This window comes from Megalops cyprinoides, chromosome 25 (assembly GCF_013368585.1).
Source record: "Megalops cyprinoides isolate fMegCyp1 chromosome 25, fMegCyp1.pri, whole genome shotgun sequence".
Classification (NCBI taxonomy): Eukaryota; Metazoa; Chordata; class Actinopteri; order Elopiformes; family Megalopidae; genus Megalops; species Megalops cyprinoides.
The window spans coordinates 17,950,741-18,021,714 of record NC_050607.1 but is presented as its reverse complement, the minus strand read 5'-3'; the positions used below and the strand labels follow the sequence as shown (position 1 = coordinate 18,021,714).

The 70,974-nt window shown below is 45.4% G+C and overlaps 4 protein-coding genes across 6 annotated transcripts in view; 2 read left to right on the top strand and 2 right to left on the bottom strand.

Moving 5' to 3' along the window:
• The window catches only part of LOC118771846 (metabotropic glutamate receptor 3-like), a 21,441-nt gene extending 9,695 nt beyond the window's left edge, over nt 1-11,746 (top strand). The window contains exons 3-5 of the mRNA XM_036519957.1: nt 7,336-8,405; nt 10,304-10,478; nt 11,465-11,746. Coding sequence (XP_036375850.1) covers nt 7,336-8,405; nt 10,304-10,478; nt 11,465-11,541 — 1,322 coding nt within the window. The 3' untranslated portion in view covers nt 11,542-11,746. The remainder of the gene's footprint in view (nt 1-7,335; nt 8,406-10,303; nt 10,479-11,464) is intronic.
• A 3,931-nt stretch (nt 11,747-15,677) lies between these two features.
• LOC118772116 (endosome/lysosome-associated apoptosis and autophagy regulator family member 2-like) lies at nt 15,678-45,955 on the bottom strand. The gene is made up of 22 exons (XM_036520379.1): nt 45,604-45,955; nt 38,052-38,172; nt 33,128-33,317; nt 31,757-31,904; nt 31,312-31,401; nt 30,978-31,083; nt 30,344-30,496; nt 29,377-29,465; nt 28,606-28,786; nt 27,241-27,369; nt 26,188-26,278; nt 25,658-25,760; nt 24,959-25,096; nt 23,942-24,205; nt 23,235-23,408; nt 22,558-22,747; nt 20,919-21,015; nt 20,537-20,638; nt 19,356-19,482; nt 18,570-18,748; nt 17,874-18,036; nt 15,678-16,529 (listed from the first exon to the last, which is right to left on the bottom strand). Exons 1-22 carry the CDS (start codon nt 45,748-45,750, stop codon nt 16,461-16,463), a joined length of 3,051 nt encoding a protein of 1,016 aa, XP_036376272.1. The 5' UTR covers nt 45,751-45,955; the 3' UTR covers nt 15,678-16,460.
• Nucleotides 45,956-50,634: 4,679 nt separating this feature from the next.
• tmem243a (transmembrane protein 243, mitochondrial a) lies at nt 50,635-55,859 on the bottom strand. 3 transcript variants are annotated; one of them, XM_036520397.1, is made up of 6 exons: nt 55,795-55,859; nt 54,271-54,367; nt 52,801-53,070; nt 51,920-51,970; nt 51,516-51,620; nt 50,635-51,391 (listed from the first exon to the last, which is right to left on the bottom strand). In XM_036520397.1, exons 3-6 carry the CDS (start codon nt 52,876-52,878, stop codon nt 51,269-51,271), a joined length of 357 nt encoding a protein of 118 aa, XP_036376290.1. In that variant the 5' UTR covers nt 52,879-53,070; nt 54,271-54,367; nt 55,795-55,859; the 3' UTR covers nt 50,635-51,268. The 3 variants fall into 3 exon arrangements, with proteins under 3 accessions (XP_036376290.1, XP_036376289.1, XP_036376291.1); XM_036520396.1 differs by lacking the exon at nt 55,795-55,859 and adding an exon at nt 55,279-55,424; XM_036520398.1 differs by lacking the exon at nt 55,795-55,859 and adding an exon at nt 54,645-54,706.
• Nucleotides 55,860-56,547: 688 nt separating this feature from the next.
• On the top strand, nt 56,548-62,523 carry LOC118771735 (protein artemis-like). The gene is made up of 14 exons (XM_036519741.1): nt 56,548-56,656; nt 56,780-56,831; nt 57,153-57,237; nt 57,489-57,548; nt 57,668-57,723; nt 58,033-58,134; nt 58,255-58,327; nt 58,423-58,563; nt 58,858-58,959; nt 59,048-59,184; nt 59,897-59,951; nt 60,270-60,358; nt 60,529-60,623; nt 61,880-62,523. Exons 1-14 carry the CDS (start codon nt 56,548-56,550, stop codon nt 62,521-62,523), a joined length of 1,800 nt encoding a protein of 599 aa, XP_036375634.1.
• Nucleotides 62,524-70,974: the final 8,451 nt, after the last annotated feature.

The window sequence follows — 70,974 nt, the reverse complement described above, 5'->3', positions numbered from 1 at the left end:
GGAGGGTCTGGGTGAGTAGGGCACCTCACACCTGTGGGGGTCTCACAGTGCGGGAACAAGGAAGGGTACAAACACACACACACACACAAAAAAAATGGGAGTTGAAGGCTACCGTCAGAGATTTGAGCGGAGCGCTTGACTGTGCACACGGAGCATCTTAAGAGGAGCTGCAGGAGCCGAGCTCGGGCTTTGAAGTGTCGAGAACGACAGACTTTATTTACTTCCCTTCCTCCGCCCCGCCGGCCGCGTTTCGGGCGCTGCACCGTGCCGGGACGCCTCGATCACGTAGCGGCAGAGAGGAAGTGGCAGCGAATCGGCGCTCGCGTCGGCAAACAATCCTTTCTTTGCTGCCTTCAAGCTGACTGGCATTTAGGTGCTCTTCACAAAGCCTGACAACCTCGCATTGTATACACGCGGGCATTCATATGTAAAGGGAGGATTTTCAGATCAGCCGCTTACAAATAACAAGGCATCCTTTTCCGCTCATTCAGCTTTCAATCTCCTGTGCTTCTCATGTCATGTCTCTCCAATCTGCTGTACAGGGTGAGGTTTTAGCCGCTCTTACCTGCCGTGGCTAGACAGTGTGCAGGTTTTTCACATTTCTGCCCTTAAGGTTTTGGGAAATTGAAAAAAGCATGACCACGATGTGGCTGCTTTATTCTGTTAATTGTAATCTATATGGAAAGCATGTGTTTCCTAAATCAACTGTCCACTAGCTAACACCTATATGGTTATAATATAACCATATTGCTCCTGTCTAGGCAATATTATTCCATAACGTTTATGCCAAAAGAAGTACAGAAAGGTGTCACTGTAAGGGTACTGTACCATGGACAAATATCTCTGGAAAGCGAGTGTTCTTTGTCTCAGCAAATCACATGTGGGTTGCTAAATAGGAGCCTAAACATCAGATTAGATTCTCACAGTAACAGTGCCTCATCCAGACAGCTGGCATATAGCCACTCTTTGCCACATGCACATGCTCAGATGTTTGCAGTGAGAATATTCTACTCTTCCCTGTTTGAGTAAGCATTACAGGCTGACCCCTGTGTTGCTGGCAATGTCCAGAGGTACAGCTCCATCGGTACCATGCTCAACACTGTTTAACTTAACAAGGCCAAGACTGATGACATGAGTACATGTTATTCCATTTTACAGCCTGAAAGCTTGTGTGTTTCATATGAAGGTAACGCTTGTAATAACTCACCTTCATCCATCTTCGTGGACAGTACAGGGCCCTTAAATTGGATGGTCCTTGTTCCTGGTGGACAAATATCAGACTGGTTACCTATAAGCCAGCCAGAAAACAGGGCTATATTATCCCGCAGACCAATTACCCAAAAGACACTCAGGAGCTCAAAGCTGTGATCATGTCCTTGAGATAAGAAAGACCATATCATGAAATGAAAAATTGCTCACGTTGGAGGAAAAAATAAATCTGTTACATCAGATGTCTAATATATAGCTAACAAGAAATAGTACTAGAATAACAATATGCAGCATACACATATGTCTATTAAATAAGCCATGATCAAAGCCTCTAACTCGTGCCTATTGAACTACCAGTCATTTTGAATCAAGCATCACACCTGCCTTATTGTTTGGAAAAGAATGATCATATCACCCCTTTGGGTGAGGGGTGGGGAGCTGGTGCATTTCCTTTGTTGTTTGCAGTTTCAGCATCTTGTGATGTTGTTTTGAGAAGTTCCCTCCTCTAGCAGAGCACTCACACACCTCTTCCCCAGTGAATGTTTTCAGGGTCAGCTTGAACCCCCCCCCCCGTGATGATCATGGTGTAGTCTTGTGACAGACAGATGTCACTTCCTGGAACTAACAGGAAATGACTTGACACAGAATGCTTTCCCTCCTTGTTCAAAGTTTGGGCTTGCTTTAGGTTCTACTAGATGTACATACATTAATGATTTTCTCTTCTGACACCTTACCCAGTGCGGTTCACATACCAAATCCCACATTTTATGCAGTGTGAAGATATTGAAATGGATATAGACTGTGGCATGTCGTCATGCAATGAGAGGAGACAGGGGTACAATGGGAGTGTCTCACAGGATATGAATCAGTTTAAGGTTACGAGCTTATTACCTTTAAACGGTGGGGTACTGTCGGGTAGATGTGATTCTATGGGATCCAGCAGCATTGCCAAGTTGTATTTCTCAGTGGACTTTCAAACTTACACTAACTTTGTTGCCCATATTTTTCCCCAAGCAACATTTTTTTGAAGCTATACTCCACCATCGTGCTGCACTGACAGGGTTGAAGCACTTGGTTTGATGTTCCTCTGTGTCGGAACCGTAAATTCTGTCGAATGTCAGCTTCAAATTAAAGATTTCTTGTTGCTGTTATCGATATTAAAGTTTGGTTTGGTTTTCCGCTGTTTCCCAGTCGCTAATTCTTACAAACCCCGGTAGAAAACGCCTTAAAACATGACCGTGTAATTATTTTTTTTTTCTTGAATCCACTCGATGTAGTTTGGGCATCTTTTTCTTTTTTACTCAAGATTAACACGTTTTCTCACCAGTTCAGTATCTGCACTTTAAGATTCAAGCAACCAAACTTTAGGTGTCAAAATATTTGATGTAGACAAGAAATTACCAACCATTTCCGATGTGAGGATGAGTCACAAACTTTGAATAACGTTGTCCTATTAGTAATATTACACTACTACAGTCTACGCCTCTGAAATTTGCCCAGTATTTCGACAAATGAAAGCTCCGGTGGCTTCAGATCTTGTAGTTTCCTGTGTCATTAGCGTCGGGCTTAGAATTTGCAGGTGACTTTTTCCTGGATGGTCCATCAAGATTATGGGCTCTTCTCTGTGCTCTGACTTTGCTGACGGGCGCATCACGCTTTCGGTCTGCCCTCGGGAGACAGGCAGCCTAACCGAAGCATGAAAATATGCTCACTCACACAGCCATAAATAAAATACACTCTACCATCATTACTTACTTGCAGACGATGATGCACATATAACAGTTAATTTTCTCAACACCAAGACCGCACGAGTCAGTACAGTAAAGCTTTGCATTTTTAAAGGAGGTGGACGTTATTGATCTGGAAGGCAGTGTTTTTATTTATATTACCTTGTGCAAATAGCGGATGAACTGTTACGCAACGGAATGTTTCCCATGGGTACCAAATTACGAATTCTGGCAGTATAAACACTGAAACTTCTAGCTGTCACTGCAAATTCAAATGATCTATTTGGGGCACAATTCCACTTGAGCAAAAGCATTAGCGTGGACAACTGCAATGTTTCTGTCACTTACAGAACTAATAGAATGCAGCGTGCCAAACGATCCATTGTGATAGTCCGCAATTCTGCGTTTACTAATTCAACATGGCACTGTCATCATAATTACACTTTGAAATAGTTAAATTACTGTGAAGGGTGTTAGTAGTGATCCAACTTGCCGCGACTGCTGAATTGTGGAACTGCAAAAAGACACAAGATCGATCTTCGACAGCAGACGTAATTCGATTATCTTTTCCCCATTGAAAACCCTCAGGACATGGCTTGGTTTCTGAAGAGCTTTATAAAAGATGTAATACTGCCATCTAGGGGTGGATAGACTGTGCTGATTAAAAATTGGGCTTGTGCCATGGGTAATGATCCTTTAATAAGTAATTAATTAGGGAATGTAAGTGCCTTTTGTACAACTGCTACCTCTAATTGTTGACTTCCTCCTGGTAGGTCTGTTTACTTTAAGATTTACTGTCGCACAGCGGTTACTCTGAAACCTGATACTTGTTAGCTTCAGTTAGATAGTGGCAGGCTGTTTCGGTGGGTTCTTTTGACTTCATTTGATAATATGTTTTGCACTGTTTCTTTTTAAGTGGCCTTGGATAAGATGCATCTTCTAAATGACAAAATGTAAATGTGAAGGTGTGATAATTCACATTTTAAGAATGCTAATAATTAATAAGCCAGAATGGTGCATTCACCGTCCTTGACCACTGTCACATCAGGCTTCCCTTTCTTCCCTGTCCCACAGGCAGTCGTTTCACTAAGTGTCCTATGATTCCATCCACACTCTTTCCACAGACATATACGCTGGGGGGATTAAATGCTACGGCACACAGCGTCATCCGCCATCATCTAGGGATAGTGGAGACTGGAGGGAGGACACGGGCTTATCCAATCCGAGCAGGATGGGGCTCTGGTGCTCCTGTCATTCTGCCATCCTCCGCGCCCCTGATTAAGGCTTGCACTGCGCCGCCACGCTGGTTCCATTTTCCCAACTGCGGCCTCCATCCGTAAAACAAATTTATCGAGCCAAACGGGTCAGAGCAGAAGCTTTTGTGTCTTTATCTATGTCAGTTTGGATTCTGTCTTCAAACACTGAACACCGTGTGATAATTCCCCGATCCGAATGGGCGTTGGGGACAGAGTTATACTCTGCCAGTGTGCCACAATGCAGGAAATTGATTTATTTTTGCATGAAGCAGATGGTGCTGGAGAGTGTGTTCTTTCAGATTTTAACAGTTACAGTATGTAGTTTCCTAATGCATTGTACTTGGAGCACATGTTGCAATACTACATTAATAAACTTAAATCCAAATTCAAATAGCATTAACCATCACGTATATACTGCTCTGTATATATAGTACTGTGCACTGTGGTGCTGCAGTTATCTAGTTATGCCCTTAAAGCTGTGGTTACTGTAAGTCACTGGTTCAGTATGTTGGCCCCCCTAAATGTGGTTTAAAATTCTCTGTCCCTCCTCATTTTGGCCAGGGAAGCAGAGAGCTGGAGTCACCACATGCTTATGTGGGCCAAGGGACCCAAAGCTGTTTTATCCTGTGCAACAACCTGGAGTGCTTGGCAGGGTTTCAGAAGTCCATTGATCCTGTTTCTCTGTGTGTGTGTGTGTGTGTGCACTGTACTCTGTGCTAGTGTGTGTGTGTGTGTGTGTGTGTGTGCTTGTGTGTGTGTGTTTCTGTGTGTGTTAGTGTGTGCTATGCTAGTGTGTGTATGTTTGTGTATGTGTGTGTTAGTGTGTATGTGTGTGTGTGTGCGTCTGTGTGTGTGTGCGCACCAGTGCTCCTCTTCTCTCCCTCCTGTCATTGGTCTGTCATGACTGGCAGGCTTCCCCCACCTGGCACCCCTTCAGGCCCTTCCAGGTGTTCCGTTTCACAGTTGCCATCGGCAACAAAGATGTATATAACATTCCCATAGCAGAAATACAGGGCTCAAACCAGTCAAACCAGAGTGTGCTTTGTCCTTATATTTGAGCAATAAAATCAAGCAAGTGTCAAGTTTTTCTTAATTTCTTCTGTTTCAGCTTCTCCTCAACGTTTTTTTTCCTCATCCTAGTGATTCCCAGACTTCCAAAACAGAAACAAAGTAATGAAACACTTGCTTAAATCTTTCACCGACAGATCTGTGTGGTGGTTAACTACCATGTCATGTCAATGTTTCCTCTCCTGTCATATTGTGGAGTTTTTATCAGTTTTCATATAAGTTTTTATCAGAATATCTTTTAACTTTTGAAAGTAGTGAGCTGCCAAGCAAGATGCAAATGAATTTTTAAAATAATGGTTTATCTTCCCTTTTTGTTTGGCATCTCCTATGTTTTCGATTTGATCCAAATTTTTCATCCAGTTTTCATTGAAGTTATTATAAATTCAGCCCGATATATGGTCATTCCACTTTATAAACATCTTACATCACTGCTGACGCCTATATCAAGAAAGATAAAACTAATGAAAAAAACACTAAACTGTCTCTGTTGGGCTTGGAAAAATGATACACACATAGATTTTTCTTATGACTTTTGTATACATATTTCACTTACTGTTTCCATAAAGGATGTATACCCATTTAGATAAGATATTAACCAGACAAATATATAATGGTTGCGAAATGAAAGATCTCTCAGTGACAAGAAAGGCAAACCTACTAATCGTGTTTACGAGGGAGTGACTGGAGTCGGGGCATTGTGGCAGGGGAGTGTCACCGGTGATTTATGGAGTTCATAAAAACTAAACCCCGCTTTGCTGACAAGCCCTTCTCAGGCGGTTCGTCAGCTGATCATAGCCGTCCCAGCACCAACGTGTCATGCAGTCTTCACTGTGTGGAAGTTCAAATCTTTACAGCTTCCCGCTGAGCAGAGGCTTTTATCTAGAGCGACTTGCATATCATCCATTCATACAGCTGGATATTCAATCAAGCAATTTGGGTTAAGTACCTTGCTGAAGGGTACAATGGCAGTCTCCCTACCTGGGCATTGAACATACAACCTATGGGTTACAAGCCCTACTCCTAATCGCTGCTTTACACTGCTACACCTTATGAGGTGAAAAGTCTTGGTGTTCCAGGAGAAAAAGGAGAAGAGGGCAAAGTGGGTGTGATGCATTAAACACAATGAGCCAGGCTTTCTGTTGAGAGGATCTCACACAGAGAGGTAGGGTTGTGACTAGGGGGTGCCCCCAGAGTGTGCGTCATGGTTTTACTGTAGATGTAGCACTCTCACTAACAGCGCGACAGAATTGAGTTCAGTTCCCCCCTCCTAATGTTCCATTAGCTGCAAACTCAGTGGAGAGCCGTGTTGTAACTCCATTACAATATGCCATCGTCTTTAACCTGAAGGGAGAGGCCCTGCTGATTTCCATCCACACCATCTGGTTCACAAAATATCTGCAGGCACAGTTTGGGATAGAAATATCAATGATAGTTTTTGCTCATGGTGTGATCTGAAAGCCACTGTTTGAGAGTGCTTTTCTGGAGTCCATTAAGTAGCCCTGAGTCATTGACCAGGCACATAAACATTACAACAGGGAAAACCTCTCTCGGACACAGAATAAAACAATCGTTTTACTGAAGGTATAAATATCACTGAAAGATATAACAGGAACATATCTGTGTAGGTGTCTTGTCTCATAATAGGTGACTCTTTCTCAAAGGGTACCCTTAAGCTGTTCTCTGGTAAACTCTCAACTTTGAATTATCTTGTAGAATTGATCGTCAGTTTGGCTTTGAAATTCATTTGAAGTTTTCTGGAGAAAGCCAATAGGTACTTGAAAATTGACCCCAAGGAAAGTGTTTAGTTGGACAAACCAAGCACGCGTCAAAGTCCATGTCAACACAATAATGATTTGTAAATGCTTTGTTAGCTAAACAAACACCCCCCCTGGGTTTTTTCCCCTATAGACTAGGTGCATGTTAAGTTATTTGATAGGCTTTATGTGACCTCTGGTTAGTATGTTGATTAAAGAAGGCGAATCAGGTGAAGTAACATTCCACACTCATGTGGTATGTGGATCTGTGTCCGGTATGATTTCCTGTGGACCTCACCTGCTTCCTGTTTCCTGTTGTAGCACCCTTCTCCCCGCCTGGGGTGGACAGCGTGGTGAAGTTCGACGCCTACGGCGACGGGGTGGGCCGCTACAACATCTTCAACTACCAGCGGAAGGCGGAGAAGTACGCCTACGTGCAGGTGGGCGAGTGGGCGGAGACGCTGTCCCTGAGCGGCGAGCTGGTCCACTGGCCACGGGAGGCGGCGGCCCCGCCCACCTCGCAGTGCAGCGACCCGTGCGCCCGCAACGAGATGAAGAAGATGCAGGCGGGCGAGTACTGCTGCTGGATCTGCACGCCGTGCGAGGCGCACGAGTACCTGGCCGACGAGTTCACCTGCGCACCCTGCAGCCCCGGGCAGTGGCCCAACGAGGACCTGACGGACTGCTACGACCTGCCCGAGGACTACATCCTGTGGGAGGACGCCTGGGCTGTCGGGCCTGTCGCCATCGCCTGTGTGGGCTTCATCTGCACCGCGCTGGTGGTGGGCGTCTTCATCCGCCACAACGACACGCCGCTGGTCAAGGCCTCGGGCCGCGAGCTGTGCTACATCCTCCTGCTGGGCGTCTTCATGTCCTACAGCATGACCTTCTTCTTCATCGCCAAGCCCTCTCCCGCCGTCTGCACGCTGCGCCGCCTCGGCCTGGGAACCTCGTTCGCCGTCTGCTACTCCGCCCTCCTCACCAAGACCAACCGCATCGCGCGCATCTTCGGCGGGGTGAAGGACGGCGCCCAGCGGCCGCGCTTCATCAGCCCCAGCTCGCAGGTCTTCATCTGCCTCAGCCTCATCTCCGTGCAGCTGGTGCTGGTGTCCGTCTGGCTGCTTCTGGAGGCGCCGGGGACTCGGCGCTTCACGCTCCCCGAGCGCCGCGAGACCGTCATCCTCAAGTGCAACGTGCGCGACTCCAGCATGCTGCTGTCGCTCTCCTACGACGTGGTGCTGGTCGTCCTCTGCACCGTCTACGCCTTCAAGACCAGGAAGTGCCCCGAGAACTTCAACGAGGCCAAGTTCATCGGCTTCACCATGTACACCACCTGCATCATCTGGCTGGCCTTCCTGCCCATCTTCTATGTCACCTCCAGCGACTACCGGGTAAGTAGACTACCTCTGTTCCAGAGCACGCATTTCCCTTGGTGAAATAGCTAGGCTTGGTACACAATACCAGACAAGACGGGCATAACCTTTACAGCAATGTGATGACTACTTATTAGCGGGTAAGTGCCTCCTTCCCACAGCGCGCGTTTCCCTTGGTGAACTGACTTCACTTGCCCACACAAATGGCAAAGCTTGGTATACAACACTAGACAAGAAGGGTATTTACTTTACAGTTATATGATTTATTATATGTTTGGAAATTCTTGTGTGTGATACAGCCTTCAGAACACACAACATGCAACATCTGGTGCATACATATACCCAACAGTAGGCAGTAATAGACAACACCACTATTTACATAAATACATCACATTATCATCATTATAAGGCACCTTTACCCCCACAGTGCGGCCTCTACCGGTATACGGGATGGGATATACGATTGGGTCTTAAATGCCTATAAGCCATCAGAACAATTCATGCTGTTCCTCCATTGTGGGGGATATGCAGGGATGGATATCTACAAATTCTTTCTGAGTAAACAAGCCCCAGCCAAAACGGAATTTTCAAAATGCAACATTTTTATACATTGCTACATCTCGTTGGTACCCAACGAGATTGTATTAGCATTTAATATTTCACCTCATGTATATGATAATCCTGAGAGTCTGCTCCCTGACGCACCGCTTTTTGCCGATAGACTGCTACGGACGGCATTCCGAAACTGCTGACGCCAACCCGAATTCAAAGCCGGCTAGAGTAGATGTGTAGTTTTTTTTTTTTTTTTTTTCTGAAGGCCGCAGTCAATGAAGTAAAAATAATTTAAATTTTCAGAAGAAGATCAACTCCTGGGAGTACTCAGGAGAGTGCTGATGTACGTGGAACCTTCTCTGTTGAAATCCTTTAAAAGTCTAATGTATTCGCGGACCAAAAAAAAGACAGAGAGGCTGTTTCATTATGCGTGTGCGGCAGAGTATATTTAATGCCGGCTCGACCTTGGAATATGAGAAAGCTGATTATTCGGGAACGAGGGACGATAAGAGAACACTCTACACCGGGCCAAGAGAGCAACAGCTACAGTAAGCTGTACAGATGATCTCACAGCACTCCACATAATCGCGGCCTGTAACCTTCACAGGTGAACAGCCGCAGTGAACAAGTGCGGGTTCCAGAGGCATACTTTCTCAAACCAAGGCCAACTGAAGCGGTATCCTCGGAGGCCGTAATATCCGATTATAAAATAACAGCATAGCACATAAGAGGATCATCATTCTGGTTCACGGTGGCTGCAGTGTGGTACAGTAGTAAGGAGCAGGGCTTGTAACCGAAAGGTTATTGGTTTGATTCCCCCCACTGCAGTGCTACTGTTGTACCCTTGGGAAGGGTATTTAACCCACAGTTGCCTCAATAGATATCTGGCTGTATGAATGGATAAAATTGAAACTGAAACCTACTGGTTGGACACACTTTTCTTTATTTTTACTATTTTCCACATTTTAGAATAACAGACATGAAGACATCAAAACTATGAAACACAAATGGAATTATGCCATGCCCAAAAAAGTGTTATAAACAAATAAAAACTAGATTGTATTTTAGATTCTTCAAAATAGCCAAAAAACATTTTTTTTAAATGAAAAGTCTTTGGAAGGACATTCATAAATAGGCACCAGCTTCACTATTCGTATCTGTCTAAGGAATGAATTTCAGGCATTTAAGCATAAGTCTTTAGATGTCTTTGACCGCATATTTCCCATTATCTTAATCAGACATGTCCACACTTTTTACTGGTACTGTATGTACAATAAAAGTGTCTGATTAATGTCATTACTGTAATGTAACGTAACGAGCGTAATGTAGTGACACGCGTTTGTTATCTTGCCCCCCCCCCCCAGGTGCAAACGACTACCATGTGCATATCGGTGAGCCTGAGTGGCTTCGTGGTGCTGGGCTGTCTGTTCGCCCCCAAGGTCCACATCATTCTGTTCCAGCCGCAGAAGAACGTCACCAGCCACCGGCACAACCCCGCCCGCTTCAGCGTCAGCGGGCCCGCCACCACCTACTCTCACGGTGAGCCGGCCTGACGCCCCCTCCACACCTCCCTGTCCATCTCAGAACACACCGCTTCATTTCCATTCGAAGGAGCATTACATTACATTACAGCATTTAGCAGACACTCTTACCCAGAGCGGCTTCCAAATGAACGCATCACAATGCTAAGAGTAGTTATCGAAAAGTACTTTAGGAGGTCAGTAAGATACTGAGTTAAGTGCTAAACTAGTGTAGACTGTTTTTTTTAAGAGAAAATAGGGTTAGGTAGGATAGAAAGAGAGGAAGTTAAACTGGAGATAAAGCTTGAAAAGGTACACTTTCGCCTTGTTCTCTATCATACCAAAAATATAGTTTGGGTCACCGATCTAGTCTATTTTGTAGTTTCTTACACAGCATGTTGAGGTGTGAAGTGACTGAAAGACAAATTATAGGACTATATTATATGTTATTATATGTCATGTTATGATATATAGAAATAAAAGTGGTAACACTTACTTAAAATTACTTACACTCTTCACAATTAAGGACAAGTGCATTTAATTGCAGTTGGATTAAAGGCCTTTGTGAAGAGTTTGATAATTTCACTCGTGGTGATTCTTTACTGAAGTAACACTAATTATCCTGACATCCTCATAGGATACATTCGTACTGTATTTCCTGAGGTGAGCACACGCTTTCAAACGGAAAAATTTTGAAAGTCAGTTTGTGTTAATTTCTAATCATAGATTAGCAAGCCTAATACCCAGAGACGAGAATAGTTTACCCAGGTGCAGTTCAGACGTCTTAAAAAATGACTCAGAGGAAGTGTTTGATTGTTGTTTGTGGTTTGTCTGAGTGAGAAATGTACTCAGGGATGGTGTGTGTGTGGGCCGGGGGGGTGTAATCGCAGGCAGATTACGTCAAAGAGCTCACAGCTTAGATGACACTAAGGTGACACCACCTTGCATGGGGCGGATGAGGACACCCATGGGGCTGCGCTCTGACATCTCCCTCTTCCTTTCCAGCATCTGCGGGCGCCCACTACGTACCCACCATCTGCAATGGCAGGGAGATCGTCGACTCCACAACCTCCTCCCTGTGACCTCCGGACGACCTCCCCTCCTCCTCCCCCGCCCCATTTAGACTGTTAGCAAATTTGCACATATTGTGCACCTCCTGTGAACTAGTACCATTTATGTAGAAAGCGTGTATTAAATTATTTTTAAGGGCTGTACATAGTAACTGACATTGTTGTAGAAAGAGAGAAAAAAAACAGAGAAACGTTTTTAGGATGTTTTCCAGGATTTTGTTTTTTGATAGTTTTATTATGCTTTGTAAATAACCATTGAACTCCATTGCTATACGATACGTTTTTTTTTTTTCAACTGGATGTAGCAGTAACTGATTGATCTGCTACGCTGGCAATACTGAACAAACTCTTTTGGTCTTCTTCTTTGGTAGGCCTCGTTGTTATGATTAAGTATGCATTTTTATGTTGTATATAATATGTACATTACTTTTAACAGATGGTTTAACAGCACAAGTTTGACAGTATTACTCAGTTTTACCTGAAATGAAAAGACGAAACCAATTTATGATCCTTAAATTGTTAAAAAATTCAAATTAGCCCCACTAACTGTTAATCGGTGATGATAGCAACGTGGTAAAGATTTAATAACAATCATAAACCATAGACTCTCGCACGGAAACTAAGGTTACCATAACCTTCAAGGACACAGCTTTGGTTTTCTCACAATGAAAACGAAGCAGCACCTAACCAGTTACAATGCGACCTTTAGTAAAAATGTAATAATATTTAACAATGGCTTTTTGTGCCTTAACTTGTGTCTTGTAGTTTTATACGGAGGCTTTGTTATATTGTTTGTTTATGCGCATGTAGAATGAGGAGGCAGTGACTTGCCTCTGTACGGGCTGTTTACATTTGCAGAAACATAACTCCTGCATTTTGCGCTCAAATTTATACAATACCGCTTGTTTTTAGAGACGCAGGTGTGTCGAGCTGGTCCGACTCCCGCCAACATGGGGGGGCTGTTAAAACAACAGGCGTCAGCGTCTGGAGGAAACGTGAATGTCTTTGTGATCCACGTTAACCGCTTACAAAACAGAGATTTGGACGTGAGGCCAATGAATGTGCAAACTGGACAGGCAACGGTAACAGCAAGGTTAAGCAAACAAGAGACCTGCGAAAGGGGTATTCCCAAAGCCATTCACATTTATTAAATTATCATGACAACAAATAACAATTATAAATAGTTTTAACGGTACTTTGTACAACTCAGCTTTAATGTACACCACAATACAAAAAAAATATACAAAAAATGTGAACGTTGGTACTAGTGTAACTGAAAACTCCGCCCCTCGATAAATTTCCTCTGACTTGTCTTCCAGCTCATCGGCAATACCAGGTGAAGGATGGTAAGAGGGTCTTTTTCAACTAATTTGGGACGCCTTCACAAAGCATTCTCCAATTCATTCGAATTCATTGCATGCTTTACAAGGCAAATGAAGTCCTAACGACTACTAGACGGAAAAGAGGGAAACATTTAACACACTAAAATGCCCATACTGAAAAGTGTTCCTCTCTGCTTTGTAGCATTTGAGGTAAACTCAGGCCAAACACTCCTGTCACGGCGTGCTTTTTGTGCATTTCCCAGGTGTCTTTGGGAGTCTGTGGCTGCTGAAAGTACAAAAAAACAGAGAGAAATGTCTGAATTTCACCCCGGCTCCGGTAGCTGAACGAACCGAAACACAAAGAAATGTGTCCTTTGGAAGTACAACAGGCGGCTGTGGATTATGTAAAGTAATCTTAGGCCCCCGAGTCATGCGTTTTATTTATGCTGAAACATCTGAGAGATTATATTTCTTTGTTGTGTGGCTTATCTGTTCACTCTGAAAGCCCCTGCTCCCGGGAGATACAAGTCTGCACGTCGGGTTGCCATGGACAACCGCGGGCGGAATTTGCCACTCTCCAAAAAACCGTTTCGGGAACGGAGCCCCTCGAGTCGGTCTGGCTCAATCGAGGTGGGCCTGGGGAAATCTCCAATCTTCCCAGCGCCGCAGACGAAGCCAAAGACGATTCGAGCGGCTGCCGCGGGCTTCTTCCCGCCGTGGGTTTCGGCGGACGGGCGCGGCGCCAGGCCGGACCAGAGTCGAGCGGGCTACGCCTTGCAACGACTCCAAAACACGTCAGCGGTGCGTTTGTTCCCGGGAGTCCCAGACTGAGAGGGAGGGATGTAGCCTGTGGTTGTGTGTGTATGTGAGGCTATTTGTTCACGTTGGTCCCAGATTGTTGGCGCACACAGGAAATTCCAATTTGTAAATCCAATTTCTCACACGTGCCCATTCAGGCCAGCATAAACCCTGTGCCGGCTCGGGCCGACCTGAACCCCGGCAGTGTCTGGCTTAGCATATCGCGACAGTACTGCGCTCATGACATGTGCAATAACAAAGACATGACGACATCATAATAAACAGTAACCCATGGCTGTTTTGTGTCTTTGAGTCTTTTCCTGTCTCAGCTGTTCTGGTCTCTTTAAGTAAAAAATGTACACTGCAAACACACAAAAGCCATGAATGAGGGCCTTTGTAACCTCTGAAGATCTCACAGTAAAACAAGGATGAGGAAAGGGATGGGAATGGAGGGTGGGAGAGGAATTAAGGACGGATGAGACAGCAATGGAGAATGTATGGGATAGGAACAGAGAATGTGAGAGGAATTGCAGAGGCAGCCTAGGAGACAAAAACTGTGAGCACATCTGTTAGCTTCACTTATGGGATGCGCCTGGGGGGGGGGGGGCATTGTTTTGTTCCTGAAATGAAATGGTACCAATTGAACTCTGTGTCTGTCTTCCCAGATAGCACACATAACCACTCCAGTGCAGCTGCCTGTTCAGTGCCTCATCCACTCCTCTGAAAACGGCCTAAAAAGAGACTACCGAAAGTTTGACAAATACAAGAACTACTGATCTTCAGGAGAATAAAAGTTATATAGAAGCTATAATCTCTCATCCATACCTTTGCACCAGAAGGGCCAGGGCATACCACTTAATTTAAATTTACTTGACGATACTGGCAACTCTTCCTTAATGATTTTGAGGTTTTCTTTTTCTGAGCATTCTTCTTTTTTTTTCTAATCAGTGCTGCAAATTCACTGATCCTCATACCATGTGAATAGGCCAATAGGTTCGCAGGAAAGGGGTGAGCAATCCAGATGGTTTTATTTCTGCCCTCCCCCCCACCAACTTCCTCTAGATTTCTAGGGTAGGGTTTCAGAAGGAATCACAGACAGGAGAAACAGAACGATCTTCAGAGGAATCTACTCCGAAGGTTCTAACCCTCGGAAGAGCCCCTGCAAAGAGAACGCCTGCTAAGTGATGAATCAAAGCTTCCCTTTTATCAGCTATTTATGTCCAGGGAGGACAGGTGAAGCTAAGTGCTTTTGGGGTACTAATTGAGAGGGCCTTTTTTTTCCAGGGCAGCATTTTTGGTAAATCGTGCACGCCTCAGTGGTTCTGGCCCCCTGTGGAATTCTAATGGGCTGGAGGCCCAGCTTTAATGGAAACTATCACAGAAGCACCGACCTCTCTGCCCGGTCCCAAAATGCAGTTGTTTTAGCTAAAAGAAGAAAGGCATGAAGGAGGGGGGGGGTGCATGCGTGTCAAGCTGAGCATTAGGGAACCAATCAAAACTGTAGCAGGAAATGACGGACGGCACAGTCAGAACAAAGGATTTGCCTCTCCAGTCCTGACTACTTCACTCTATTTGTTCTTTATCCCTTTCATTTAACGGCTCACCTCCGGATCACGTACAAATTGCCTTGGCTGTACTCATTTCGCGTAACGTCAAAATAAGTAGGGTTTGTTTGGTGCATCTTACTTTCTCTAAAGAGGCATGTCTGAAATGCGAGATATTTTTGAAGTGACAGGATCACGTTTGCAGTTTGCATGACCTTGAAAAAAATCTTCTCTCTCATCATGACAAGAAGAGACACAAGTGAGCAGTGGTACACATCTCAAGGACGGAGCGAGCGATTTCAGCCGCAAGCACAAGACGGCCAAAGGCCAATCCTGAAAATACAGCAAGACAAGGGTTTTGGTGTTAACTGTGTAAGGACGCATACTCTCGCTCTCTCTCACACACACACACACACACACACACACACACACAGAAACACACACGTTCAATACCAATGAGTTAACATGAAAAAACACTCCAGGGACAGTGTGAATCAAAAAAATCAACACACACAAAACACAAAACAGATTATGCGGAATCAGAACAAGACCACATGCCCTCGTCACAGCAGCTAACTCAATATTATTCATCCCTTTCCCAGGTTGGTGTTGGCACTGACTTGGGTATGGCTCTTATGAGTAATTACTATGAAAACGTCACACGTTTAAAAAGCACCCCTTTCCTCCGTCTCCCCCCTGCCTCAAATGTGTCACCTGCGGTCGAATGACAAAATCACAGGTCCCACAATGCACTTGGGCGTGGCCACACTGCAGCCAGGTGGGGCTATGTTTCTCCGTGCACTCCCAACCCATTCCTCTACCAGACCAATCCCAACCAACCAGAGGGCTTAGACGCTATCTTTGATTGGGTCTCACAGATGTAATGGGCGGGGCCCAAAGGTACACTGTGAACGGCCCTTACACACTGTCCAAACTGAAAAAAACAGCCAAACGAAAGCAACCAGGGTGCACATACTGTAGGCAAAATCCAAAACTTACATACATAAGGTGTGCACCTCTACCTGAGCGTTAACCCACCCCACCCCACCCCCTTACAGTCAGTCTCACTCCCGGATATCCCCTTTGGCGAGATCTTTGCCCCTCTGTGTAAGGCCATCCGGGTACTGTCGTCTCCACAGGCTCCCCTTGGGCAGGCCGTTCACAAACCTCGGCGGCGGGGCCACTGTGTGGTCTCTCTTCCGGTCCTCTCCATCCTCCCGAAACATCGTTCCACTCCCCCCCTCCCCACTTTCCGCCGCCTCCTTCTTTACCCCCACACCCAGCGCTCCGGCTTGGAGGACTTCATCTGGACGGACTCGCAGCTCTCCCCGTTGCCCTGGAGACAGACAGCGAAGGATCACCTGACAATTGACACGCCTTGGCGGGGCTGTGATATCAACCAGAGAAACCACATGTTCCTCCTTACCCTGAAATAAATTCTTTCTATCTACCTATCTAATCTATGTTTTAAATACTGCCTCTACCACTACAAACTATTTTTTTTATAAACCTTTACAATTAATATTAAAGGTAAACACTTCATAAATATCAGAGATAAATACATTTAATCATGCACTTTGAATCAGGCAGTGTAGCATAGTGGTTGGACACTGCTGCTGTACCCTTGGACAAGGTACTTAACCCACAGTTGCCTCAGTAAATATCCAGCTGTATAAATGGATAACATTGTAAAGAACTGTAACCTATGTAAGTCACTTTGGATAAAAGCGTCTGCCAAATGAATAAATGTAAAATGTCATAAACAGAAAAAAATGGCTCTTCTTTATAACACTAGAAAAAATACTCAATATGATAGAGTTACATGAACACAAGATTGCCTTTCTCAAGTAGCTCCCACGTCTTCTCTCTGAAACACTGCATTTCCCTCTGCAGCTGCACAGACATACTGATCTCCCTGAGGTCCCACTGCGGGCATGAACTGCATGCGGTTTTGCATCGAGGCAGATGCATCGGGTTGCAGGCTCTCTCTTTATGCGGAAGGCCACGGGGGTGATTCAAGTTCCTCCAATGAAACCGCAACTCTGGGGACCGGGGCATAACGCCGGGGGAATTCGCACTTCGATGCGGAGTTATCGCACAAAACCTACAGGTAACGGCCAATCTGAGCAGTCACTTCAGGACTTCAAATGCACGGCCGAATCAGCAATCAGCGTGGGCCTTCATTACACGAATCAATGAACACTGAATCAGCCTGATCTGAACCGATCTGAGAAGAGCTGATCAAAAACACCTTCCCACGATCTGCGATTTACCCCACAATTAGCATTCCGCATGTTGATTTAATTTGGAAGAAATCAATTCACTGGAACTGATTTTAAGTTTTTCGGAGCGGAACGCCCTCCACAGTGGGTGTTACAGGGCCACTGCCAGCTCACAGCCGGCTGGATCGCATTCCTGTCACGTTCCCCAATGATGTCACCACGTTTTCTGGAAGCAATGTGCAAGCGAGCCCCAGGGAAAGGGCGCCAGGGCAGGGCACCAGGACAAGTGCAAGTGCAACAAGTCAACAAGTAATATGCAAGTGAACGCTTCCCAGGGAAAGTGTACGGTTGGACACCAAGCGCATACCAAGTCAACCAATGGGCTGAACTGACGGCGTAAATACAGGGCGCGGGCCGACCCGAACGCTTCTGCTGAGGTGTGCGTGGTGGCAGCTCACCTTGGTGGCGATGGACTTGAGCTTCCCCAGCAGGGACGGCTTGCTGGAGTACACCACCTCGTCCTCGTTGTCCTCCCCCTCCATGATGGCGCAGCTGTCCGCCGCCGGCAGCTCGCACTCCTTGTTGGCCGTCATCACCAGCCGCGAGTACTTGTACTCCAGCCTGCGCGGGCGGGACACGAGGGGAGGGGTTATCCACTGAGGTGACGGGGAGCACCGTGGCCCAAAATGCAACCGCCCTCACCCTGACACAAAAATGCATTCGGTTTCACGGAGCGACTGCATGGGGGCGACTGCATGGGGGCGGCAGTGTAGCATAGTGGTTAAGGAGCGGGACTTGTAACCGAAAGGTTGCCGGTTTGATTCCCCGCTGCGGCACTGCTGCTGTACCCTTGGGCAAGGTACTTAACCCAGAGTTGCCGCAGTAAATACCCAGCTGTATAAATGGGTAAACTGTAACCTATGTAAGTCCCTCTGGATAAGAGCGTCTGCTAAATGTAATGCATTGGCAGGACTGATAAAACATGCAGACGGGCTTGACTGCTAGCCTTCCCCAGGAGGTACACAGTGAAGACATCAAGGTCACAGAACCCTGACGCAGCATCGCTGTGACGTCGTCATGTAGCCATAACACTGTTGTTACGTTGTGAGGACGTCAGGGGAACGTCGGCAGGGCAGGGGGCTGGTCGGACTCACTTCTTGTTCTTCTTCCAGAAGTAGCAGGTGAGGGCCACCAGCAGCACGGCACCGAAGGCCCCGATCCCGGCGCCCACCTTCAGCCAGAAGTCGATGGCCTCGCAGGGTGAGGTCTTCTTCCCCGGGAGGGAGAGTCCTTTAGTGCACAGCTTCGGCTCGGTCCACACATACAGGGTGTCCTGCGGGTAGAGGGACAGACCTACATTATTCATAATGTTTGTGGGCTTTTATCCTGACCGCAGGCGTGTATGAAAACATTTCTAATATTCACATCAATGGCCAACAGAATGAGATACCCTACATTGACATTATCAACAGACCCACATTACATTATTGTCATTTAGCAGACGCTCTTATCCAGACTGACTTGCTTATGATAAAATTTTTACGTTATACATTTGCATATTAAATGAGGCAAGTGTGGGTTAAGTACCTTGCCCAAGGGTACAGCAGCAGTGCCCCAGTGGGGAATCAAACTGGCAACCTTTTGGTTATAAGCCCTTAACCTTACCACTATGCTACACTGCCACCCCACAAAGCCTACCCATGGATACTACTGACACAAAATAAAGTCCTGACCCAAGCCAGTGAGAGAGAGGAAAAAACTGTCCAGATGAGGAAAGGGATTGATTTAAAATGAACATAAAATCATAAAAATATATTTTCAAAAAAAGGAAAAATACATTGGTTAGTTATCAATCTATACTAAAATACCGCTGGCTGTGTGATCGGTCTAATCTATAGCATCATGCTGAATAAGAGGGCAGGGTTTTGCGCGTGTGTTACCTGAACCCCGCCCTTGCAGGCCCCCTCGATCTCGTGGTAGTCTGCCTCCGTGCAGCGCGGGCAGGCGTTTGCGCTCTCCCACAGGAAGTTGAAGGTACAGCCGTCGCAGGTCCCCGCAGGGCATTTGCTGTGGGAACAGGAAATGACGAAACCATTAGAGCTGGACTAAACCATGTGGACAGCAACAGTGGGGGGGAGCCATTCAAAGTCATCAATACCACTGTGTCAATCTCCCTAGAGAGACTCAGTGTATAGTTGTCCAAAACTTAACATTCATGTATTTTATAAACATACAGTACCAGTCAAAAGTTTGAACTTTTAATCTTTATTTCAACTATGTAGAATAATACTGAAAACATCAAAACTGTCAAATAACACAAATGGCCAAAAAGTGTTAAAAACACATTTTTAGATTCTTCAAAGTAATAAAAATATATAAATATACATAAATAAAAATAATTTTTTTGGAAAGAAATTCATACATATACATCAACTTCACTATTTATATTTGTCTAACAAACAAATTTCAAGCATTTAAGCAGAAGTCTTTAAGTGACGTCTTTGAATGCATGTTTTTTATTCAGGTGTATCCAGGTGTATTCAGGTGGTACTGTAAGGGTCAATATTTTCAGTGTAGTAAATTTGACTGCAGTAAAACTGCAGCTTTAGGCAAAACCAGATGGACTGAGAACTCAGAAGAGAACTTAGGGCCCACAGTCCTCAGTTACCCTCCCCATCAGAGTCACCCAGAGGTAAAGGGAGAATCATTAGTGAAAAAACAGATATTCCTTCCCCCCAAACTCCGTGAGAGGGCCGGGTATACACACAGTCAGCTCACAGAGTTTCAAGCCTCGCTTCCTTTCAAGTTCCTCCTCTCTGTAATGATCAATGAAGCGGCACTTACTTTCTCCGGGCCCAGATAATGAACGGCCAAGGAACTTAAAACTTAAGATGAACTTAAAACGCCCGGCATGTGTTAATTAGCACAGGGGCAGAGATATTTTCAGCACTTAGCATACTTATGCAGCATACTAACCACAGAACTGGTCCCCAGTGTTTCACCTCATTGGTATTCTCTTTTATATGTCTCTTTAACTGAGGTGAAGTCAATGGGTTAAATTTAAATGGCTTCAGTTTAATTGGCCTTGTAATCCCGAAATTAAAAGACAGGTTACGGGTACCTGGACACGCCCAGCTCTCCTCGCCCGGGTTTCTCAGGGTTGCACCGCAGCGTGATGACCGCGTTTCGGCCCTTGTCACATGACGAGGTCGCCTGGGGGGACCTGTGACCAAAACACAACCACTTTCCATTACATTTGGTGGAAATAAGTTTTTTGCTCTCAAGAAAAGCAGCACTGACACAAGCGAAACTAAAATGGAGAACAAACCTGTTAAGTCTGCAACTTTCCAGGGCTTAAATGCAACCGCGCACAGCGAGATGCAGCGGTGAGTGTGAAGCAAGCAGACGCTGTGCCCCGATGTTTACGCGTAACCCGATTACGGTGGGGTGGCAGATTTTGGCGTGAGCCGTCTTTAGAAAACCCAAACACGCGGCGCGCTCACCGGTAGAAGAAGTTGATGTCGGGCACTTTCTTTGATGTCTTGGGGAACAGGTCGGGCCTCACGCTGATCCCCCCAAGGGAGCTCTCCACCGTCACCCCTGGAGAGAGAACAGGACAGGACAAGCAGTCACAACACAAGGAGGGGGGTTGTAAAAGCGCAAAGCATCATGGGACAGAAACAGCCTCCTGCTGGGCGCTTTCAGAGTTTCCGAAACTTCACCCACAACATTCACTGCAGCCAGTCAAACAAAGTTGTATATAACGTAATGTACAGTACCAGTCAAAAGTTTGGACACACCTGATTAAGATAATGGGAAACGTTCATTCAAAGACATTTTGATCTGAAGACTTATGCTTAAATGCTTAAAATCTGTTTCTTAGACAAATATAAATAGTGAAGTTCATACCTATGTATAAATTTCTTTCCAAAAAATGTTGAAAAATCTAAATTATAAGATAGATTTGTTTATAACACTTTTTTGGTAACTGCATAATAGCATTTGTGTTATTTCATAGTTTTGATGTCTTTACTATTATTACAAAATTTGGAAAATAGTAAAAACAAAGAAATAAAAGTGTGTCCAAACTTTTGACAGGTACTGCATGTTAATGTATGCATCTTAGTCCAACAGACAATACATTGAAGATAACTTGTAACTGCATAGTAATTACTATGCATAATAACTAATGTTTATTGGATTATTCTGTTTTTGTGCGTCATCTGTAAGTCAAGAGACTTTCTGGTTAAGCAAAGGCTAATAATAATAAACCATAAAACTGTTGTTTGACACAAATCCACACCCCCACCCCCTAATACCACTAGAGACCTCATCAATTCTTGATACACAGTTGGGCCTATACTCAAGTAAAAGAGCTTATTTCCCTGGCACATGTGTACTTAATAACAGGACCAGACTTTGACATCAGGCTGTGCTCGGTGGAGCTCCATAAGCCTGTCTGCAGCTGTGTATAGAGCAGGAGCAGTCAGCAACACTGTGGAAGGGGCTTTGCACTGCAGTCAAATGCACTGCGTCAGGTTTATTCACCGTGTCAGCGAGCAGCCCTCACTTTACCCACAATTCCCAGGGGCCTCCTTTCAGCAGGAGTCAAACATATGACTCAGGCATTCAGAAACACACATCACAGTGCTTAACAGCACGCCTGAATGCACTCTATCCACTGTTGATGGCAACAGAGAGCACCATTACATTACACTACATTCATTTAGCAGATGCTCTTATCCAGAGCGACTTCCATCACAATAGAACTTAAGTGTATCCATTCAATTTGAATGAGCAACAGCGTCAGACCAGGCTAACAAAACTCCCAGACCAGTGAGTGTGAGCATCACACCATTCAAGACCTACCACAAGTTAACTTGTGCAACCTGATTAGACAAGGGAAGCCACGTATACTACAACACATCAGTCACTAGATCACAGAACCCAAAACACATCACAATACTACATTAAGGATTTGAACTTAATGAACTTAATTAAACTTGGTAATGACAGATAGCATAAAGCCATGCGTTTGGCAGACATATCCTTCGCCCCGCCTGATCCCCTGTGACCTTGTGGCCGTGTAGCGAGGGGGGCGGGTGGGGGGCAGGGAGGGGGCGGTCCTCCTCTTCCTCTTACCCAGGAAGGTGTCCGCCAGGCTGATGGACTGGGAGGAGAGGGCCGTGCGGAAGCCCCGCCCGTCCGACGGGATGATGGTGGACTGGCAGACGAAGGTCTCCACGTAGTTGACGAGCTCGGCCGAGTCGCTCTGGAGGTCCTTGCTGGAGAGATCGGTCACGTTGTCTGTGCACACGGCCGCCCTCTTGCCCTGGAGGGGCCGACAGGAAGGACCAACATCATAACAGCCTCAGCTGCGCAACGTTTAGCAAGAGCAGGGACATTCACACAGATCGCAGCGCTATTTTAGATTTTCTTTTTCCAAATCCTCTTTAAGACAGCCCTAAACCTGTTTCATATGGCTAATGACATCAGACTTTTAAAAACATCCGAGATACCAACTAAACCACCCGCTCATGCATTTGTAAGTATTTCATCATAAGTCTTATGCTGAGAAATGCTCATCTACAATTGAAATGCTCTCAGTGGCTGAATCTACACCCAGAGCCCCCGCTCTGTGCAGGTAGAGGGTGAATCTACACTCAGCTTGCTTTCTCTATGCAGTCAAAGGGTGAAACTACACCCAGACCCCCTCTCTGTGCAGGTAGAGGGTGAATCTACACTCAGCTTGCTTTCTCTATGCAGTCAAAGGGTGAAACTACACCCAGACCCCCTCTCTGTGCAGCGAGAGGCCTCACCTCATGTCCACACAGGCTGATGTTGAAGAAGTGGAAGTACTTGGTGCCCTTGGAGGTGAAGCTGGGCCCGTTCATGATGGAGCCCTCGGGGCCCAGCTCGCTGAAGTCGTACGTCAGGGTCCGGTTCTGCACCGTGTGGGAGAAGGTGCAGTCGCTGAAACAGGCGGAGTGGTCCTGGCAGGGGGAGGGGGGACACACAGAGCGCATTAATGGCTGCCGGAGCAGGGGTTCAGGACCACGGACAGCACCAGTGCCTGGTATCCAAAAACCAGGCCCTCTACAGGTACCTGCCACTCCTTTCTGATGCTTTTCCAAAAGAGCCCTATGGAAGCCAAGTCAGTCACATCCCCTTTCTCTCTCTCTCTCTCTCTGTCTCTTATTCAACCTTCCTCCATCTCTCTCTCTCTGTCCCCCTCTCTCATCATCTCTCTCCTGACCCAACTCCCTCTCTCTACCTCTGTCTCCTTACTCTCTCACCTTCAGCCATTCAATGGCCATTCTACAAAGGTCAGCATTAACCTGCTCCAGCATAAACCTGCTGCCCTTTTTCAATAGAGCCTAAAGTTTTCATTTAAACCACTCTCTGCTATGCAGGCTAAATGCTAACTGTACAGTCAGCTAATGACAAACAGCTCTAGGTGCTCATGTAGCAAAGCTACCTTAGAACTACAACTGTCTGGAGCAAACCAGTAAAAAACTACATTTACCTTGTTGCTCCTGCTGCCGGGCCCGCAGGGCAGACAGGATTCCTTGCCGTAGATCTGGTGCCCGGAGAGGTAGGTGTCGGGCGGGCACTCCATGCACTGGTTGGTGTCCTTGTCGATGTAGTGTCCGGCGGGGCAGGGGACGCAGGAGGAGCCGGACCGCTGGGACACCAGGGCGCAGGCGTGGCACGAGGACGCCACCCCGTCCTGTGCGTTGGTCACCGTGATGGAGTAGATCTTCACGATGTCGTTGACGTACTGCCGGACCTGCAGAAAGCGAGGAACCTGCTCAGTGCACTGGGGGTATGAACAGCAGCCGGGTCCTCCACACAAACATTAGCATACCGCTAACATTACATACAGTTAACCTTACATACAGCTAATGATCAGATCTTTGTTCTGTGACTGAGCTGTAGCTAAAGACCACATCAGTAAGTATTAAGGTGACTTACTGTGCTCCTGTAAAGGAGTCAACCACTTTACCTGTCTGTGTCATGGATATGATGGGGCAGCAGTGTGGCATTGTAAGGAGCAGGGCTTGTAACCAAAAGGTTACTGGTTCAATTCCCCTCACTGTTGTTGCACCCTTGGAGCAAGGTACTTAACTCACAATTCCCTCAGTAAATGTCCATTTGTACATATGGATAAAATTGTAACCTTTGTAAATCTCTTTGGATAACAGTGTCCCCTAAATGATAATAATGTAGCATATGATGTCACTGTAAGCAGCACTCAAGCAAAGCAAAGACGGTCAAAGACAAGTCAATGCTTGTGTCTCCTGCAGTATGCTACAGACACTAGAGGTGACTGCCCCTGTGTGTCTGCACTGTACTGCACCATGAACAGCGTGAACATATGCAAGAATACGGACTGTTGAGAGTAGATTCCAGCTCAAGGGCAATAATGGCAGTTACTGTAAGAGTGTGTGCCGTAGCGATGCCAACCGCTGTGCATGGCAGTTTTATGGTGGTTTTAACTGTGATTTCCCATCAGTCCCTGCGGGCGGCGCCGTGTACTCACATCCTGGGCCTGGTTGGTCCTCTGGAAAGCCCAGGTGTAGGAGACGGAGGCGTTCTTCGTCATGATGTGGGTGTAGGCCTGCCTCTCCTTGCTCCCCTCCCAGGACTCCACCACGTTGGTGCTCTTCCTGTTCACGTCCTGTAGGGGGCGCACTGACATTCAACACAACAGACAGCAGGCATGCTCTCATATCACATCGCCGCTGGGAGCAGCTGATTTCGACTGAGAATGTTCTAGAAAACTGGGATAAACACTATGCTCGCGAAATAGCCATTCTGCTGTTAAATAAGCCTCAGGCGCCATCATTCATGACAGATGTGGCACAACTAGACGACTGCTGGCAAAGACGCCACACAGCATCGGGGCTAAAAGATTCAGACAGCCAATCCCGTCACACGGCCTCCCGCCAAAATCCCGGCGGGGCTCCCCTGTCTCTTCGGGGCTGCGGGCGACTGATCTGCCATGACAAAGACATGACAGTGCCACCGCGCCCTCTCCGGTGCTCACGGCGCGGGGGGGACTCAGACCGTCTGAGCCGGCGCCGTGTCATCGGCGTCACAGAGCTCCGCCGGGTCCCCGACACCCAGTCCCATCACGCCGTCTAGGAAGGGCTCATCCGCGTGACAAAAAAGAAGCGGGCTGTTTGCCAGGGAGGTGGCGGGGGGAGGAGGAAGGGGTTTTAGATCTGGATTAACGTACCATCATGAAGTAGAGCTCGCAGTCGGCCGAGCAGATGGTCTCGAAGACGAAGGTGATTCGGCCAAACTCGCTGCCCGTCGTCCCGGACACAGACGTTGGAAGCCTGACAAAATTAAACCGCAAAAACGAAAGTCATGCAGGGTCACCAATAGGAGAAATTAAACCATAAATTCCAAGCCACATCTGGCATACGAAATCCTCTTTTTTTTTCCAACAGTGAATCTGCATCGGAAATTGTATTTCCGACTACATGGCCTTTTGTAGGGGTTGCCATCAATGACTATTTTAATTTGCCAATCACAGAGCCTTATCTAGAGCAACTCCCAGATCTCACACTGTACAGGTTATCCATTTACAAAGATGGATCTTGACTTGCAATTCACGTTAATCCCAGCTCAAAACGTAAACCAGCAATGTCTAGCCTGATATTCAAACCTGCCAACCCCTAGTTAAGCACGGGGGTGGCTGACCACTATGCCACACCATCCCCGGCTGGAACACTCCTGCTGTCTGGGGGGACGGGGACTCACCTGAATCCAGGTATGCGGAGGTTGAGGATGAGATAGTCATTGTCCGAGCCCCCAGCTCCGCTGCGGATGTGGTCTCCAGCCACCTCCCAGCCTAGGGGACCAAAGAAGCCGAGACTCAGCGTGACACAGTAAACAGCGCTACCTCAGAGGTAACACAGCACACTAATAGGTGCAGCTGCTGTAGTATGCAGGGAATGTCAGTCTTCCTACCGCTGTTACTGACCCTTTAATCATCATCCTCCATCATAATGTAGTAGGAAGTGGCTTTTATTGAGTCAGTCTGGCAGGTACTTTAATTCATTCAAACAATTCCAAACAGCCCATATTAATCAGGTGTCATAATAAAAGTACCCTCTATTATGAACATGGGAGAGGAATTATGTCTGTAATCCAGCTCCGTTTCCTGAGATAACCCTTGCCTGTCAACATAATGATCCTCCATGCTGATATACAGTCACTAGGGGGCACCATTTCATAGCGCTGACTATAATATGCCAAAGTTAATCAGTCAAGCTTTGACAGCCCATCACTGCAGGAGCTGCCCTCTGTGCCGCCTGCAGGTTCCATTTGCTTTCTAAATAAATGTACATACGCAGGGGAAACAGGCCCCGTGGCGCACATGTGATGTTACCATGTGCATTTCCCCGCTGCTATGCTAAACCCGCTACTGCTGGGAGGGAAAGAGCCGCCTGGAAACGCTCCACAGAGGCGAGGCTGTGGAGTCTGTTTGTTCAGCGCATGCTGTTCTTCCATTCTGTCTGGATAAATCTCTTCACCCCCCCCCCTCCTCCTCCCACACTCTCTCTGACTCCCTCGCTCTGCCTCTCTCTGTCTCTGTCTCTTCCTTTCCAATTTCTCTCTCTCTCTCTCTATCTCACTGTCTCACTCCCTATTCCCGACAGCACAGACTCCACTTCTCGTGCATAAATAAATAAGCATAAAGCGACACCTCAGCTTTTAGCACCTTCTGAGTTTTACTGAGGGCCTTTGGCGTCCCGTGGTGCAACAGCGCCATCTAGCCCCCGGATGCCCGCACTGCGCGCCCCCACTCACCATTCATGCCGTCGCACTTGGAGTTGCCCACGTTGAAGCAGGAGGTCTTCATGTTGGCGGGCAGCACGTTCCACCACTTGTACTCGTAGCCCAGCGCCGGCTCCGTGCCTGCCGGGCAAGGCTGGCAGGCTGGCGGGAGAGGGGAGCAAACGTCAGCTCGTCTGAAAGAGGGCGGCGCAGGGGAACAGCCTGGCGGGGCGTTTATATGGACACCGGGACTGTCCAATCACTAAGCATCACGCATCACTGGGGCCCAACAGTTTCAACCTCAATACTGATAAAGTCACATTTGCTCCAGACGTTAGTAACCAAATACAGAGCTACACCCATGTTTTCCAGTTGGTTACTGATAACCCCTGCCATAAGAAGCCATCTGCAGGTACATTTATAGTGCACTGCCATGGGACAATTTCCCATAAAAGCAGCCAGAAACAGCATTCCACCGGCACCATCTTGACAAGCTGTTTATACACAGTCATTTCTTTCACACCAGTGATCAAGCACAGGGAGGCTATAAAAAGCATCTTTAAAGCTTACACGTGAAAAGCCCCAAAGTTTCACTCAAAGTGATCAAGCCTAATTAATAAAACATCGGCAGTGCCTTACAGCTCTCAATTCCCTTAATCTCAGAGTAATTATTCCTTTCTTTGTTTCCGAAGCACGCGCTCAGAGGGGAACCACGGGAAATGTCAGCGTCCCGTTTCAATGTTATCATAATTTTATTACCCTTTTACACTGCCCTCTGCATTTACAGTGCAACTGACTGTCCCGTCCCGACGGGGTAGCTCCTCTCAGACATGATTCCTGTCTGTACTGATCCCTCAGTGGTGGAATGAGCTCCCCATGGGGGTCAGGACAGCAGAATCACTGGCGATCTTCCAACGCAGACCGAAGACACACCTCTACAGACTGCATCTCGGGTCCATTTCCAGTATTTGATGTTTATTTTATGTGTAGTATTGAGATGTATTTTGGATTCTGTGTTCTAGTGACTGATGTATAGTAGCATACTTGGCTTCCATCAGATTGCATGAGTTAACTTAGTTAACTTGGCCTGGAAGTTTTGTTAGTCTGGTTTGACACTGTTGCTCATTTAACTTGAATGGATACACTTATGTTCTATGGTGCTGGAAGTCTCTCTGCATAAGAGAGTGTGCTAAATGCATGTAATGTAATGTAATGTAATGTAACGTAATGTACTGTAAACCACCACCAGGTCATTATCAGCTGTTCAAAATTTCACCCAATCACATGGAAGCACACAGCTGAGTGTGCCACGCTGTTGGTGGCAGACCGTCTTAAGGGTCGGCTGGCGGACTGGCCACTGTTGGCAGGTTCGGAAGGAGTGGGAGGGCGTGGCCTTACCCTTGACGCCGTCGGAGTAGGTGCCGGGCGGGCAGGGCGAGCAGGTGGCGGCGTCATCGTTGTGGAAGCCCGGGTTGCAGGGAGGGCACGGCTCCCGCTCGCCTGAGGGGGGCAGCGTCACTGCCCCCGTCACATTCTCCATGCAGATCTTCGGCTCGATCCACTTGTAGATGATCTGCGTCTGGGCGAACGGAGAGGTGGTGCTCGGCCTTTCAGTTTATCACAAATCGTTGAGTGATGTCTGGAAATTACCCAGCATCCACTGCACAGCACTGATATATCACGTTTGGCTGGTTTCCTGAGACCCACAAACTCTATATAAATCTTTCATAGCTTTATTATACTGTGCTCTTTACATTCGCCGGGTTGCCTGATGTACACTGCACAGCGTGTCTATAGACAATCAGCCTAAATGCAGTGTAGGCGTGAGAAACCCAGCTGCTGCCGCCAGGCTGACCACCAGATGGCCACATAACTTCCTGCATTCTGTGTCTAATTTTGTCAATGTCTTTCACCTGTGCTAATTAGGTACTGTCTGCACCTGTGTTCTTCGTTATTTAAGCCCGGCCACTTGTCCGTGTCTCCGCTCAGTCTCGCGTTGCCATGCCTACTGTGTGTGAACTCTTGTACCAAGGCTGTTTTGTCTCTCCCGAGTCTCCAGTAAAGAGACTTATTTTCATTGAACCAAACCTCTCGTGTCCTGGCGTCACCTCTGCATTCGGACTCTCCCTGCTCCTCTTCACAGCGGGAGTGAAGCGTCAGAGGTCTTACCTTCCCCTCGCTGTCACAGGGCGTGTGGATCTGAAAGTAGTCTTTCTTGGAGCACGCTGGCTTCTCCTTGCATTCTGCCGCCCCTTCAGCTGCGGGGAAGAGACAATGCGTCAGGAGGTGTGTGTCGATACCGCACTTGGCCCGCCTCCGTTCCCTGCAACCATCATCACGGCAGCGGGAGAGTGAACTCCCTTCCGGAAGGGGGCGTGGCCAAAGGGCGGGGCAAGGGCTCCTCTGACTCAGGACTGAGGAGAGCTCTGTGCCTGCTCCGCCCAGCCACGCACTCAAAGACTAAACTGTGAAGAGAGCCAATTTCCACACTGTCAGCACGGCCTACATTCCACACACTGAGGTGACCCTTTCCTCAGCTGCCCACGCCCACTGCTGCAGCTCTTCTGCCCTGAGGTCGGCCTGCTTTCTGACAAAATATATCAGACACACTGACTAATAAAGCTTTGTGGTTCCCACTCCCTTACAGCGCATGGATACCTTTCATAATTCGTAAATCGCTAAAATGAAGCTAACTCGAACAGGGGCAGAGGCTGCATTTGTGACTTATTAACATGCAGAACTTTGAATGCATACAAAATGCATTACTGCAAGCATACACTAGGACACACCGTGATCATTTGTGAATGGAACTAAACACAGATCAAGGCCGCTGTGTCTGACAGATAACTGCAGGTATCACATGTGACTCCGTATATGATGTGGCATCTGGGGTGGCAGTGTAGCATAGTGGTAAGGAGCAGGACTCGTAACCGAAAGGTTGCTGGTTTTATTCCCTGCTGTGGCACTGCTGTCGTACCCTTGGGCAAGGTACTTTACCCAGACTTGCCTCGGCAAATATCCAGCCATATAAATGAGTAACATGTAAAAACCTATGTAAGTTGCTCTGGATGAGAGCATCTGCTAAGTGCCACTAATCTAATACATATAATATGTGATCTTGTATGTGGGAACATACGCGAGTACTCCTTCTCCTTGTCGCAGGGTGTGCAAGAGCTGGCCCCCTTGCTGGCGTAGGTGTTCCTGGGACACAGCTCGCAGGAGGAGGAGCCCGGGATTTTGCTGAAGGTCCCTGGCTTGCACGGGAAGCACTCGGAGGTGTAGGCCACACCTGGGGGTGACAGACCGCAGATCACGCTAAAAAACAGCATGCACTGGGACGCACGACACAAAACACCCTACACAACACTAGCAAACACAGCATTGGAACATCCTATACAACACTGATTCTCAGTCCAGCCCCTGGGGGCCCCCCCCCGCTCCGCACGTTTTCCATCTTTCCCTGCTCTACCTACCTGACTGAACTCATCAGTGGCTCTTTTGATTAGCTGAGCACACCTGGTTTAATCACTAATTTCAATCAGGTGTGTTTGGAGCAAGGATAGATAGAAAGTTATGCAGGACAGGGGGGCTTCAGGAGTAGGATTTGAGAAACACTGCTATACAACAATAGCACATATAACACTGAAACTAGCCGCACAGTGCTACACACAGCACAATGCTAAAACACGCAGCATTCCTGCACAAAGCACACCACTGGAACAAACAAATAAATAACGCAGAGTGTGAAAAATCGAGGCTTCATCTTTTACCTTCAATCTGAATACTTTTCAGCAGCACTGGTTTGACAATTTTAGAACCAAGCAAAATTCCAGTTGTCCTCCAGTACAGAATGTTGGTTCCAGACTTCAAATCAACCTGCAAGAAAAGACCAAACACACATTGTACTAGAATAATCCACAGCATTCTAAATGCGCTGCTGTGAAGTCATTTCTCTCACAAACCCTTTGAAGTCTCAGCCTCCCCAACATCAAATCAAGAAAACCGAGAGCATGCAGTTACAGCCATTGACCACCAGAGGGCTACAAGAGGCGCTAATGAAGCTCGGATCTCTGTACTGCCTTAAAGGTATCAAAGGGCACTCACAGTGTGAGTACCCCACTCTCCGTTACTGGTCAGCTTGATCCACTTTTCGTCTGACGTTTGATCCATCTCCTGACACTGGTCATTCTGAATCTGAAAAATAACCAAGTAATATTCATGGTAAAATACCCACAAAAAAATCACTTTCATATCACAGTTCTGTGGTCATACGGCACTTAACAACCTCAATTTCCTCTACGCTGACTTTGTCATTCTAAGAAAGGAGCCAGTCCAGGCTTGGTCACACATCTTTGTCCTGATATAGCAATAAACATGTCAGGGCTTCCACCACATTCAACAGTATACAATCTGGGCACACTATAATGTGTCTCAATCTTAAACTTAAAGTCAGGTAATATGCAGTAGTAAATATTTAAGGAAAGAAAAGAAAGTACCCCATAACCTCTGGGCACATTACGCTTATACTAGTAATGAAATGCAGACTTACGAAGAACTCGAAGAAGATGTTGTTGTCGACATACTGGTAGACGAAAGAAATGGAGCCTGGCTTCTTAAGGTGGACGGCGTATATCAGCGACACGGTGCACTCGTCCCGATTCGACTCGAGGTAGTTTCCCTGAGGCACCCACGTGGAGCTGGGACAGAGCACAGACAAAGGCTGAAAACTTTCCTCTCTGGGCATCTTCAAGAGGTGACAAAATCACACCTCCTCCTTCACATTTCTCTGCTGGAGTTACCGCCTCCAGCTGATGTGAGAGAACAAGGCCTCTGCGTAATCTCACCGTGAAGCGCTTTGTCATATACTCCCAATAACCAAATTAAGTTTTCCCATCCTGTTCACACTCACACAACGTCCAGGCTGGTGATCGCTGACGCTAAAGAAACGCTTACGTGAGAAACAAGCAAAAAATGCTCATAAAAAATTGTTCACTTTAAGCAAATCACATGACCCACTGTTGTGCGACAGCATAAAAAAACGCACATGTCTGACTTGCGGATCAGAACAGTCTTAATTCCCTTATGCGCTCTGCACACAGAACCTATTCCCAAACTTGCCACGCAAACGGGTTCCTGTTCCGCTCAGAGGCGGGGCGGGTTGCTGCAATATTAATCCCAGCGACACTCCCCCCGGACCCTGTTCCACTTTTAAGGGTCCCTCCAGAGAGTTACAGGAAGCAGGTTTCCACAGCACCACTTCCTTAGCTGCCCTGGCCTAGATGTGGGGAGAGTGAATTGGGGCAGAGCTACCTCCGGCCCCGAGCACGTTCCTCCTTCCACCTGCACCTCTGGCTGAGTTTCACTGTTCCGCACTATCCTACCGCCATTCACCAAAAACACTCTTCAGTCATTACATTACAGTCATTTAGCAGACACTCTTATCCAAAATCACCTTCATAGGTTACAATTTTTTTCCATTGATACACCTGGATATTTACTGAGGCAAGTGTAGGTTAAGTACATTTGCCAAGGGTATAACGGCAACAGCACAAAAGCAACCTGAACCAGAAACCTTTCCATTGTGATCCCTCTTTATCACTATACCACACTGCTGCCAGTCTTCACTAGTCTTTACTAGTCTGCCCAACGCGTCTCCTCACAATCCAGGAAGTTATTCCAGACGTTTCCATATCATTTTACATCTGGCTATCTCGTAGAACAATGTGCAGACCATTCCTGTGGTGGCCACAGGACGTCTGAAGGTCTCTGGCCCTCCTTCCAAAAAGTGCCTTCACCCCGTCAGCGGAGACGCTGATTGTAACCTGAATCACCTTCAATAAGCCTGCTCGAAAACTCTCAGGCGCCCGGCGGACGCCTACGCTCCCTTCCCAGAACGCCCCTGCGCCAGCGCGGGACTCACTTGTTGCAGGTGAGGCTGTCGTCCCCGCCGGGGCCGCTGTCCATGTAGGTGGCCAGGCTGGTGAAGCCGGCGGGGATGTCGTCCCACTCGTCGAAGCGGACGCCGCTCCCCAGGCTGTAGGTGCCGGCTGCGCACTGCGTGCACTGCTGAGCAGACATCTCCAGGAACTCGCCCGCCTCGCAGGAGAAGGCTGCGGCACAGAGGAGCCCCGCCCGGGTCAGAGCCAGCACTCACACGGACCGGGTTACGCACTCATAAGCAGACCCCCCCCTTCGGTACACCTGGATACATGCAAACTCGTCACTGCTACCTGGACACTCATCACACACACCTGGACACGCATCACACATACCTGGATACCTCCATACTCATCACGCTTACCTGTATACTCATCACAGCTACTTGGATACCTTCATATGCATCATCGTTACCTGGATACTCATCACAGGTTACACACTTACAGCCCCAGTCAAAAGTTTGGACACACCTGATTAAGATAATGGGAAACATGCATTCAAAGATATTTTTATCTAAAGACTTATGCTTAAATGCCTGAAATTTGTTCCTTAGATAAATGTAAATAGTGATTATTTACGGATACTGAAGTTGATGTCTATCGATGAATTTCTTTCCAAAAAAATTTTAATCTCAAAAAATATTTTTTGGCTATTTTGAAGAATCTAAAATGTAAGATAGTTTTGATTTGTTTATAACATGTTTTGGTCATTTGTGTTATTTCATAGTTTTGATGCCTTTACTATTATTCTAAAATGTGGAAAATACTAAGAATAAAGAAAGAAAAGTGTGTCCAAACCTTTGACTTTTGGGCTACCTAGATACATCCACCTAGATACATCCACACTCATCATAGTCACCTGCGTAGTTATCACAGCCACCTGCATATACATCATGGCTACCTGGATACCCGTGTACTCACCACATTCTTTATATAGATCAAAACCTCTGTCACACTCATCACATTCTTCACACTCATCACAGGATCCACACTCATCACCATCCCTCTTCTCCATCACAGCCCCCTTCACACTCTCTCTCCCGTTAACCGCAGAGACAGGCGGAACCAGACCAGCAAACTCTCAGAGAAAAGCGTGAAGAGCATCCCAAAGACCTGCGCTGCGGAGCCTTGCGGTACTAATCCCACAGACCCGCGCCGCACAGCTCTGAAGTACTAATCCCACAGGCTTCAGCAATGGGAGGAGTGTATAAAAGATGATCTCCCGACTCAGACGTCGGCGTCCTAATGGAGGCTGCGGGCTGACAGAACGCACATTAAACAGATGACTGCATGGCTTCAGGTTGTGTCTTATTATGGCAAAGAACATTGTGTTTATTCGCCATAGGATGGCTATCCATCCAGCAACCTTTCACATCCCCTCCCTAATGCGCAGAGACCTCTGAATGGCACTCAGGAACACATGGGAGAGGAAGACTGAACAACGCCTCAGCACTCAAATCGTTTCTGGCAGGAGCACGCCTATATTTATAGCCACGAGCGTTGTCTGCTGGCACTTGATAAACTGCGCCTATTTGCATTTAGAAACCACACTATCAATCTCGTCGCTCTGGTAGAGAAGCCGCAATTGTGACTTCCAGTTTGACGGCCGCGTCCATTTTATGTACAAGCCAGTCCGCGGAGGGAAGCGCTGAGCTGCTATTCGAAGCTCGTTAGCGCTCCCTCTCTCCAACGCACACCTGCTCCCTCCACCTGAACACTGACGGAAACGGGCCGCTTCAAGGAAACAGCTGTCGTCTGTTAATAATTAAGGGAAAGGGCTCATTTCAGCCAAACGAGAGGAGCAAAAAAGGACGCTGGCATCCAATGAGATTGGCCACTGTCACAATGGGTTTGTTTTTTTTTTTATCAAAGCCTAGTTTCACATTACAGCATGTGGATTGGCTTCTGCAGTGGCCTCAGTGATTAGGAGGAGCCATTCAGATTATATGAGATCGGTGCTTCTGGGCAGCACCTGTGCAGTATTGATTAAAACATCAAGCCCAGACACTGAACTGGGAGATCACTGAGGACGCATAACAGAACCTTTAAATAGACATTCTGTATGCTACATAAAGCTAATAAATAATGCTTTCCCTCTCTGTCTGTCTCTCACATGCATGCTCATGTTCAGGATGTCTCTTGAATTTTCAAATATTTCCTTTAAAAGAAAAACTTTTCAATTAAAAATCCTTTTTTTTTAAATAGTAGGCACTTTGTTGACAAGCCCTCTGTCTGCCGTCATGGCAACCCCGCGTCCATGAGCGTGGCCTATCGGGAGGACTCGCTGCCTGCCCGAGCCTGGACCAGCAGCTGCACGCATTTGCATTTTTACACGTAAATCAGAAAAGCCCGCACGCTCCAGTCAGCATAGCAGGGGCGCGCAGACCGCGGCCCTGTCCACGAGGCTTGCTGGCGTCCGACGTCCTCGCCCGTGTCCCTACGCGTCCACCAGGGTCCTACCCCACGGGCCCAAAGGCCCGAACGGCACCACGGCCAATCATTACGCAGGGACTGGGTTTCAGTCACCGCGCAGACAACTTTTCACATTCAAACGCGGAGCTCTATTAATTTATTCAGACGGGTCAGCAATTCGAAAATATACTGTGAAATACAGAATTAACGCGTGGAATAATATGTGTGTTGTATTGTACCTTGCCACAATGGTCTTATATGTTGCACTGAATAAGACCTCCTGCCAAACAAATAATACCAATACTAAATACTAAATGCATGTAGATTTTAAAATACATTAACTATTTACATTTTCTGTACAGACCGTGTTTCAATATATTTCGCAATGTGATTTTATAGAGTTTTCAACAATGTATGCATAATATCAAGCCAAAGTGGAAAAAATTATGCGCTTTTAAGCTATGCACTATATTTTGACAGACATACTTTTAATACATATTCCTCACATTACGGATTTCACAGTTTAACATATTGTTCGTTTTCCTAACGAACGGCAGGCTTGTTGCATCTGAGGCTGGGAGGGGGGGTGAGTGGGTAATGGATGTAAATGGAGAGCTTGAAAATGGCTGGTCCCACTGCTGTGTAAGCTGTCCCCTTCCTTGCGAGGACACAGACATAGTGTTCTGGCTTACCTATTGCCTCGCCCTGGTAACCCGCCCCTAACCTTGGCTTCTTAATGTCAAGGATGCGTGCCCTGTCGTCTCCTGTTTGCGCTCGGCGGGAATCTCTTTCCGGCGCGGCGGTCCGCTCAGTCGTACTCGGGCGGATCAGAGACCTCGAGAGCTGTCTCCCGGCCTCTCCCCTTCCTGCTTAAAGGGCAACCGAAGCTGTTCTCTCACTGGCGAAAAGTGCTCAGCTTTAAAATGCCAGGAGGTGCGCTCAACCAAGAACATTCCCTCGGTTTCATTTTCGCACAGAGCCACTCCAGCAGCCGTTTAAAGGTGTAACACGCTACGTTAGTTTTGTATGAAGGTTTTCCGCACTGTCTGCAATCAGGGACAGATTTTACTGCCGGCGTACTGTGGTCTTGTAACGCAGCACTAGTGCTGGGTGGTATACCGTTTCATCCAGTATACTGGTTTTAATTTCCTGTACAGTATGAATTTTTTCATATACTGCCATACTGTAGCATAGCTGAAACAACAGCTGTAATGCTTCAACAGGCAAATTATATAATATTGTTTTCCGCTAGAAGCACTATTAAGTGCTGTGCAGAGTGTATCGAGGGAACACCCCTATTAACTGTGCGTACCCTTCTTACTAACGGTTATAACTTTATAACACAATTAATTACCCACAACTTACTCTCTTTAACAGGACAAAACACCATGGCACACAACAATTTGTGACACATAAACACTTTGTAACACCTTTGGCAGCTGGTGAGCTGGAAACAGGGGAAGCAGAAACACTACCTTTAAATCTATCATTACTTTCAACCTGTTCCCCTTTATCCTCCTTGATTAACAATAAAACAAATCATTCACAGAACACCAATCGCGTAAATAGAGCAAATGAATATGCTCGCGAAACAGCGCAGATCGTCTGTAGTTTGTGTGCTTGCGAAAAGCTACAACGTGAGATTGTTTAATAAAACCTAGAAAATTAAAATAAAACCTATATAAGGGCCCAGTCATGCAAAAAAAAAAAAATAAATACATATATATATATACCGTGATATACCGTGAAACTGCCAGAATCTTAAAAAAATACCGTGATACAAATTTTTGGTCATACCACCCAGCACTACACAGCACCCTTATCAGGTAGTGGAGTTTGTGCTTATAACACAACGCTCGTTAGGAGGGTGTAACTGCAGCATCCTGGAAACAGCACGGCGTACCAACGCCATAAAAAGAACAACGTTCCTGTCAGAATTCTCACGCTTTGAGCTATGACGAATAACGCGGCCTGGACATCCGGTGACACAGAGGCCCAGATTAATGAGGCGGGGGGATGTAACCTTCACAGGGAAGCACAGAGTGACTCCTCTCTACAGCTACGTCATCCATGCAGGCATCTGAGAGCACGGCTAAACCCAGCTGAACCTGAGCGCTAATGGCTAGCTGATAGCGTATCGGGTCCACTTAGGCTGTCTGTGGGTCTGCTGTGCTTCTGCTCTGTGTCTCTGTGTCAGGAGGGGGAGCTGATAAACAAGGCATGGACACAAACACACTCGGAATGAGTAAAAGCGATAGCCGGAAAGCAAGAGGGTTTGGGTCAGAGAGAATAGTCACACACACACACAGAAAACGGAGATACTGGTGCTAACCGCCTTGCAATGAACCCTGTCAAGCTAAGTGAAACTTGGACTCGTTCCCACCCCCAGTGTGACAATCCTCTCCGCTGATAAGCAGGTGACAGAAATGCGACAGCCGCTATCGCAAAACGCAGAGGAAACTTTCCGAGCGCGGGGCGCCGGCGGGCCTTACTTACTGCAGTCGGTGCCGCTGACGGGGTCCGGCAGGCCCGTGCACATGCCCAGGTAGCGGGGGATGGCCACTCGCCACCGCGACCCAGTGCTGTCACATTCCGTGTACTCGAAATAGTAGTCCGTCTGCAAGACACAAAGAAGGACACACACACACACACACAAACACTTGTCACGTTCTGGACACAGCGTAGGAGGGGCAATCTGTGAGCTCCGGCTAGCAGGCCGGAACCAAGTCCCACCTTTGACCCCCCTCCACCACCCCCGAGGACTCCGAAACCAACTGCCAGCACCAACTGCCGCTGCTTGGCTCGCCAGGCGGCTGTTAAATTGGATGCCTCTTAATCTGAACCTGCCATTTGGACAGGGCTCGTCGCGGGTACAGATCGTGAGTGGGCGGAAATTTCCGTTTGATCCGGCTGTCGGTTTCAGTGCTTCTGCAGACGGCGCGCCATGCATGAGAAACCCTAACGCCACCGGTGCCAATACCTTTACATAAGCGGCGCTGACAGAGAACCAGTTAATCCTTTCAGCAGATAGGCATCTCCTTGGGACGGGCTAACGCGGGTTTCCCCCCGGGGAACTTTACCTTTTCCTCTTGCTGCACGAACCGTGCTCTCCTTCCATAACCCCCCCCGTGTCGTGTTCATCAAATTTGATCGATTGCACAATAACTGCTTCTCTCAGCTCCATATTAAAAAAAACAGTTTTCTGCTGCACTCTGGATAAAACCTCGTTCTTCACGCAACACGGAACAATAAAAACAAGTTTGTATTAATTATTCAGTTTGAAAATTGTACTGGGGAGAGGGTCATGGCGCATAAGCAGCTTCCGAAGCAAATAATTCGAGCACCGCTCCGCAACGTGGCGTTTATTGCGTTTGCGAGCAATTTCGGAGCCTGCCATCCGGAGGCAAGCTGAAAATAAAAGAGAGGGTTATATTAGGGCAATGACATGGCTGAATACTGCAGTGCGAGAGGAGTTGCTACATGACCTGAAAAACCAGAACCTCAGAGCGCCGCGGATGCTAACGGTGACATCTGAGAGACAGAACGGCAGCAAAACGAGGCCCGGTGCCAGAGGCATGCGGTAGAACCGTGAAGAGAAACAGGCATTTTTACATTATTACATTACATTATTGGCATTTAACAGACGCTCTTATCCAGACCGACTTACATCAGTTATAGTGTTTTTACAATGCTATCCATTTATACAGCTGGATATTTACTGAAGCGATTGCAGGTTAAGTACCTTGCCCAAGGGTACAGCAGCAGTGCCCCAGCGGGGAATCAAACCGGCAACCTCTCTGTTACAAGTCGGGGTCCTTAACCACTAAGCTACACTACTACACTGCTGCCCCACTTGCCGCATTTGTAGCGGTTGCAAGTGCTTAAGCAGGACATCCACGCTATGTGGTGAAATACAAAACCAAATGAGACAGCCCCATGCAGGCTCCCTGTCTCAACACTGTGCCATGTTATACGGAGGCTCCCAGGAGACAAACGCTAGCCCTGCACATGATGGAAGTCAGCTAGCCTTGAAACAAAAATAATATTCTCAACAGGGCTCACATAATACCAGCTAGCATTGCATGAGGGATTCCAGCAGATACGGTTTTACATGTAGCAGTGTGGTACAGAGGTTATCTGAGCTGACACACAAAGCTTGGTTTCAGTGGTCTATTCTGTTTACACATATCATGCAATATGCACTGATCACACCTGCAGCTGTGATCAATGAAGGGGAAATATTGCCCAAACTGACACTTTGGCTTGCATGAATTAAACACGCTCTCTCAAAACGGCTTTTCCACAACAATTGCTTTTCCACCCGTCTTGAATTTCAATCGACGGACAGCCCTGCGCAAGTAAATCAACTGTTTATTCCTGAGCACGGCGCACCCAGCGAAATCACTTCTCCGCTTGGATAACCCCATCAGGGAGGAGGCTGTCGGCTCTCCTTCTGCGGAGCAGGTAACCCTCATGTGGTTGCTCTCTGTTGTCCCGACGTGGAATGGGACCCCGAGGTGACGTCTGTCCGCCCCAGCCGAGAGCGCTGTCGGTGCGTGGGAGCAGCAAACACGGGCCTGCCTCTCCCCTGGCGGGATGTTCCAAAAGGGCCTCTCAGCCTCATAGAAACCTGACGCTTGACATGGAAGTGTCACTCCCCCGACTCGTCTCCTGCTAGGCCTGCTTCTCTCCGGTCTGAACCAGCCTATCCCAGCAGCACAAGTAAGGCCACACAAAGCCAGGCCCGAAAGAATACATACACCGCTCCAGTGGAACAAGTTGCATCTTTCCTGTACACCATATCCATTCATTCTTTATGTGCCCTGTGACAACCTGCTCTGCAAAAAAATACTCTGCCTCAACTTCCTAATACAATTCCCACAATACCTATAGTCCTCCTCGCAGAAAGTTCTGTTAAGCCACCCTCAGGGTAATGCGCTGTCTTAACGTCTCGTTTTCAGTAAAGCTGCGCTCCAGACAGGCGGATCGTGGAAGGTGTTGTCATCGGTATCCTCTCAGCGCTAATCCTAAGGAACAGCATCTGTTTGAAGTGCTTTTAAACCAGGCCTGAAATGCCAATGGGCAGATTCTCACCTCTGCAAATTCACACTGCCCTCCCTTACCAGATCCCCTCCCTCATGCTTTCGTTGTGGAAAAACAACATGCCCCTTTGCTACACATCACCCCCGAAGGGAGATCAAGTTAATGAATTATCAGGTGATTAACTTAAGTGATGCATCACAGGTCAGAAATTAGAATGGCACACACACCACACCTGCTATTTGACAGCCTGCCTGAAAGCAGATGCGTCTGTTTTAAAAAGTCATCGAGTTTATAAACCACCACATTTAGGGGGCTGGTAAGAACAGCGGACCTTCCCAGCATCCTTTGCTCTCACTCAGGAAGAAAAGAGAGATGTCCTTGTTCCCTGGGCAGGGATTGGAAGGAAAAGAAACACCATGCAGGAAGCTGATAATCTTCCACAGTCTGATCCGAGAGACCCGGGCCCACAAATCACTCCACATTATTTACTGGAATGAAAACATGTCCTATGAACTACAGCAACCAGAACATGCCACTCGTGACTGAGTCTTGAGAAAAATATCTTGCAACAGTAAGCCTGTGGACAACACTCACATGTTGATTTCCCCATTTGAACCCCCTGTCTGCATGCTAAAACTTTTTATTCATACACTGCACTTGTGAAAAATTCAGAAATTGATCATTGTCAAAATCAGTGCATTGCTCCCATCTTCAGAAGAACCAATACAAGCACTTTGGATTTTTCTACAGATAGTTTTCTTCTATTTTTCAGGCTAGTTTGAGGTAACGGGGATTGCATCATAGCTTTGGGCTATATGTAACCTACTTTGCAAGGTGTAAACCTTGCTGAAGTTATAAATACATCACCGTTGTCTTTAAGGAGTCCTTTGGAAAAAATCAAGCAAGTTTGTGAACCATAAGATTAGATCAATTTGGGGTTTTTATTGTTCACATACATCATAAATCACTTGGAGACAAAAACTGTTACACAGCATTTTAAACCTTAAAGAGACATGACTAGATTAGTGAAATCTCAGACTATAATGTGCTACACATGCTGTAGCAGTCCCAGTGACTCTATGAAATCATGCAAGAAACATGAATTTGAAGCAAAGCAGAAAGGCAAACAGCCACTATTATAAAAAGAAGCCAGTGTATTTGAAATTCAGCATGTTATCAGATACATCTGCAATGCTGGTATCTGATAGACTGATGTGTTTCAATGGCAGCTGGGCTCAGGTGTCAGAAATCAATGTGAAATGTGACACAGAACCTCCCCCTTCTTTTTTCCAAAAATTAACCTATGAAGGCCCACCGTCATGATGAACAAAATGGACCGCAAAATGAAATCATCCTCTCCCAGCTTGGTCAGTCACCAAACATGGCCCTCCCTGCTTAAGGTCAATCACACAATTCAATGTGTGGACACAGATAAATCACAGAATGTTGTCCTTCTCTGATTAACAGACTTGGGTGGCGATGCCTTAGATTACTGTGCAAATACTGCTCTTACCAGTGCCAAGCTGAAAAGAGACTCTGGCTTCAGGAGAGAAGCCTAGCACGTGGTCACAATCCGTGCTCAGAGATAAAGACGAAACACGGTTGCACATTCTGAACAGGGACTACGATATCCTGATGATGTCTCAATATTAGCACATGCCCTTATCCAAAGACACTTACTTATGTTACAATTTTTACATGTAGTCCATTTACACAGCTGGATATTTACAGAGGGAGTATGGAATTAGTGCCTTGCCCAAGGGCAAAACAGCCTACCACGGAATCAAATTGCCAACCTTACGGATATGAGTCCTGTTCCTTATCACTGTGCCGCACTACTGCCATTAAACAGAGGCACAATCTGTAGGATGATGGATCTCAGTAGCATAAGGGGACACGCTATTGGGCAGGGACCTCCCCCCCCCCCACAAATACATAAATACAAACAGAACAGGAATGAACCGAGGGGACAAGTGTGCCACGAAAAATACATTACATTATTGTGATTTAGCAGATGCTCTTGTCCAGAGCAACAATTTTTGCATGTTACCCATTTATATAGCTGGATATTTACTGAGGCATCTGTGGGTTAAGAACCTTGCCCAAGCCTGCCCCAGCAGGGAACTGAAGCATCAACCTTTTGGTTACAAGCCATGCACCTTACCATTATGCTACACTGCTACCCCATACAGTGAAGAATAGGCCAAGACTCTAAAATAGCATGTATTTATGATGGTAATTACAGTATGACAGGGAGTGGAAAAGGAACCTGTGTGTTCACAGTACAAATTCATATGTGGGTGGCAGAAAAACTCACACAGCCCCCTTGTGCTGCAAGGTGTTCTGGAATACGCTGCTAAACAGCCTGTGCTTTTGCTGATAGAGCCCAACGGCCAGCACAGAGCACTCCCTTTTGTCATGTTAATTACCCTTAAGCTCCAGATAGCTGCAGGTATATTTCATGCCATTTCCATATGACACACAGACAAAGGCCCTGTGTAATCCTAACTAACCAGCCTCAATACAGGCCACTCTGTAGCACTAAACCTGTTGACGTTTCTGTTAGCTTGGTTTTGCCTGCTCCTATACACACTACGCTGGCCAACAGAAAAGGTGTGTCGGTTTGGCTTTCCTGCCCACACTGTCCCTTCGTCTGGGGTTATGCAAACACCGCAAGGGAGGGAATGGCTTTTGATTGGGCAGATAACGCATTCGGTCCTTTAAAACCCCACACATGGCCTCCCAGTCACATACATCCATTGTCTGAGGCATTCTTTCTGTAGGGATTGGTTTGCAGAATGTGTGCTTATCCATTATCCAGCCTCATTTCACTAAAATAGGAAGAAGCCTGACTGGAGTCCTATTTGGCTGGATTTATTCTTTCGTGGCAAAATATAAAAAAACATTCATTTCACCAGTTTATCTCATTTTAAACATTACTTTCAGAACAATGTAAACCCCAAATGCACAAAAGTACAGTCAACTTCAAAAACATCTAAAACTACATATTTCATGTGCATTATACCTAATCATTTTCAAAACCATCTTTTTTTTTAATATTATGTGTTTCATTATTTGAAGACACAGCTGTACTGTTTCTTGGATCTAATTCACATCTCAATACCCTGGAGAAGGTGTTGTAGACAAACTCAGTGAATACATTCTTACTTTGTTGACCCATTTTTTTAAAAAGGAGGAAACAAATGTCATATAAATCCCATGATTCAATTCTGCATCAGAAAGCAACAGGGGACAGCACAGAAGGACACAGAACCCTGATCCATCTTCATCAGACTGCCCTGAATTATAACACAAATGGAAAATGAAACTCTTTTGGCATTGTCAGCCACTGGAGAGAAAGGCAAGCCTCATTATCTTAAAAAAATCCAGACATCTTCATGCGATGGTTTGATTTAATGAACCGCTGTTTATGCAGCCGCTTTTTTCCCCCTCTGTGTTCTCTACGTGTTTCAGGGACATCTACGAACTGAAATCACCAGGGATGACTGTCTCCTCCGCGCCATGGCAACCCCCCCCGTTAACGCTGCTATTCCTGGGACTGCCCCCGCTGCCGGGGTGGACCTCTGCCACAACATCCCACGGCACTGTCCCCCGTGTGCTCAAAGGAAAAGGGCCTCTCCGCTGACTGCATCCAGGAGCGGCTGGGCAAATATTGACAGGCTGCAGGCCGCAGAGATACGCGCAGCGGGATTATGGGTAAATTATCTCGGTAATACGATGACTCAACGGCACGGTGGGAAATTGAGGTTAACGTGGGTTTTCTTTGTCTTGGCGTTCTGGAGCACGGATGCGGGGTTTCGGGAAGAATAGCGGCAAATGGGGGGTCAGCTGAGGCCATTCCCATTTTCCCATGGGGCTTAGAATCTGGGGGTCACGACAAGCCCAATTTTGACTCCTTCACCAAATAAACCCATTATTGTACTGCCGATTTAGTGTAAATGAGACCTTTTCATGCTATAATGAGAAGAGCCAAACCTATCCTGAAGTACCGCAACTTACCTAAAAAGTGGTATTTGCGCAGATATTAAATACTCTAATTGTAACGCATCCTTTCAGAATCTATTGATATAATGCATTTCAAATGGCTTGAGCTTATTGATTTTATTCTGATAGCATTTACTACCACACTTTGCGAAGAGCAGCTCTCAGTGGTATTGATATCCCTGTTCTCTGGTGAAATTAATTAGGTGGTAAGACTCTCCAAACACACTGGAGAGGGAAAGATGAGGATTCTCTAAAAAATACAAAGAATATACAGTTTAACTTTCTGAGGGAATGCTAATGGTTTCACAAGAGAAAAGACCACAAAGATATTTTTTCTGACAATTCATTATGCAGTGAAATTATTCTGCAATACTTATGCGAAAAAGAAAATGGAAATCATTGTCGATTATCAATACCGTGGAGTCTCCCGGTTACCTTGGTCATTCTCGTGCGTGGCTATGTTCCCAAGGTGATAATTGCAGTATTCAGGACAACAAGTAAAATAACTGGTGAATGAACTAACTTCGACACCGTGTCGTTTGATTTGATTTATTTCCACGGATATCGATGTCTTGCTACTCAGTTCCTGTTCTAGTGCGATTCACAGTGTTCCTGAAGGATGTAACAATAGCTACGGAGAACTAAATCAAAATCTAGCCAGGAACTAATACGTCAAAAGATAACTAGTATATACACTAGCTAACTGCGATACGATCATGAATTATTTAACCAAATACCCTCTTCGATCACTTCATTTTCATAACAGAATTTGCCATGATATGTAATGCATTCAGTTAGGGAAAAGAACGCGTTTATTATTTCAGTTATGAAACCTTTGGAATATTTTCTTGTAATGATGGGATTCTGTGTTCGCTCGGGAGCGCAACACGGCAGCGCATCTCGGCGCTCCAAAGTGCCATCATTCGCAACACGACGGAACCTGCTCGAAATATAACAATGGGTGACAGTTTTGCGATCGCAAGCGTGAACGCAGGCTTACCTCTTTGCACTGGGGTAGGTCTTTGGCCACCGCTGTCCACTGGAGCGAGCTGAGGCTGATGAGAGCGCTGCAAATCCAGACGGAACAAGGCATTAAATAAAACGCTGAGAAAACACAGAGCCCGCTCGAGGGTCCCCTCCGTTCCATTGCATTTAAGACAGTCTACAAGCCGTGTAGACAACCATGGAGGACGTGTGTTTCTGTGTGAGCCTGGTTCTGATTATTTCGTGCCTCTGGGAAACGTTCCTTCCGCGCACAGCTTAGCCCTGGCTTCAGCCTGCGTTCGGATCCACCAGGTTTTTACAGGCATCGGCGTGACGTCATTTAGTTTGGCCAGGCAAGCGCGCATAAATGAAAGTACAGTGCGTTTAAATAGAGCGTGTACGGAGAGACTCAAATTAATACCATGCGCTTGCAACAAGCGATGCTGTGACCGGTTGCAGAGGTGGTAGTTCTAAAACTGGCAGGAGCATAACAGTAATAATACTGACTTCAATCAATACATTAAGAGGAATATGAAAATAATGAGCAAAGAGCATTTTGACAGTCATATGAATCGCGGAAGCTATCGTCAGAAGCGACATTTGGCAATATTTATTATTTCTTATCAACTGCAGATTTCTTGGTTACAGTAGAGGGTGTGATGATTACGGGAGAATTATTATGTGTTATTATGCATTGGAGACATATTTGTCAGGTCTTCATGATCCATACTTGTAACGTCTCACTAGGTGGTTGTGTGTGTCAATTTAAACTGATGGAGAATATTTATATCTATGTAATCACGGCGGATATCTTCATTTTATCTTCGCTCGCATATCTTTTTACACACGTGGCGGCTCTCAATGATACAAACAACACACTCAGAGCAAGCTATTTTGTCAATAAGGTCTCCAATTTAAGTCTGCATCAATGTATAACAAAGTAGTGTTATCCACTTCTTGCTTTGTGAAGACATTTTATGTAGTTCTCCCATAAAGAGGCTGGTTTTATTTTTTACTGTCTGTTATTTGTGTCCAAAAGCCTATTTTAAAATGTATCAGACTGCTCTCCAGCCTCTTTGGAAACCATGTGAAATAAATCATTTAGATATTTCCAGGGCATTGGTGTAGACTGTTAATAATGAGATCACCGTATAATTTGTTCACCTCTACAGTATGCTTCTGTATTACAATGCAAAGGGTTTCAAGGGCAAATTTTGATTTCCAGTGCGAAGAACTTCTGAGATGGAAAAAAGAATATTAAATGCAAATCTCCAACCAAGTGCTTTACTTTCTGCCGTAATTTTCACACTGGCCCAATTAACAAACCTATGAAAACATATTCCATCACTTATGTGATGATCCTTTCACTCCCTCCCCCAGGGGAGTTGTTTAAAATGACTACACCATCATAGATAAGCATTAAAAATTAATTGGTCAAATGCTACTGAACACACCAGGGGCTGACATCATTGATTTACCAAGCATGAGCTGGCTCAGAAATGCCATTTCTTTTAATCTATGAATGAGCAACAGTGGCTTGGGCTGGGAGAAAAATGTTGCAGTTCCCTGATCAAAATATAATTACTTTTGCTTAAAAATAAGACATCATATTTCATATTTCATAATCTCATATTTCCCTTTATCGGCATTCAAAATTGTTGGTAAGATATTGATTTGAGTGTGATATATTGACAACACATCGACAGACATGCCCCTAAACTGGAAAGCAACCCACAGGTCAATTGTGTCTTCAGACCATGGAGGTACACGGCGACCTCACAGAGAGGATTGCACAACATTCATGGTGTGGTCGTTAAGCATATTCACCCAATCCATGCAACCTTCAACATGTATTTTACCATTTCAATTTAATTCAAATTCATGTAATTGACACTGAATATAATTACTTTAGTCTATGGCACTGAAGAGAGTTGTGCGGGCACATTGCATATTCAGTCACATTACTTTGATTCAGACATTTTTTAAGCAGATATACTTTACTTTGCTGTCAGACCCATTCACATGGCTAAAAATGAGGGCATTAACATGAGGGGTATTTTCTACATTAGAACTCTTTTCTGCCACAGCTTCAGGTGAAGTGCTGAACCGTGAACACTCTCTGACTGAATTCATGGGAAACATACCGTCTCAGATTCCTATGAATCGCTCTCAGATGTCACTTCCTCGAGGTGTAGTTGTCTTAAATTACCCTCTGTCTGATTGCAACTACTCATGGAGATTCTTATTCATGAGTCTGTGAGTCCAAAGGAATTTGTAAACAGTGTCTTTTCCTCGTATCACTCACCACAAACCGGTTTTGCAGATTTGGGATCCTGGAATCCCTCAACAGAGACATTTTAAAAATGTTATCTTAATCAGAGAAAGCAGGAAGAAATACTGCATTATGTTTAGGCAGTGCTGGAGGGTTATTGGTTAGCTGAAGACATTGTTTGAAGAGAAAGTCACTTCATTTTGTGTTCTATGTGTAATTCATCTGCTAATTAAAAGCTAACTCTGATAAAAATCTGCATGTAATATGCTATCCAATGCAGGAGGAGTCACCTACCACACACAGTCAAATTTTTATGCATAAGGTACTGTATGTGCCCTGCATATTTCTGAAGAGAAAATGCATAGACTTTTATACAAATGTATATCAATATGTTAATGTCAATTATCCTGTTGAGCAGCCTCCACGTGCCACAGATACCATTCCATGCCTGGATGGCTGTTCTTGCTTGTTAAATGTTAAATTAGGATAGGCTTTGGGGATCCACCTTTTTGGCCACCCTAGAAATAGTTATGTTCTCAGTATCTCAGTTCTCATTATCTGGGCACAAATGTTTTTTTCACATGACACCACATTGCTCTGAGGAAATGGTATCTTTGTAAGGGTTATGACTGGTTTTCGGGAGAAACATCTTCATAAAAGTTTAATGTTAGAACCAAAAGATAGATAAACTGAGAAACAACAAGACCCCTGACACACCACGTGTACCTGTTTTAACCAATTACGTATTTTAATATTGTTAAACACTGTTTCAACATTTTTAAGTCTTAAAATTAAGACTTATTCTTCATTTTATTTTATTTCATTATTTCATTTATCATTTATTTATCTACTTTCAAGGTTTATCTATGGAGATTGCATGGCTATGTGCTTGATTTTATGCAACTGTTAACAGTCAGTGCGGCTGAAACACCTGAACTCAGTAATTAGGAGGGGTGTCCGCATACTTTTGGCCATATAGTGCACCTTACTGAATTGCCTTCCATTCAACCCTTGAAAGGTGTTTTTGTGAGCTACCTAGCTACATATATTACAATCACACTATTGCATCGCTATATGTTTCAGCCAGCAAATATGGCAGCTAGCCAGTTAGCCCGGCTGCTAACTGGAAAGCATCAATGTCATAATTTACAGTGGATTGGCAACATAGCTAAAGTCTTCATTTATAATTTATTTAAAGAAATAAACAGCTTGATAGTATAGATAGGGGATAATATGAATGTAGCACGGGCTCTTTTTTGTTTCAATTAAATAGCAAACGTTACACAGATTTTACCCTGATAGTGACTATCAAGCTAACTTCATAGGGTGAGCTGTCTAGTTAATAAGTGAGATTTGTGCCCACATCTTGATGGACGTTGAATGGTGTTAAAAACTCAAAGATTACTTTCAGTGTTAGTCTAATAGGTTTACTGAATATTCAGTCTGCCTCTGACAACAGGTTTCACTGGGTGTGAAATTAAGCTGGTAAGTTTGAGGCACAGCCAATTACTGTGACAGTGACCGGCAGTTCCCTTGGCAGGATTTTAAGTCATATTTATACATCAAAAAAATCACAGTAGTTGCTGAGGCTGCCATGGCAAAAGCAAAACACCAAAATGTTGTCAACATTGCTTATGGGTGCTTATATTAGTTCAAATCTTCTCAAGCTGGGACTTCAACTATTTATTGATCTGTTCATTTTTGATATAGAATGGATATGGTTTTCCACACTTCATCCGTTCTGCCAAATCCTTCACTATTTTTAAGAAACATCTTATGACACAGCTCTTCTTCGTTCTCCTGATAACCTAAAATGCTACCTCCTAAAGCATTCATGTCCTAAACTGCTTTCCTCAAATAATAATAATAATGGTTTAATGCACCTGTGTTTCTACCAGCTAGCTTGTACATTGTCTGACCAACTATTGAAACTTGGTCATGCAGAACTTCGAATCTTGTGACTGGGTGTATGGCTTTCGATTGTGTTGAACTCTGCCTCATTTCGGATAAAAGCGCTTGTGAAATGAATAAATGTCAATGCAAATATGCTTATGTCATGTCATTTCTGAAGCAGATATTATCTGTAGGCTAATGTTTGACAGCCACAGTCCTAAGCCAGTGTAAAATGCAGTAATTCCAGTTTAGTACCAGACAGTGAAATTGGAGAATGAATTCTTCCTCATTAGTGAAGCCAACAATACAAACTCCTGTAGATACTGCTGAGAGGTAGGCACAATCGCTCACGAAAGTATGACTGTGGTTCACGAAATACACTAAACACTTTCTCCACAGTCCAATATTGCCTTTGTAAATGCAGAGACTGTTACGCTGCCTGTAGTTGCCTAACCATACTCACAGAGTGTTGTTCAATAGTCTTCTGTCATTCCTATGAAGATTTAATGCCCTGCCAATAACACAAGAATTGCTGTTGCACTTTTGCAGTGGATTTTCTTTGCACATCTAGATGTAACAGCATTTTTCCTGTCCTGTACTATACTGGAGGTACGTGTAAACACACATCAAAATTAGACAAGACCCAAGCAGTATACATTGATTCTGTTTATTACAGAAAGTTTAGAAATGACAATGGTTCATTTTATAAGACTCACTGGTCTTTAGACAGCCAGCATTCCAGTGATAACAAATGACACCTATATACATACAACAGGAAAGAAGGACGCATGCAGAACAAGCGTTTTTCTCTCCTTCCTCTTTGTACAAGTGCTATAATAAAAGGAATGTAAACAAAAACGTAGAAAATAAAAAAATGCCACCGGAAAAAAAAACTGCAAGTTTGGAATGTACACTTTGTACTTTTATGTACATTTTATAAACAAATATAAACAAGCTGAAGCTTTGTGGCCACAGCTTTTCCCAGAGTTGTGATTTCATGTCTGTCTTGCATATTTTAACTGAAAAATTAACAGTGCTAATCAGTGTTCCATTGGTTGATTATTCTTGCAAAGCTACAATTACTGTGCATATATACGAGGAGAGATTATACAGGCATGGATCACATTCATTAGTTTGTTTGCCAACACTGTTCTACAAGGCAACAGCTCTTATCCCTAAATGTTACGGATGAGACATACTGGTTGTCCTGTCTTGACGGCTGAGATCACATGCTTCACTGATCAAATCCAAGATAGACTGTCAGTTGTTTTTTTTTCCTCCTACAAGCCAGAATAACAAGCCAGAGAAATGGCTTCTTTACATCCCTGTATGCCAAACACCTTGTGTAACGTCATGCTTAAAGAATGTCTCCTAATAATCTTTATGTGCTTAAATGGTCATTTAATGAGTAAGACTTAAATGCACCTGACCATAACATTCTTTGAGCTTAAGGTACGTTATGTTCAAAAAGAACAACTTCTCCTTTCCTCGACCTTTCGATAAGGCAAACTTTAATTCATCTCCCCACATCGTGAAAATACAGGTTGGCACATATGCACAGCATGACGATGGAACCTAAGATGTAATATATCAGGTTTCGGAATTTAGGCTCCAAGTCTCCTTGTCGATACCAGAAAATCTGTGGGACAGAACAAGCATTTCAAAAACATTTCAGCAACATACACTACTAGCAGACACAAAAGTGCGTCATCAGGCAGAAAGCGTAAGATATGTGTTAAAGTACTTCGTTTGGTTATACTTACAAGTACCATCACTGCGGCACAAATCAAGATGATGCAGATGGCAAAGAAGATATTCAAAGGTTTTGGTGGTAACGAAGGAAAGACAAAAGAACTAATAATGGTTACCTGGAAAAAAGTAATGGCACATTAAATCGGTAGTGTTACATAATTATATTTACATATAAATGTGTTACATATGTGTTACATATGTAACAGAAGAAAATATTCAACCTTTTATTTGATAAAACGCTTCATCATGTTGCAGCAAAACATATGCTGTAGATTGCTGTACAGTACATTACATATACTACTTTTATTTGCCAATAGGCATGCCACTTGCCAGGCTAACATTGTAAAGAGCTAGAACACCACCTTAATGAACCAAATTTGCTACACCAAAGAGATTGTAAATTATTCATACTTACTATAACTAGTAAAGACGTGAGGCCGCCAACAACTAAGTTGATGATTCGATCCTGAAAGAAAATAAAGGAAATCTGTAACTGATAGAACAAATATAACATCTAAAACCTGACATATTGCATATGCACTGATTTGTACACCAGCAGACTGATAATGTATATATCATATGACATATACAGTCTGAAGCTGTTCATTCAGTGGGAACCCATTCATTCAATTAATTAATTAACCTTTTTTTATTTTCCCCATTTTTCTCCCAATTTTAGAATTCCCAGTTGTGTTGTAAAAGCTGCCCGGTTAGCTGCAACCCACACCAACAAATCTGGGAAGGCAAGAAAAACATGTGCCTTGCTCCAAAACATGTGATGTCAACCAGTGCTTGATACACCACAGTCCTCTCGCCAAACTTCTACAGACATGGAGTGGGAGGAAGACACTGTTCAGATTTATGCAGGCAGACTGTAGGTGCCCAACTGACCAGCAGGGGTTGCTGATGAGCTACAGGTCAGTCAAGTCCCTGGCCAACCTACCCTCCTCTTTAAATCCCCAGCAGAACAAAGCCAACTATTTTCCACTGCTTTGGGCTCCCAGTCACTGTCAACGACTGAAACTGCTGGCTTTGAATCAAGGCTGCAGGGCTTGTAATTGAACTTCAAGTGCTTTTAACAAACTGAGCCACACAGGAGCAGTGAACTCATTTCAATGCCACAGATTTTCTGTATTTTTGTCCCTTGTAGATCCTGAAAGAGTGGTTTGAGGTAAAGAACGAACTCCTGTGTTGAAGCCCCAAACTCGCGACATCCCCGCCCCACCGCAAGCCCTTCCACTTGGAGGCTGTTCGACGGGGTGGGGGGGGGTGGGGGGGGGGGGGTGTTGCTCGTACCCTGGCGGACGTCTCCCCGAACAGGGGCCGGTTGTCCAGCCCGCTAGTCCCATACGTGCGGGTGGTGAAGTCGTCCATGGCGGGGGCGTCCCGCGCGAGAGGGCCCTCTCTCGTCTCTCAGCAGCCGCGCTCCCGCGTGCCCAGCCCTTGCAGTGTGCGCTGGCTCCGCCAACAGAGCAGCATTCCTCCCAGAGCCAATGGCAGCCGTGCGTGGGGACGTGGAGTGGGCGGGGCCTTAACTGCTGGGCATGGCTCGAGCGGGTGGGCTACCTGACAAGGTTACGACAGCAGTCTGTTACCGAATCACACCCCTGTCACATGACCAGGGAAGAACGCATCCGTAGCAGAAAACACGTGAAGATTTCCATCTACAATAGGGCTAAAACAAGTATGGCGTTTCATGAATAGGATTACTTCACAAATTCAAATTCTTGTGATACAGTTCAACTGATAAGCAACCAATATTGATTGAAATATCAACAATAAACAAAGCGAGAGAATTTTATCACAGTATTTGACTGTGTTGTCTGTGAGTTAATATAAACAGATTTCAGTTTTTTCCCCACTACATACAGAAACAGTACAAACACATCTGATCGCATTCCCTCAAAATATTAAGTGCTTATTATGAAGCATTGTGCAAGGGACCACTCTGGTTTTGATCACTGTAACACAAACACGCTCTAGAAAAATATCTGGGTCAGGAATATACCACTTCCTCTCAGGAGACCAGACAGCACCTGAACTTAAGCACATATGACTTCCAGTTGCAACGCACTTCCTGTATGACCAACGGTCAAAAAACTGCTTCTCACAGCAATGTGAGAAGGGCTTAGAACAGCAGACCATACACAACTGAACAAAGGCTACATTAAAGGCACTTGGCCAAAGGCTAAATTGCAACATGGCCTTGTGATGTGGATGGTGGTGGTTTAAAAACAGCAGTGTGATCAGTCATATGGTGCCGTACTACAACCAAAATAAACCTACCCTATCTTCAACATCAACTATTAAAATGTTACTCTACAAACTGGAAAAATGTTTTTTTCTCATGATTTGCAACTTTCAGACACATCTCCTCATTGTGTGCAACAAAAATCTCCGAGAAGTATAACTACACAACTCACACCAGCTAAAAGTTAGCCACATCGCTGACCAAAGGTCAGTGAGCTTCATCTCATATGCACTGAACATAATGAACTTATGACTATTCTCCCCTCATATTCAAATGCTAACCAGACCTTGAATATTTGCCACAGCAAGGATTACTACGTTGCCATGACAACAAGAGGATAAGTGGTAGCCAGCAAGCTAAAAGCCGGAGTATACCGTCCCGGTCAGATATTTATAATACTAATCAGGCTACTTAGCAAGCCATTAAATTCACGGTCAGGGCAGGTGGTGAAAACACTGACTCAAGCAAAATGCAATCATTTGCCCCCCACATCCAATTATACAAAATGAACTCACCTTTCTGCTCCATAAAGAAATGTTCTCTACTGTCCGGGCCTTGTTTTCGATCTTGAGCTACAGTTCATTACTCCAAAGTTAACTTCTTGTTCAACACCTAAAGGAAGAATCCTAACATGAGTACGAGTCATACGACGACTCCAATAAGCTAGCCACCTGGCTAACTAACTAAGCAAATATCTCCGCTTGACGTTCACAGTATAAGTAATTAACTCCCTTAGCTAGTTAGTCAAGTTTATGGAGATTGCCGTGCAGCAAAAATACGGTTATTGTCTCATCGCATTTAACTTGCAGTTTGACAGGACATTTACGTTTGAGAGTTAGCTGTTTAGGTTAGTTCACTAACATTTCCTCAAGCATGGCGATTGTTGTACCTGGCCAAGTTCAGGTGAGTTCACCAAACTAGCTTGCTTAGATCACTACAAGCTAGGCCGACAGCTGCCCAGCGAGTATGCCAAAAATGTCATAAATCTTAACATGGACAATGAGGTCTAGGAGTTGGCTAACTAGCTACCCCATAGGGGTTAAGTAATAGTAGGTGGATAAATTAGCTACACGTTGCTTTGTATTTAACGTCAGGTAGATAATGGAACTAACTTTATCCGGCTACGGACACAGGTTGAAAAAATGGATTGAGAAGACTACCTCGGCGATCTAAACAGTAGGCTAGGTAATTAGCCAGCTAGCTGAACTGCCTGACTGTTTTTGCCTGGTAGTTTACGTTAACCCCCACAAAAAAAACGTTAGCTTTAGGGAACTAGCCTGCTCGCTAACACGAAAGGCAAGCAGAGTAGCCTCACAAAATGAAATCAGTGCAACTTTCTGAGGCCAGCTAGCCAGCTAGTTTCTAGTCAGCAGTGTTTTGCTTTGATTGTGAGTTTAGCCAGCTGAAAATTGAAACCAACATGAATGAACCCCGTCTAGCTGGTTTTGAATCAAACAATGAACACACGTAGCGTTAGGTAGCGAGTAAAATGCATCCCTAACAATACATTTTAAACAACTCACCTGACTGAAAAAAGTACTGTACTTATATTTTCTAGAAAGTCTTAACAGTGTTGCTAGCTATGTGACTTGAGAGGCAGCTAATAGTTGCTATGTAGCTAGCTAGCCAGATATTTTGGTATCACTGCTTCTCCATCCACACAGCACTGATTCAGGTCATCTGCGTGTTAAAGGCAAGTGCGCTTAAAGGGCGCGTTCACACTTCGGACCACTGAGTGAACGACATAACATACAGAAATGTTTGCTCTACCTTACTGTTTCACAGAAAGCCCACTACTAGTTTCTAAACCACATAAAGTCGCAGTAAATCCAGTCATACACTACACCTAATATTGTCATATTTAACTTTCTCCTGCAGAGAACCATAGCACTCCTCATACGTTAATAATAAAGGACCACAAGAATTAAGTAGATGTTCGGACAAACAACTGTAGTGCTGAAAGGATGTGCGTGGATATTTCTTCTGCATACAGTCAAACTCTATTGTTGGATTCTATCTGATCTAATCATTTGACCCACCTGTTAACTGCAACACCAGTCATTGTTGAAAATGTGATCAGGCTTTTGGCAATTGGAGCAAGAATCAGCCATCAGAACAGGGATTATTTTTGCCAGTGAGTCAAAGTATTGTCTTAATCCAAACCAAATGCCAGAGAGAACCTCCCCCCAACATCATATGATACAATGTATGACAGTCTCTGGGATGATGCTACACTGGCCTCGTTTCATTCAAGTCTGCAGCATATCAGATTATGTTTTTCAAGTTTCATAATGTTTGTTAAAGTGAAATTTTCAACACCCTGTGTTAGACAAAATAACTGTATTACTGATTTGCTTCCAGTTGTCCAAATTGTATCCATTGCTGTTTATGTTCTGTCTGTTGTTAAGGGAGCTATGGACCTGTTTTCAATAAATAGATAGTATACATCTATTTTTTTCTTTTTTTTCTGGGGACAGCTCTGTCTCCATGCACCATTTTTCTGCCACAATGTCTCATTAGCGATTGTGGACAGTGGTAAACGCGCTACACGGCTATTAAAGAGTTAATTTTTTTTCAGCCTCCAACCCGCTAGATGTCAGCATAATATTTCTTCCACAAAGTTGGTTCTGACACATGTCTTTAATCATGTTTCTCCGTTTTTGTTTTCGGGGGAAGGTTTGAAAAACATGTCACCATTTGTTTGACAGTTCTGGACGTGTCAAACTCCAGCATCCCATAACTAACCATCGCCTGTGTACCTTAACGCGCAGGATAGCTACACTGGGTGCAGAATGAGCTTGTTCGAAGGTCGCATGAAAGAATACCCCATTATATCTCTGGACCGCTTCGACAGAGAAAATTTATATGCCAGAGCATATTTTTTGTCGCACTGCCATAAAGGTATATAACATATAAGACAGCTAGATTGCCAGAACTTATGGAAAATGTTTCGGTATTTTGAGACAGCCAGCTAGTTAACTTTTACTAACCTAACACAGTATTTGATCGTGCTGTTGTCTGCAGATCACATGAAGGGTTTAAAGGGACCGTTGCTCAAAAGAAAATTAAAGATCAGGTATGTTAATGATTACTGCCTGTCATGCTTTGCTTAAAGGTAGATTTCTTTATTTAGCGCAAACTAGCAGTTACGTAAAATATAAAATTACCAATTATATTCACCAATTATTATGGTAGTCAAATAACAAGCTGTGTACCTGCTAACTTGTAACTGATACTTCCATAAATTGCATTCCTGTCCTGCAGCCAGCCAGACCTTGTGTAGCGGCTCTGAATGCATAATGCTAGATACATTGTGCAGATAGATAGCAAGTTGTTGTTACTAGAATGTAATCCGTTTTGAAAATTAATTTTAATTATTTGAATCTCTGTGTTCTAGCTTAACTGTCAAATTATACTGTTCACCCGTAACAAAAGAGCTTTTACTGAGCAATCCAAAATATGGCTTCTGGAAAGATCATATTGTAAGTATCTACTCATTTCACAAAAGATTTGCTGTGTGTTCTGTATAACTTGTGTTTCTTGACGTGCAACACATTTACAAAGCTTGACATTGAAGCGATTCAGGGCGTCTGTTTTTCTCAAGTCTACAGCAGTTGTGCCTCGCTCTGGATTTGAACCTGCAATTTTCCCATTTAAAGCTTTAGCTCCATAACCATTGTGCCATGCCCACTGTGCCATACTCACTGTTTGTGTCTGTTCTTTTTCAATACAGGTTTCTCTTGAGGTGGATAATCCAACTCAAATCTCACTGGTAGATGAAATATCAGGAGAGGTAATCTCCCCAACACTCCTCAGTCATTTTTGTCCATGAACATCACTCTGTCAAATACTGGACTGATTATGATATGCTTATGACAGTGGGTTCATTGGTTTTATCTTGCTGTTTGTTAGAAAGAAGACATCGTGGTGACGCTGCTTCCCGCTGGTCATTGTCCAGGATCAGTCATGTACGAGTAACAATCTCATTCATAATCGGGGAGTCAGACGTTTCAGAAACACCCGACACGTCTCAGTTGTAATTGTGTTCCGAAGGTGCAAAACATTGTCCCTTTTCTCAAAGACTGGTGTCTTTTGAGTCTCTTTCAAGAAATCAGTGTTAAAAAAAACCAAAAACGTTAAATGTGTGTGTGTGTTTGCATGCGTGTGATTGCATGCGTATGTGGTTGTGCACGTGTGCCTGCGTGTGTTTGTGTGTGTGTGCGTGTCTGTGTGTGTGTGCATGGATGCATGTTTCCTGTTTCCTGTTGGAGTTGCAGGTTCCTGATTGAGGGAAACCAAGGGACGGTGTTGTACACAGGGGATTTCAGACTGGGGATAGGGGAGGTGGCACGCATGGAGTTCTTACACTCAGGGGGCAGGTACAGTGAGCTGATGCATGCTCTCACACCTCCAAAAAGGTCAATTAACCTTACCTTAAAAATCCCTGCTCAGACCACACCTGCACCGGCCCCTTTACGCCCCTCCCTCTGTGTCTCCAGGGTGAAGGACATTCGGAGCGTTTATCTGGACTCGACCTTCTACGATCCCAGGTTCTTCCAGATTCCCAGTCGGGTGAGAGGCCGCAGGGCGTCGGCTCCGTGTCGGTGGTGGCGATTCTGTGCAAAGGAATCCTTCGCGGTCGAACACTGTCATCCTTCTGCCTCTAGGAGGCCTGTCTGAACGGGATCAGGGAGCTGGTGCGGGATTGGATCGCCCTCAGCCCGTACCACGTGGTTTGGCTGAACTGCAAAGCCGCATACGGCTACGAGTATCTCTTCACCAATCTCAGCGAGGAGTTCGGCGTGCAGGTGAACCGAATAGCCCTTGCCGCCAGCAAGCCGTGTCCGCACCTCATTAAAGGGATTGCAAAGATGACATGCTGTAAACCAGAATGTATCATTCGTCTCAAGTGTCCTTGATTAAAATTCAGAGATTTCAAAGTGGCCACTTTCTCTGAGTAGCTGGAAAAATATATTCAGTGGAGATGAGTTCACCATTTGGCAGCAGCTTGGTATCTTTGCATTTAGTATGTGAATGATTTAAGCAGATTGGGAACACAGGACAGGAGACTCAAGAGGTTTCTCTTTGGTGTTCCACCACAGGTCCACATAGACCGCTTGACCACGTTCCGGAACATGCCTGAGATCCTGTGTCACATGACCACCGACCGATCCACGCAGATCCACGCCTGCCAGCACCCACAGGTACCGCGCGCCTCTGCTCAGTTCACGGCGTGCGCGTGCGTCGCCATGGCAACAGGCCGGCTCTGACGCGTGCCCTGTGATTGGCCAGGACGACGAGTACTTCCGCGCCGGCAGGCTGCCCTGCGGGTCCACGGCGCCGAACGGCAAGCCGCTGCAGGTCATCAGCATCAAGCCGTCAACCATGTGGTTCGGGGAGAGGAGCAGGAGAACCCGCGTCGTCGTCAAGTGAGCGCCACTGAGTCCTGGAGCAGCACGGCCAAACATTTAAGCACTGCTGTGATATTGCTTAACATCATATATTATCTCAACAGCCAACATTATCCCAGGTAACTAGTGTTTGCTCGTGCCCGGCAGTGCAGCTGGATGTGGCCTGAGGCAATCCAGGTGGCCCACCGTGCCACAGGGTACAACGTCACCTGGGACTTGAATCTGAAACTCTGTGGTTACCAGCCCATGTTCTGAAATAGTCCTCTGCGCAGCTGTGCCTAACTGCTGTTAAAACCCAAGCGGCTTTCTCGCGACAGTTGCTCTTAATTCACATTCAGCTAGACTTCTAGAGCCGGGATGAATGACATTATTAGCTGATGCCCTTGGCCAGGGTGAACAGCTTGCTTATAGTTCATACATTATTCATTATTTATTTAGACGGCTGGGTTTGCTGAAGAGATTCAGGTCGAGATCCTTGCTCGTGTTCGCAGCGTTAATAGCCCCATCTAAGATTCAAACACGCAGCCTCCTGTTGTTATAAAGCATGCCGTTATAAAGCTCCCCACCTACTTTTATGATCAGGCCAGTCAGGGAATATCTGTAGACTGGCCAAGTAGATAAATAACACCATAGCTAATGTGAGACATTAAGCAAACTGGCTGTAGTGTGGGTCCACTGTGTTAAGAGAGTGTTGTGTTGCTTTTGTTTGCTGATGTGGGTCTCTCTTCAGGACAGGAAAGAGCTCTTACAGAGCATGCTTCTCCTTTCATTCCTCCTTCACCGAGGTGAGTGAAACTTGGACTGATTGCCCGGTCACAGAACCCAGGACTGTAGCTCCTAGCACACCCCGTTCAGGGTATTCAAAAGGTTTTTACGCGTGCCTTCAGGAAATCGGAAACAGACGCGGTGAATTACAACACGAGAGTTAAACTCGGGGATGTTTGGCCACATCAAAATGAACAGAGCTTGGAAACAAACTACCATGCTTGATTCAGTATTACAGTTCAGTGTATGGGTTCACTGTGCACCAGCTTTCTGAGTTATAAATGTCTTCATTAGGCAGTTATACAATTAATGCCCTTCTTCTCTTTTTTTAAAAATAGATCAAAGATTTCCTGTCCTACATCAGCCCTGTCAATATATACCCCAACGTCAACCCACCTGGCAAAACTCTAGAGGACGTCAGAGAAATGTAAGCATGCACATCACACTCGATCACATGCCGAGTCCGTTAGATCACTTCACAGCGGGTTTCGTAATAGTGCCAGTAATGCTTTTAACACCCAATACTGCAGCCGATTCGGAACCGTGTTTAAGACTCCGAAAAGATGATGCATCTTTGAACATTGTTTTTTTTTTCAGATTGAAACCCATGTGTAGAGGTTACGGAAGCGGGGAAGTGACCTACAAACCACTGGGGCCTCTCAAAAGAGCAAAAGCAGAGCCCGCTTCAGCTGGTGAGACAGGCCAAGGGAACGGCCTTGTTTACTCTGTTCAGAAAGACACCACGTGCCACAGCACTTATTTTCAGAATGAACTGACAGTTAAGATGTTTGGCCACAAAGGCCAGGTGCTTTTGCCCATGCAAAAAAAAAAAAAAAAGCCGCCTAAAAGCATCATGGGAAATAGCTGTTTTGCTGAAGAAGGGTGGCACACCACAGTATAAATCCCCTTCCTGTTAATAAATAACAAAAGGCAAATGATAGTATCATTTTTTAAAAGTAATTGAGATGCGCAAGTGGTAACACCCATGATAATATTGTAGGAAGGAAACAACAGCACAGCATTTGCTGCTTGATGTGAAAAATGGTGTTTTTAATTGCATAGGCTGCATTAGTTGAGCAAACAGCAGGGAGATGCTTTGCTGTATATGCCTTCCTCAGCCTATTTTACTAATCAAATGCATGCTGTGTGATTAAGAAGACTATTCTTCACAGCTATGTACGGTGCTGTCCTTTTTTCACACATAATCTAAGGCCCTCTTATTGACTAATCAGCTTGATGGATTTGGTGGCATGGCAGGAGAATTCAGTGATCTCACTGTGTTGTCATCATTATTTACTTGCAGACAAAACAATAAGGAATTTCCATATGTATAGTTTAATCTGTTGTTAGTAAATAGGATGTGAACAGTGTCTTTCACTAAGACACCATGTCATTGGACTATTTCAGAAGCATGTTAGCCTTAACTATCATTCGTGTACTGAAAAGATATATTGGATCTGGGGCTCCCGAGTGGCTCAGTCGGTAAAAGCACTCATTCCGAGTGCAGACTGAACGCTATGGCCCGGGTTCAATCCCAGCCGTGTCACTAGCCGACAGTTGGCTTCGTTCCGCCAGGGATAGGGGTGGGTACGTCAGCAGGGGCTTCGGTCCCATTAGCAACAGCGACCCCTGCTGGTCTGTCGGGCGCCTGTGGTCCACATGCCAAAGCTGCATATGAAATGTCTTCCTCCAACTCATCTTTGTGCTAGCTTGGCTTGTGGACCGCTGTGTGAAAAGAAGCAGCGGCTGACATCACGTGTCTCGGAGGAGGGCACGTGCTTGTCCACGCTCTCCCGGATTGACTGTGGGGGCTGTGCAATGGGACCCCAAACATCGATGACAAATTGGGCATTCCAACAATTCAGGGATTTGGCCATTTCCAAATTGGGGAGAAAAATGGAAAAATGCAAAAAAAAAAAAAAAGATATATTGGATCTGTGCTCCTCAGATTCTGACAGTGAGGATGAGCTGTTTGAGGAAGAAGTGGTCACTCCCTGGCAAAGGAAGTTTCCTGGAAAAGGGCAGCCGTTGTTCCTCAATCCCCTGAGCTCAGACAACAGAGCGCCCTCTAACATCCCGGAGGACCTTTGCTCAGAACTGCACCCCGCTCAGGAGAATCTTAACTATATGGACTGCACAGAGTCCAATGATGATGAGGACGATGAGGAAGAAGAGGAGCCCGCAGAGTTCCAGCAAGCCACCAACGACGGGGTCACAGGGAGCCTTCCCAGAGGGCAAAGTGCAGCCATCGGCTCCAGGAGGGAAGCATGTGACCGCGAGGATCAGCGGAGTGCAGGGGGCATCTCCCGGCCTGACTCCAAGGCTCTCTCCTGGGAGGCGTTTTTTGCAGTTGACCCAGCACAAACGGACGAGGGCTCGGAGCTGGAGAGCAGCCAGAGCAGCCTGGTGCGGTCAGCGGGCGTGGCGGGGTCGCAGTCCCCAACCCTGTCCAGCGACTGGTATGACGACGCCACTCCCGTCTGCTCCCAGTCCAGTGACGTCTCTGACCCTGGCACAGAGAGCTTGAACCAGGAGGACACTGTGTGGAGAGGAGGACTGAGCCTGTCTGACGGATGTATAGACAGGCATTAAGTACAGCTGTGGAGAAAGCCATGCAGAGGGAAGGAATTACAGGAAGTCTAGCTAGTGCAGGTCAAGGCCCTGAGAAACAGCAGGGGACCCTCAGATGCTCTCTGCCTTCAATATGCCCTCCACACATGACTCAAACATTGAGGACAGAGACCCTGAGGAGCACAACCCGGACACCTCTCAAAAATCATAAAAAAACGTACATATTTACCTCATATCGGAAATGGAAAGTGTATGACACTAATCCACATAACCAAATGTCACACTTTGATATAGCCTAATGATGGCATGCCATCCGATCACAGCAGAAGACTACCAATTATGGACTACACACAGCAGACAGGTTTTCCCTCATAACCTCAAAATAGGTGCAACGTTAATGAAAATCTGTGGCCTTGAACAACAGGAAAGCATGGAAGTACAGTACATGTACGTTTTTTAACTTAATTAAAACATTTATTCGTCTGCAGTTTCAAAATCTTAAAATGTTTACTGAATACTGTGATGAAGTTTTCTTCGCAAAGTTGGTCACATAATTCTCCCACCGGCATTACTCATAAAAAAAACATACATATTTACCTCATATTGGACAAGCGGAGAATTCTACGTGCAAATGGTCAATAGAGTTCGGAAAAAGTGCTTTTTCTGAAACTTTTTTCTTGAGCCTCTCTCTCAGAAGAGGCTTCTGAAAGGTGTCTGTCCTGCTCCTCTTTTCCTTTCTGTCAGCTATGCACAAAGACAGTTTAAATCTTTGACTTCTTTTATCTGGCTAATGTAATCCTGTTGTGTTGTTGTGGAAGCAGGAGAGGAAGAAGCCTTAGAATCAACAGTGTCCCACACTGACAAATCATCTGACTGAGCTGATGTCGCAGGAAAGCTGTTTCACCACTAGAGGGCGAAAATGCCACCAGAGACATTACCATTGTTTTTTCCATATTGACCAATTTTCCTGCAACGTTCCATGTAACTAATTTTATCATGACCCTTGGTGGCTAGTTTATTGTTGATGGTGTCATATTTAACTTATTTCAGTTTGTTATCACAAAGGCTAAACATTTTCTTTTGCATTTTCTGTGATGTAATGTTTCTCAAGTCAGTGTTACAACCATTACACCTCAGATTAAAAATTATACCTCAGAATCACACATCAGGATAATTTTTTTGATTTTGTACCATAAGGTTTAATATTTGCTGCTTATTTTCATTAAAATTCTGTTCTCTTTCAGAACGTGTCTATCTTTGGTGTGTCATTCCTTTCAATGTTTTTGTTTTCTGAATAAAGTCTGTTGAAATCCTGGAATGGACAAACTGTGGCACAATGACAAAAAATAAAATGGACACCATTTCCTGTAAAATCAGGATGAGTCTGAAAGATCAGCCGGTGACACTGTTACAGTGCTTTTCCATTCTGTTTTCTGTGAAATGGTCTTCCCAGATGTGGCCTCTTCATCCAAGAGCTGAATAATGTGGAGTTTGAACATACAGAACAATAGCAAGCATCTGTAATCTCAATACAGCTGTACAAATATATCCCGTGATGAGCCATTGATGAAATTTGATGTTACTTATGGTAAAAGCTGTCATGACAGATTGATAGATACACATTGATTCACATTGTGTGGTTGAATCACTAATCCATGCTAACAGATACATTCATGTCATGTCATGACAATTGCAACTAGAAAAGTGCCGTAGGACGAAAGGTGACCGAGCAGTAAGACTTTGAATAATGAATTGAAGTCAATGGGAGGATGGAGGGATGAATAAACAAGTAAAAGATGAGTGCGGGTCAGTATGGGTTTCAGTGAGTGCTGGGTGGCATGACCTGAGCCAGCATATGACGGCCTATAAGTGTGACCTCGTGATAGGACTTTGAAAGATGAATTGAAGTCAATGGCAGGATGGAGGGATGAATAAATGAGTAAAAAAACTGATGAAAAGATGAGTGCGGTCTTGGATGAGTGTTGGGTGATTTGTCCCAAGGCAACGTGTGAGGTATGGTGGCTATGGGGTGAAAAGTGACCAAGTGGGAAGGCCATGAAGTGTGAGGGGAGGTGATTTTGAAAATGAATGGGAGTATATGGAAAAAAAAGGGATGAAAAAATGACAAAAACCGGAGATTGAGTGCAGGTACAGCTTAGCTGTTTAAAAGCACACCGATCGGGGTCAGACTGCACGGGTTACAGCTGGTTTGGGGTCGATATCTCAAAAACTGTGGGAGGAGAAGCGCGGCAAAATTTGGTGGAATAAGGATAAGGATGTTTTTATTGTCCTTCCGGGATATGTTGTACATAACAGGGAATGAAATGAGGAACTCAGGTCCTGGTTCGGTAATAATAATAAAAATCAAGAAGAAGCAATAATTAAATCAAGAGGAGGAAGAAGAAGAAAAAGAATATAGCTGCAAGCAGCAATTCCTGGGTACAAGCACAAATAAGCTAATTTCCTGGGGGTCTTTAATTTCATACAGTAAAAGTCTGTGATGATGATTTTCACAGGCCAGTGTTAAGACGAAATTGATGAAAGATAAAAGCATCGGCTCATTGTTAATAAAACTGTCCTGAAATAGTCTTGAAGGCCTTCGGGAATGCATTACAGTAGATTATGAGGTTGTGCTAGGGGCTGCATAAAATGCTAGAATTGTGTTGTGTTTGAATGAACGATTACTATGTGCCCATGATTATAAAAGCAATTCCAGTTCCTATGAGAGTTTGTTGCTATGAATATAATGTACGGTGCGCACCGATGAAAAGCGTTTATGGAAAGTAAAGTAATCCAAAGTTTAGAGTGAGAGGTTCATTTTTAAACCAATAAAGAAAAACCAGTATTCAAAAAACTACCTAATGTCTGTTTTTTTTCCCCAGGGAGCGGGTGCATGTTGATTGTCCTTGCGTGTTTTTTAATAATGATCCAGTCAAGTGGCGCGCTCACAAAACGTGACCAGGGAGAAAGATATTCCGTTGGGGGGGGGGGGGGGCACACAAACTTTGGGGGACGTGCCCCCCCGGTTCCTACGTCCCTGATTACAGACTGCCGAAAGCTAAAGAAAAGAGAAGCAAATGGATCGCTGCAATTCGCAGAAACAACTGGAATCCAGGCACCGAATCGTGTATCTTATAGTTTCCAAATAAAAGTTGTAATAAAAATATTTGTGTCCTCGTCACTTTAATTTCGCCAACAAATCCCGCCTTGAAGTAGGCCTACGACCAAGCGTCAGGGCTTTTGCGGACATTCTGAAACGCTTAACGTGAAACGGCTTTTAACGTGTCTTAATGTTAAAAAATCAAAACCGAAATCCTATGAGTATGGACGAAAACTTACATAAGTGTTTATGACTTGTGAGATGTCAGACAAATCTGGTGATCGTTGATCGCTGTTTTGGGACATTAAACCACGTTTATCTTTTTCCTTATAATGGGCGTCAATGGAGAGGAAAACGCTTAACGTGAGATAACGACCATACTCCTAGGATTTCGGTTTTGATTTTTTGACGGGAGGAAGTGTGTTCTAACAAGAGATGTCAGAGAGAAATTTGGTGATAATTGATCGCAGTTTTGGTAGTCACATTAAGCGTTTTAGAATGCCCCGGCTTTTGTATGCCTTCAGGCTTTGCTTTGTGTAGCCTATTTCCCCGGCATCGAAATCAGGTACATATAAATGTCAGGAAACCCGATTCCTGGCCACATTTCAATGTCCATGGACCACTGGTTCTTTGGTAAATTGTAAGGATCGCTGTCGAGTCCAACTGCCTTTAAATAAGCAGATAATCGTTTGTTTTATTCCCGGTTTCGCACTTTCCCGGCCATGTTGCAGGATGTTTTGCCATTCGGTCCGACTGAGGGGGCGTATTCCGGCGGGAAAGTGACATCACGTTTACCCTCACTCATTCTGACGAAAACGTAGACAGATCGGTGGGGGTGGGGGTGGGGGTAGGGGTGGGTTTGGGGGGGGGTTGGGTGATGCATATATAAAACAACCCCGTGTGCGCTCTGCCAGTTATTGAGGTGCGCATTTCAGAGCCAAAGCAGGTGACTTGTTTTAGTGCATTTTTTGTGATTCGATTTTTTTTTCTGACTAAAAAACACTTCTGAACTATGGCGAGGAAGAGCCTTACTTTGGCTGAGATTCACGAGGAGTTGTTCGGGAGTGAGGAGGAGCTGGATGCGGACAGTGACGGATCTATGGCCGCTAGCATGGACTCTGCCGAAGAGGACGCATTCGTGCATGGAATTGATGTCGTCCTCGACATGTAAGTAGTCTACATACATCTAAATTCTCGTTTGTGCGTGAAAGAATGCGTAATACTATAATCGATTTAAATGCCCCCTCGGTCGACGTCACATGGCAACCGTTTAAATTTCGCTTGTTTTGTTTGTATAGCGCTGTTTTTCATGAAGCATATATTAGATCAAAACTATAGTAAAATGCACCCAAAAAGTGATCGTCCTCGACATGTAAGTAGTCTACATACATCTAAATTCACGTTTGTGCGTGAAAGAATGCGTAATACTATAACCGATTTAAATGCCAATCGACGTTACATGGCGCCATTTAAATTTCACTTTTGTTTGTGTAGTGTTTTTCATGAAGCATGTATTGCATTAAAACTTATAAAATACATTGAAAAAGTGAAATGGTCTTTCATTATATGTTATTGTTCATATTCATTGCATCAAGCATGAATTTGTTTGTGTGTTTTTTTTTGTTTGCAGTGACACAGATCCATCCACCACTGAGACGTCACTGCCACCAGCTTCCCCTCCCCAAAATGGCATCTCCCCCACTTCCTCTGGGTCGGTCCCAGGACCTTCAAGTTCTGCCCCTCCCCCATCTGTGGACACCCTTCACACCTCTGCTGGGTGGCAACCTAGTGCCAGAGGCAGCAGGCACAGAGCAAGGCCAGCTCCGGCAGAGCTGAGCGCAGCGGCGCCACCTGTAGCACTGGAGGATAGGTGGCGCGACCCCTCGGAGGAAGATGAGCAGCCTCCTCCGTTGCAGTTTCGCCCCAGGAGGACCCCGGGAGTTCAGCTGGATTGTCAGAGGGAGTACAGCCCCTCTGATATCTTCCAGCTGTTCTTCAGCAAAGACGCGATCCGCACCCTGTGCCGCAACACCAACAGATATGCGGCGCGGAGGACTGCAGAGGGGACGCAGAGGCAGTGGACGGATGTGGATGCTGAGGAAATGCTCAGGTTTCTCAGCATCGTCATCTACCTCGGCCTGGTGAAGCCTTCAGCCGCCCGGGACATGTGGAGGAAGGATCGCCTGCACAGCCACCCGTTTCCCGCTTCTGTGATGCCCTGGGCCCGGTGTGAGGCCATCAGTGCATATCTGCACATGAGCGACCCAGAGGCGGATGCTGTGAATGACCAGCTCCGAGGTCAGCCCGGGTATGACCGTCTCTTCCGCCTCAAGCCGCTCCAGGAGCAGATCCTGGCTGCATGCAGGGCCTACTACCACCCGCGGCAGAACCTCTCGATAGACGAACGCATGGTGGCCACCAAGGAGAGGATTGGGGTAGAGCAGTACACGAAGGACAAGCTTACCAAGGGGGGGTTCAAGCTCTTCGTCCTGACCGACAGCTCCAGTGGCTACGCGTATGACTTCTGTGTCTACAAGGGGGAGGCGAATAGTCCGTCGGGAAAAGGCCTGAGCTTTGACGCGGTTGTCAGTCTGCTCCGTGTGCCCCACCTGGGCACGGGGTACACGGTGTATGTCGACGACTTTTACACCAGCCCGCTGCTCTTCCGTCACCTGCACGGCATTGGTTTCGGGGCCTGCGGGACCATCCGCGAGGACAGGACGGGCTTCCCGAGGACGACCGCCAACGCCCTGCCGAGAAAAGCGGACCGCGGGGACATGCGATGGATCAGAGATGGCCCGCTACTGTTTGTGAAGTGGAGGGACACGAGAGATGTCACGCTGTGCTCCACCGTCCACAGGGCCTATAGCGGGCAGTCTGTGCAGAGTCGGGTCCGAAACCCAGATGGCGCCTGGTCCACCCGACAGATCCCTGCGCCAGATCCTGTGGGGGCGTGCAAAAAGTTCATGGGGGGTGTCGACTCGGCTGACGCTCTCGTAAACTACTTCTCCGCGGCGCAGAAGAGCAGGTCTGGGTACGTGAAGCTGTTTCTCCACTTGGTTGACATCGCGGTGGTGAACAGCTTCATCATCCACGGGGAGATGGCATTGGCGAGGCAGCAGAAGCCCCTCACGCAGAAGCGCTTCCGGGAGCTTCTGTGCATGGAGCTGGCTGATGGTGGGCAGCCACAGGCGTCCGCATCTGGAGTGGCCGCCAGTGAGGCATCCTCGTCGTCTCTGCCTCGGGGCCCGGAGCGGAGACCAGAGGGGTGCTTCCCTGTCCCAGTTTGTGACCTTCACCTGAAAGCCTCTCGGGGGATGAGGGAGTGTGTGCACTGCAAGATGGAGACAATGTACAAGTGCAGATCTTGCGATGTGCCGCTCTGCATATCTGTGGACCGGCTGTGCTTTACGGAGTGGCACGATCTGCGCAGCAGATAGGCACACAGACTTTTTTGACATATTTGTAAATAGTTCCTGTGACATATTTGTAAATGGTTCCTGAGTTTGCTGTGTTCTTTTTTTTTTTTGCCTCCTTGCCATCCCCTTGTCCCCATGTTGTAGGAGGTGGTGACAGCAGGTATAATGTTTGCAGTTGTTCTGACTAACGTGACTCTGGTATGGGCAGCTGTATATCCTCAGGAGTGTGTGATGTCACACGAAAAAGTAATCCCTCCCACTTTGTACACATGGACACATTGTAAACCTCAAAAAATAAAATTTTTTTTCATGACTTTTTTTGTTTGTATATCATGTTCTACTGGGGACTGTGAGACATGATCTTGCTGAAAAGGTATATCTGTATTCAGGGGTTAACATTTTTTGAGCCTCTTGTTCTTCCGACAACTGACTGGTTTTTTTACTTTGAATCTTCAAAATGATGTAATAGTGCTAATTTAAAAAGAACACAATACAAAACATTTACACAATACAAAACATTTAACCATTATTGTAATGTAATTATAATAATAATTATAATATAATAATTATAATAACATTATAGTGTAGTAATTTAACCATTGAATTGTTTACAAATTACATAAAATATGGCGTAACTTTTCAGTTAGTATAACTTTATTTCAAATAGTTCACTTGAAACGCAACGCAAATGCGAGGAGGGATTGAAATATTCAATATATATATATATAAACAACAGTTGTCAGAAATACGCGAAATGCACTCTGGGTTTAGCGGAGTCAAACTGAACCCCGAGCATTCAGTGAAAGCATTCTTTATACTGATACAGAGCTTTTGTCGGGATAGACAATAGAGTACGTGTGGTGAAATACAGGAGGTCTGGTAATTAGATTATCTTCCCTAGCAAGAGCACACTTCTCAATCACCCATCACCGGTTTCTTTAGAAGTATCAATTGCCGCAACGGCTAGCTGCGGCCAAAGTGACAATTGAAGTTTGTGAGCAGAACTGTGGTTACAATAAGGCCATCTAGACAAGTGAATACAGGTATTTGCATACCTTAAGTGAGAGGATCTGTGCCAAATCATGTGCTGGTGCACCCCACTGAGGAAGTTGGTAGCGCCAGTGCTACCAGTGGAAAAGTTAGTCTGGAGCCCTGTATATGATGGTTTGCACGGCAGTTGGTATCTCTTTCATTAATATATAATTTGACTCGAGTTATAGTGAACCAAAGAGAGAGATTTTCTGTTTTTGTGTTGCTCTCAGCCATTTATTTATCCAGCTGTATAAATGGATAACATTGTAAAGAAATGTAACCTATGTAAGTCGCTTTGGATAAAAGCGTCTGCTAAATGAATAAATGTAAATGTAAATTTTGGTAGGCCCAGCTGGCAGCGTCTATTGGCAGCAGATATCAGATCCGCCCATACCTTTCTCTTGCGTTTGTACTTTTCTCCTTAGATTTTCAATAAGGCGAATTGTTACAAGGTGATGTGATGGACAGTCTATGAGATTGTTATGTAGGGCTATCCAAAGATCCTGGGCAAGTTTTGTGCTTGTTATAATACATCTTGATACTATTATAAACCATGACAAAATATTATCATAAGTGAAAATGTTATATTGGCACATTGCCTACTCTCCTGTATATTTATTTTTGAAAACACATTACAACTGATGGTCCTATTTTCACACCTCACTGGTTGCAACCTATCTTTTCTGAAATATTTCTTTTAGATAAAATGAATAGAAAGACTGCGCCTGTCTCCAGCTCCACCTTAAGACAGAGGACCCATGCAGACGTAGATAAACAACTTGATTAACGATGAGGTGTTGATTAGTGAGCTTTAGACGTGCAGTTAAGTGGATTTGTTACATTTGGACAGAGCCAGGCTAGCTGTTTCAACCTGTTTCAAGTCTTTATGCTAAGCTAAGATAACCAGCTTCCGGCTGTAGC

Excerpts from the sequence above, each read along its gene's own strand:
- LOC118772116 (XM_036520379.1), bottom strand. The coding sequence starts at position 45,750 with ATGGAACGGAGGGGACCCTCGAGCGGGCTCTGTGTTTTCTCAGCGTTT. Across the intron at positions 31,084-31,311 it reads GAGAGTGGGGTACTCACACT|GTTGATTTGAAGTCTGGAAC; the intron begins GTGAGTGCCCTT and ends CTTTTCTTGCAG. Across the intron at positions 26,279-27,240 it reads CAAGTGCGACGGCATGAATG|GCTGGGAGGTGGCTGGAGAC; the intron begins GTGAGTGGGGGC and ends TTGGTCCCCTAG.
- tmem243a (XM_036520397.1), bottom strand. The coding sequence starts at position 52,878 with ATGGACGACTTCACCACCCGCACGTATGGGACTAGCGGGCTGGACAAC. Across the intron at positions 51,971-52,800 it reads TCGGGGAGACGTCCGCCAGG|GATCGAATCATCAACTTAGT; the intron begins GTACGAGCAACA and ends ATTTTCTTTCAG. Across the intron at positions 51,621-51,919 it reads TCACGTCTTTACTAGTTATA|GTAACCATTATTAGTTCTTT; the intron begins GTAAGTATGAAT and ends ACTTTTTTCCAG.
- LOC118771735 (XM_036519741.1), top strand. The coding sequence starts at position 56,548 with ATGAGCTTGTTCGAAGGTCGCATGAAAGAATACCCCATTATATCTCTG. Across the intron at positions 56,832-57,152 it reads AAAAGAAAATTAAAGATCAG|CTTAACTGTCAAATTATACT; the intron begins GTATGTTAATGA and ends TCTGTGTTCTAG. Across the intron at positions 58,328-58,422 it reads TCTTCCAGATTCCCAGTCGG|GAGGCCTGTCTGAACGGGAT; the intron begins GTGAGAGGCCGC and ends TTCTGCCTCTAG.